This window comes from Aquarana catesbeiana, linkage group LG04 (genome assembly GCF_042186555.1).
Source record: "Aquarana catesbeiana isolate 2022-GZ linkage group LG04, ASM4218655v1, whole genome shotgun sequence".
In the NCBI taxonomy this organism is placed as follows: domain Eukaryota; kingdom Metazoa; phylum Chordata; class Amphibia; order Anura; family Ranidae; genus Aquarana; species Aquarana catesbeiana.
In genome coordinates, this window is record NC_133327.1 from 605,148,363 (window position 1) to 605,220,451 (window position 72,089).

The 72,089-nt window shown below is 43.1% G+C and overlaps 1 protein-coding gene across 1 annotated transcript; it reads right to left on the bottom strand.

The window, feature by feature from the left end:
- Positions 1 to 24,447: 24,447 nt before the first annotated feature.
- OTOR (otoraplin) lies at positions 24,448 to 57,111 on the bottom strand. Its single transcript, XM_073628232.1, has 4 exons — positions 56,900 to 57,111; positions 40,594 to 40,736; positions 38,557 to 38,667; positions 24,448 to 26,614 (listed from the first exon to the last, which is right to left on the bottom strand). The coding sequence occupies exons 1-4, from the start codon at positions 57,021 to 57,023 to the stop codon at positions 26,591 to 26,593; spliced, it is 402 nt and encodes a 133-aa protein (XP_073484333.1). The 5' UTR covers positions 57,024 to 57,111; the 3' UTR covers positions 24,448 to 26,590.
- Between the last annotated feature and the right edge of the window lie 14,978 nt (positions 57,112 to 72,089).

A 72,089-nucleotide genomic window follows, 5' to 3' on the forward strand; every position in this document is an offset into this window, starting at 1 on the left:
GCCTTAGAAAGCCTGAAGGCGGTGCTTGGTTTTCGGGGTCCCGTACGCGGCTAGGCTCCCAAAAAGTCTCACACATGTGGTATCCCCATACTCAGGAGAAGCAGCAGAATGTATTTTGGGGTGTAATTTCACATATTCCCATGGCATGTTTGAGCAATATATCATTTAGTGACAACTTTGCGCAAAAAAAAATAAAAAAAATAAAAAATTGTCTCTTTCCCGCAACTTGTGTCACAATATAAATTATTCCATGGACTCAACATGACTCTCAGCAAATAGCTTGGGGTGTCTACTTTCCAAAATGGGGTCATTTGGGGGGGTTTTGAACTGTCCTGGCATTTTATGCACAACATTTAGAAGCTTATGTCACACATCACCCACACTTCTAACCACTTGAAGACAAAGCCCTTTCTGACACTTATTGTTTACATAAAAAAATAATTTTTTTTTGCAAGAAAATTACTTTGAACCCCCAAACATTATATATTTTTTTTAAAGCAAATGCCCTACAGATTAAAATGGTGGGTGTTTCATTTTTTTTTTTCACACAGTATTTGCGCAGCGATTTTTCAAACGCATTTTTTGGGGAAAAAACACACTTTTTTACATTTTAATGCACTAAAACACACTATATTGCCCAAATGTTTGATGAAATAAAAAAGATGATCTTAGGCCGAGTACATGGATACCAAACATAACATGCTTTAAAATTGCGCACAAACATGCAGTGGCGACAAACTAAATACATTTTTAAAAGCCTTTAAAAGCCTTTACAGGTTACCACTTTAGATTTACAGAGGAGGTCTACTGCTAAACTTACTGCCCTCGATCTGACCTTCGCGGCGATACCTCACATGCATGGTGCAATTGCTGTTTACATTTGACGCCAGACCGACGCTTGCGTTCGCCTTAGCGCGAGAGCAGGGGGGACAGGGGTGCTTTTTTTTTTTTTTTTTTTTTTTTTCTTTATTATTATTATTTTTTTATCTTATTTTTAAACTGTTCCTTTCATTTTTTTTTTTTTTAATCATTTTTATTGTTATCTCAGGGAATGTAAATATCCCCTATCATAGCAATAGGTAGTGACAGGTACTCTTTTTTGCAAAAATTGGGGTCTATTAGACCCTAGATTTCTCCTCTGCCCTCAAAGCATCTGACCACACCAAGATCGGTGTGATAAAATGCTTTCCCAATTTCCCAATGGCGCTGTTTACATCCGGCGAAATCTAAGTCATAAAATGCTCGTAGCTTCCGGTTTCTTAGGCCATAGAGATGTTTGGAGCCACTCTGGTCTCTGATCAGCTCTATGGTCAGCTGGCTGAATCACCGGCTGCATTTTCAGGTTCCCTGTTGAGACAGGAGAGCCAGAGAAAAACACGGAAGACGTTGGGGGGGGAGGGGCATTCCCTCCCACTGCTTGTAAAAGCAGTCTAGAGGCTAATTAGCCGTTAGGATTGCTTTTACATGAAAGCCGACCGCTGGCTGAAAAGAATGATACCAAGATGATACCTAAACCTGCAGGCATCATTCTGGTATAACCACTCAAAGTCGTGAATGGCGTACCTGAAGACAAAAAAATGGTTAACAATAAAGCACAGTAAACGGTAAGGTATAAAAAATTGCATACCTGAAAAGCAAACATGATAAAACATAATAACAATAAAACATTGCAGAATAGAATACAGTAAAAAAGAGCAGAACAATAGAGAGAGAATAGAGAGAGAGAGAACAATAAAACGACAACTATTTTTTTTTATTTTATATTTTTGTATGTGTTTTTTTTTTTTTTTTTTTTTTACACTTTTTTTTGTAACTAACTTTTATAACTGTAACCGGTTCCAGGTTCGGGTCTCTCAAAATGCGATGGCATCTTGGGAGACCCTGTGAAAGTGTGCCTAGTCTGTGCAATGCTGTACCCTACGCTAATACTCAACTAGTGAATGGTAGCGTTCAAAACATTCACCAATGCAAAGACCAGGATTGTCAGGACAGGAGGGACAATAATAGCGGGTGTCACGTCTATATCCGCGCTTGCTGCAGACACAACATCTTTTTTGGGGGGCGTTGGGTAGGGGTACTCGGGAGGACATAAAGAAAATGCCTCTCATGCAGCCGACTGCATTTGGTTGGGGATGTGAATGGGGGAAGTACGGGCGCTGCAGAAGCGGTGGGTTCCCAATTAGGATTGGCGAATGCAGCAGGAAGGGCACTATGGGCACGACGGGCCTGTGTTTGTCTTCTTCTTGGTGGCAGCGGGACACTATTTGTGCTTGCCACCTCACCAGCTTGAACTGCACTTATGGGACTCGCCACGTCACCAAGTGTTACTGCAGTGCTGGTTTGACTACGACCGGGGTGTACTAGGCCGCTGGTGCTTGCCAGTTCACCAAAACGCTACCAAAAAAACTGTTAGCGATCGCAAGGATCAGGCCTGACTCTGCGAACGCTGCAGTTATGCGTTTAGTGTTTTGTAAGTGTCAGTGATCGATCGATACTGCACTTGGGTGGGCTGGGCTGGGCCGGGCGGAGGGGCAAAACGCAGGTGCTAGCAGGTATCTGGGCTGGTCCCGCTAACACTGCGTTTGTGGGAACCCTAAACTGCTGGGGACGCTAGTATAGATCTGATCGGATCAGATATTGATCCGATCAGATACTATACCACTAAGGGAGGCGTATGCTGCGTGCGTGGGTGTTAGCGGTACTGGCGCTAACCTGACACTGCTTGGGGCTGGTGCTTGCCAGTTCACCAAAACGCTACCAAAAAAACTGTTAGCGATCGCAGGGATCAGGCCTGACTATGCGAACGCTGCAGTTATGCGTTTAGTGTTTTGTAAGTGACAGTGATCGATCGATACTGCACTTGGGTGGGCCGGGCAGAGGGGCAAAACGCAGGTGCTAGCGGGTATCTGGGCTGATCCCGCTAACACTGCGTTTTTGGGAACCCTAAACTGCTGGGGACGCTAGTATAGATCTGATCGGATCAGATATTGATCCGTTCAGATACTATACCACTAAGGGAGGCGTATGCTGCGTGCGTGGGTGTAAGCGGTACTGGCGCTAATCTGACGCTGCCTGGGGCGACGCATATCACCGCCGGGCGATCAGGGGGCTAAACTTTTATTCGGTAATAAACGGCGGGTGCCCTGACACTATAAAAAATAAACGAACTAACCAGCGTCACTCGTAACAGTTATACGGTGATCAGTGGTGAAAGGGTTAACTAGGGGGCAATCAAGGGGTTAAAACATTTATTAGATAGTATATGGGGGTCCCTGTCGCTATAAAACGCTGACGGCGAACCTAAATATTTACCTCACTAACTAGCGTCACCAGCGACACTAATACAGCGATCAGAAAAATGATCGCTTAGTGACACTGGTGACAGGGGGTGATCAAGGGGTTAAAACTTTATTAGGGGGGGTTAGGGGGGTATCCTAGACCTAAAGGTGGGGTAACACTCACTGCCCTAACACTGTAACTGTCACAAACTGACACTATGCAGTAATCAGAAAAAAAAAAAAAAATACTGCTAATGTCAGTTTGTGACAGGGGGGGGGTGATTGGGGGGGGATCGGGGGGCGATCGGGGGTGTAAGGTATGCCTGGCATGTTCTACTGTGTGTGTTTGTGTTGTGTGCACTTACATGTCTTCTCTCCTCGGCGCTGGACGGAAACTGCCAGACCGAGGAGAGATGACATCACATCCTCTGCCTGTGTGAAACTACACACAGGCAGAGGAGGATTCCCATTGGCTGGGAGCGATCGCGAGGGGGGGGCCACGATCGGATGGTCTCCCCCTCGCCTCCCGACGCTCCCAGTCAGATGCCGACCGCCGCTGGCACCGGGGGGGGGTCCGATCGGACCCCCCGCCCGCGGGAGGCAGATCACGTATATATACGTGATTCTGCCTGCCCGTGCCATTCTGCCGACGTATATCTACGTTAGGCGGTCGGCAAGTGGTTAAAGGAACAGAAGCAAGGTTTTTTTAGGGTTACAACCACTTTAAGATAGTTGAGGAAAGTAGACCCACAAATATGTCTTATTGGTATTGCTATTTTAAGAGAACAAAAGGAGAAAAAACAAACCTTTTCCTTAGAGACAAAATAATTCTAATCATGATCTAACTGACTCAGATGAATCCTCCTTGTCCTCTGTTTCTTCATCTCTAGCAGGATCTACACAAAACACAGAAATGCAAAACGGATCGTCCGGGACCAAATGTATTGGCTTCTAAACGCACCCCACTTGAAAGCACACGCCCAGATCACCGTTCTCAGACCAAAAGCACACACTCTTCACTTCTTTCTACTAATCCTGGTGATGGTCACTCTGCTTTTTCACTTTCTACTCTGAACTCTTTGGCAGCATCTAAGGTAAGCCAAGCTAATCCTAACACAATTTCGGGGGACTCACCGGCTATTCCCATTATAGGGGATCTTCGCATGGCACGATCTTTTCTCCTCAACTTATTCTCGATCTCAAAAAGATCCCCAATACACCCACCACAACCTCAAAAGTGGTAAGCAAAGCAGCTTCCAGGTAATCAATTTATCTTCCTATACCCTGACAGAGGATCAGATCCAGGTTGTCGGCTTGGGTTTGACCTTCTGTCCCGACCAGGAGGTTGATGCCTTTGAGGTTATTAAGGATGTTAATCTATTTGCCAGAAAGCTTACGTTTAAAATTATTTTTGACAAGGATTTTAGAGGTTCTCTCACAGGAGTGACCTCTGATGAGCTTTGGAAAAATAAAACAATCAATGAAGTTAAAGCTCTCAATGATCTTATGGAAAGATGGGAAGAATAACCCTTTTGATGAACCCCTAGAAGAGCCTTCCTCTAATTCATCTTCAAGTCCTCAAATTGTTGCATCCTTTCCCCCACCACATCTCTATAAACCTAAATTGAGATCTTTTCCTGTACTCCAGGGGAATCCCAACATTTGGGCTTTTACTCAACAGGTAACAAAAGAGATTCAAACTACCAAGTGGAAACGGTTCAGCAGACAATACAATTTACCAGCACAACGGAAAGCCTTGTCTTCTCTCAAAGAAAATGATCAAATAATCATAAAACCCTCTGGCAAAAGGGGAAATATTGTGGTTATGAACCTTGATCAATATAAGGCTATGGTGATGGATCTTCTGCTGAACCGTCAATGGTATAGACAAATACCTTTAGCGCAGGTCAACTATGTCAAAACCAAATATTGTATTTTGATCACTCAGGCCTTTTCAAAAGGGTTGATTTACAAGAAAACCTGTGAATTTCGGACTGTTAGGACTCCTAGACTTCCTACATTATACGCTTTGCCTAAGATACACAAAAATGTAGAATTTCCTCCAGGTCGACCAATTGTGTCTGGCAATGGTTGCTTAACGGAACCTGCCAGCAAACTAGTAGACAACTATCTACGCCCCCATGTTAAATCTCTGAGTTCATACATTCAGGTTACTGCGGATCTTTTAAGATCCCTGGATGGTGTACGTTCTCCTGAAGAAGCATGGTTGGTGACTATAGATGTGGAGGCCCTCTACAACTCTATCCCTCACAAGTTGGGTGTTCGAGTTGTAGAGGGTTTCATTTCTGAACATGGTCCCAGGGCCAGCTCATATAACAAATTTCTTCTGGATTTACTGCTCTTTTTGTTTTGACCAACATATTTTTATTTGCAGGGTGTGGCAATGGAGACTAAATGTGCCCCATCATACGCCAATCTGTACCTGGGGAGTGGGAGCGAGAGATCTTTTCCTCTGACGAATTTCAAGACTTTTTTGAGAAGTTGCTTATTTGGTGCCGATTCATAGATGATATATTTATTGTCTGGATGGGTACTAGGGAACAACTTTCTTTTTTTTTTACCAAACTTGAGAGCATTGGTTTTAACCTCAGGTTCACCATGACCTGTGACCAGAGGGCAATCAACTTTCTGGACATTTCGGTCTATGTGAATCCTGATGGTACTATTGGCTCCTCTTTAGTTAGGAAACCATCTGCTGGTAATACGATATTACAAGCAGCCAGCTCCCATCCCAAACCTCTGGTCCAGAGTATACCGTACAGCCAATACCTGAGACTGAGAAGGAATTGCAGCCGTAATGAGGATTTCAAGTCTGAGGCTAAGGCCCTACAGTTCCCGTCTTATTGACAGGGGCTATAGTCGCTCTTGCCTAAAAAAAGCCTATTACAGAGAAAAGCAAAAGAACAGATTGAACTTAATCCCCCCTAACAGGAAGAGCACTTATAAACCCAATTTTTTTGTAAATTGACAGTCAATAGGGGTTAGATAAAAAAGCAGTGCAGCGCTCAGATGAAACTACTACTAAAACACAGAACCACAGAAAGTCTCAGAGTGTGAAGTTTCTTGAAGCAGAAAGGTGTCATCAGCTGATAAACCAACAGGAAAAAAGAAGACTCCTTGATAGTGAACAGGATGCTTGAACAGTATTAACCACTGTGCATCCACTTCAGTGTTGTCCACCACCAAAGGTACAGGCCACTCACCTTAATGAATGGACCTCTGAACTAACAGATAGGTCATTCATGCAATTCCTTAACAAAGGTAATAGTAACAGTTGAGAGGTCTGACTTTCTGTATGGTCCTTCAGTCAATCACCACATTTGTTCGATAACCAAAAGTCACACTCTTAGGCATGCATTGTTCATGTAAAATTAAAATAAAAGAAATATAGTGCTCTCCGTTTGTATAAAAAACACAATTTTAATGAATAAAAATATTACTCACAAACACGGCACTGAGCCCCAGTGCTTGGATACAAGACATGTAAAGTGCATAAAGAACCAGGTAGGTGGCTGTACTGACATCACGTAGTCCCCCACACGTGTATCGTGCATGGGTAAGGACTTCCTCAGTGAATAAGTTGGGGACCCGTGTGTCAGTTTCTTTTTATAAATGCTCTAATCCTCATTTGTGTGAAATGCAATCAAAAACCCCGCCTACGTGAGACGTCTGTCTGGGATGACGCTATTGGCAGCTGAAAGATGTGTCAAAAAGTAACAAACAGCATGATTGGCCATCGAAACATGACCAGCACACCGATCACTTCCGGGTTGTGGTGCGCAGCATGATAGGCTGTTGGTTTTGTGCTTTCTGATTCTTTTTTACAGTCAATAGGGGCTGTCTACTATATGGAGTGTGCATGCCAAGCATTCTATGTAGGGAAGACCAAAAGGCCCTTCTTTCATAGGATAAGGGATCATGTTTCCCTTGTCACCAAGAAAAAAATGGAAACCTCAATCAGTAGACACATGGGACTTTATCATTCGCTCCAGGTGTCAAAGATCAGATTCTTTGCACTTGAGTACATACCCACTCATGATAGAGGAGGAGATGTAGATAAGGCTCTCCTTCAACATGAGACAAGATGGATTCATTCCCTGGCGGCCACTGTCTATCCCGGTTTGAATGAATCCATCAGCTACAAGCCGTTCTTATAGGTTCCAAATCTTAGCCATGTCCTTTGAAATTTACCTTTTGCCATACCGCCTTGGGGCTGTTATGTGTTTATTGCTAATTGTAACCTGGATTGATCGATTCTATTGTGTTTCCATTCACTATGGGTCCTTTGCCTTTGTTTTGGATTTTATTTGATGGTAATTGTGAGTGGCTATGGAGTTTCCTTTTTTGTTTTCTAATATATTTTGGTATTTTTTGACACATAAATTGCAATACAAATTACAACACCACATAGGGGTTTTGGACTCCACTAGATGGCGCAATACGCCAGCTACATGGTTCGGCATCTCCTTTTGGGGTGCTGGTCTTGGTTTGTCCAAGTAGTACCCTTTCAGGATTTCTTTGTCATCATCGCGTCTGTTTCACGTCTAACGCCAGGTGGATGCCTTATTCTACTTCTAAATTAGATGATACTTGATGTATTTACATCTGTGCATCATTTCTGGTAATTGGCTGCTGCCGGGTTACTAGTGCCTATGATTTTGACATCTCTGATGTCATCCTCGGAGCGGCGCTGACACCATGGGTGCGTCCCCGACGTTTTGGACGTCATATCCGGTGCAACCCCGGCCTGTTATGTTGGCGCACGTTTAGCGTCCTCACCTCTCGTTTTAGCACCAACTGGTCTCCAATAGGGAGGTGGAGGGGGGTATATAAGAATACCGGCTTTGGTTTTTCATTTAGGGTCCAGCATAGGAGGGGGGGAAATATATTGTGGAATCTCTTGTTTAAGGTAATCAATCCTATTGAATTATTCGGGCATTTTCTTCAGTTTTCAGTTTTACTTTATTGACTGGATTATTTGTCTCTTTATTCAAGTGTCATGCGTGACTCCTTTGAGTCCTAGAGAAAATTGTATTAATTTCTCCACTCCATACCTTTTTCTACCTACTTTTGGAATAGAAGCGATGGGAGTAATCTGAATGTTTGGAACATCTTTGATTACAGCTAGATTTACCATTTTACTGTTGAAATGGTTGAGGTAATAGTTTTTGATTTTCCTTGTTGACTGGTTCTTGTTCCTCCCCTCCAGTTGAACCATTAAGCAGGTATTGTGTGTATATAGATACATATAAGATAGTATAGTGCAGCATTAATGCAATGAAAAAAAACAGTGAAGTTATCCCAATGGGAAATTGGGGTGTATATATAAGTGCAAATACAATAAAATTATTAAACCACAATATTGTTGAAGTGTAGATCAACAGTTATAGTGTATATAAAGTGCATATAGTCCATGTATGACATCAAAATGGTGACTATAAATGAGTGTGAACTGGTTGTCTGTAGATAATCCACCACCGTAAGGAAAGAGGCTTACCAGACAGGTTGAACCCAACAAGGCGTATGCCTGATGAGTCAATCAAGCTTTTGGTGTAACACACCCAAGAAGGTACAGCAACCACGACTTCCAATCTAGACGGAATCGGATGTGGATCCGTGACGATTATGACATCAGTGAGTATCCACCATATGAATAGCAACCGGAATTTGTGAGCAGTTCCTCTCAGTGTAGCGAAAGGAGAAAAAATTGGGCCACATAGTGTGATTCCGTTTAGATGTAAAACATTTCTTAAAAATGCTAAAATGGTCACTCACATTTGAGAAGAAATTAAATGCATGGATAAAATCAAAGCAACACAGTGGCATCAGCAGAGCCCGTCCCGACGTTTCGTCCTAATAAGGCATCCTCTGGGACCCCAGAGGATGTCATAATCGTCACGGATCCACATCTAATTCGGTCTAGATTGGAAGTCGTGGTTGCTGTACCTTCTTGGGTGTGTTACACCAAAAGCTTGGTTGACTCATCAGGCATACGCCTTGCTGGGTTCAACCTGTCTGGTAAGCCTCTTTCCTTACGGTGGTGGATTATCTACAGACAACCAGTTCACACTCATTTATAGTCACCATTTTGATGTCATACATGGACTATATGCACTTTATATACACTATAACTATTGATCTACACTTCAACAATATTGTGGTTCAATAATTTTATTGTATTTGCACTTATATATACCCCAATTTCCCATTGGGATAACTTCACTGTTTTTTTCATTGCATTAGCGCTGCACTATACTATCTTATTTGGTTTACTTTTTCACAGACTATCTGATGAGCTGGCAGCTACTATTTTTTGTTTAAGACAGCGCGGTTTCTTTCACATTTTTTTTTATATACACTGTATATAGATACATCCCCCTCTATGGTTGCACCAGATGATCCAAATCACTGCATCCCTATGACTCTGGAGCCTCAAAACATTTTTTAGCTACTTTTTGAATATACAGGTAACATATAGGAACCATGGTGTAATCTGTCACTTTATTTTCTGCCAATCCAGGAAAACAAAATTTTGTATATGTGTAAATGATTGTGTTGTATTATTGTTGTATATTTCATTTCCTCACAAAATCTTTTTCTATTTCTAGTGTGTACAGTGCCTGATAATAAATTCTCCTGAGGAAGCCACTAACAATGGCGAAACATGTAGATATTGAATCAGTCTGCACCTGTTAATGTACTGTATGATCAGATATTCATCTTTGGATGTTTGTTTGTTTTTTAAAAAAAGCTTTTCAATAAATTTATATTTTTCTATTAATTCTTGTTGTTAATGTGCACCTTTAAAATCCCCCAAAATTCCTATTCGAATCTTTAAATGTTCTTACTAGAGGATGTGGTGCGGAATAAATACTAGAAGATAAGTAATATTTCTTCTCCTTTAAATTATTGATGTTGATGTGAATAATCTGGTTCCAGACAGGTGGCTTCTACACCCCAGAGGATCTCCATGACCTCCTTGTAGTATACTGTAACAAAAATGAAAATTGAAGCACCAACAAAAGTGGGGCAATTCAATGAGTCTCCAGCACATTTTGGGGACCAAAAATGCCCCTTTTTTTATGGATTGTTTGAATACAATGTGAATAGACTAGAAGTGAATTGGACCTTAAATGTTATTTCTTCCAGTGTGATGACAAGAACATGGGAGGGAAGGATAAATAGATGATATGAATATGTCAGAGGTTCCCATACGGCTGTCTAAAGGGTTGGATGACAAATCAGGGTCCCATCTACTAGTTTTTCCAGTAAGCTGTTGCTGAAAGTATATGTAGTCTGTAGGAAAGAAATCATGTATATATCTCAGCTCTTCGAATGCTAGTGAATTGCCCAAGGAGGTTGAGAAAAGCTGATATAAGTTACACCTTTGTCTGCCCATCTGTGGTACGCATTATGGTATTTGTCTGGTGGAAAAGCTGGGTTATTTTGGGCAGGAAGGTGTTTTGAGACATAAAGTGATACTTGCAAATATTTTCTAACTTCTCTCCAAGCCACCCCTGAATAAAACCAGCTGGTGAACAATGTAAAAGTGCTGTCAAGTTCTATGCTGTCATCATGTCGTATTCTAATTTATAGTTAGAACATATAGATGTTCCATTCACCCAGTCTGTAGTGTGTTTCAATAGACATGCTAGGGTGTGTAAATGAATGTTAGGCACAGACATCCCCTCATCGTGTTTGGGTCGATTTAGTTTTTTTCAGTGCTATCCTGGGCCTTTTGTAATCTTTGCTATGGGACCCCCCCCCCCATATTTATTTATGTTTTCACCTCACTTCTTGATAGTATCACCTATCCCACCCAACCCATGGTATTAGACCTCATCTTATATATGAAATCACCCCCCCCAGCCCTAATATGCCTATAAACATAGTATATGCTTTATTAAGTGTGTTGACATTGGCATGTTTTTGGAGAAAGAGGAGCATCTGCATTCACCTATTTGTAGTCCGAATGTTTCTGTGGTGGATTGAAGGAAAATAGTTAATATCTCTGTAGCACCCTCTACCTTAGGTAGGTAGGTGCTAGAGTAGTGTTTGTGTTTTGCTGCCAGTGCAGGTAAATTTAGGCAGGCCTAGCTGTGAACTAGGCCTGTTTGTTTTGATCTGGGGGCAGGGGAGTGGTTTTAGTGTAGCAGCAGGTGACTGACAAGTGTCTCAGTTCTCTGGCGCCTCCTCTGTTTCCAATGAGCAGGTTCTGGAGAAGAAGCAGGGCAGAGTGCTGGAGTGACATGGGCTGTATTTGAGAGCCCTGACAAATCCCCAGCTAGAATTGGCAGGGGGCAGCCAACTATATATATCCATGGTCAGTCAGATGTGCTGGGAGCAGAAGTCCACCAAGTATCAGTAAGCACAATTATCTTCTTCATCTAAAATGGTTGCTATCACAGAGGGGACTGCAGATCCCCACCTGTAAATGGCTACTAGGAAAATGTTAGGACTTATTCAGAGTGAGGCCTAGCCATGTGCTAACGGTGACAGGAATCTAGAATTGGACAGTGAGGGAAAGCAAGTGATCTCAAGTAGTGTGTAGAAGGAGATGTGCAGTAGAATAGACTGTCAGTTTGGATTCAATTACCTTTATTTCAACTAGAAGTATTCATCATTTGGGCACCCCATGTCCCTTTTTACCATCCAAGTTTAATCCTCTAATAAAAACAACAAAAAGCAAGCAAGAGACTGTTCATTGACTTGACAAGTGTGCCTAAAATGGATGTCTGACCAAGCAGGGTGATGTGTGGATGCTGAAACACGCAGTGACCCCCCTAGGGGGCACTGCTACAGCTCCATGGGCAGGTTGAAAAAAAGAAGTGATGGGGGCAGCGCTGTTGGGGCCCTTTTGAAAGGGAATGAGGGAGATATACAGCCTGAGGTATAGACACTAGCTGTGGATGTGCTGTACAGTACATTTTGGATAGGGAATTCAGAAAACAGCCTTGGTTCCCAATGCCTTTTCTGCGTCTATGGTTATTATGGCAATGTCCAATGTGGGGTTGAGCTTGATATGCTCCAGAGCTGCAATCAGTGTTAATTTTTGCATCAAATTTTGATTTAGTTTTAGGTATAGTCTTTCGAACAAAATGCCATTTTAGTTTTACCATTTTAGTCATCTGCCATTTTTTTTCAGTTTTAGTCATACCCTTTTGACTAAACTTCTCTTTTAGTTTTAGTCCCATTTTAGTCATATTTTAGTTAACTAAAATCTCCAGTACATTTAAGTTGAATAAAATCATTTTAGTCAACTAAAATCGAATTAGTTAAATTGTAATGCATTATTTAAGCATTTCTATAGCATTTCCAAACTCATTATATACTCCTGGAGTAAAAAAAAATTCTAATATCATGTTATTATTTATGGTATTAAGGTTGGAACAAACTCACAGATACAAATTTAGCCACTTTGGATGGTCTGAGGAGGCTTGTAATGGTGCACAGTGCTCTGGATTGTGGTCTGAGGAGGCCTGTAATGCTGCACAGTAATCTGAGGGTGATGGGCAGACGAGGCCTGTAATGCACACACAGCACCCTGGACAGACAGCGGTTTGAGGGGAGGCCTGTAATGCACAGTGCTCTGGATGCTGGTGGCTACTGGTCAGAGGAGGCCTGGATGGTGCTGGATGGTGGTCTCAGGTCTGACTGGGATGGCCAGTAATGCACAGTGGTCTGGATGCCGGTGGTCAGAGGAGGGAGGCCTGTAATCCTGCACAGTGCTGGATGGTGGTCTCGGGTCTGAGGAACAGCCTGTAATGCACAGTGCCCTGGGTGCCGGTGGTCAGAGGAGGCCTGTAATGCACACACACAGTGCTCTGGACAGATGGTGGTCTGAGGAGAGGCCTGTAAGTGTAATGTACACTCTCACAGTGGGTGCTCTCTGCTCTGGACAACCACTGTCGTGAGTCGGGAGTGGGATTATCGTTGGGCATTGGGAGGCCTATAATGCACAGTGTTGCTCTAGACAGCCATCTAAGGACTCGGAGGCCTGTAATGCTGCCTGCACAGTCGGTTTCTTGCTGGCAGCGGATGCAGGCGGAGCTCCATGGAAACCGGAAGTTAGTTCACAAGGGTAAACGTCACTGCCTCACATTTTCGTCAAATTGATTTTTGGCATAGGTTTCATCAGTGGACGAATATGTGGTGTACTTTTCCTTTCGTTTTCATCACTGTAAAAATAACGCTGATGAAAATTTTTACGAAAATGTTTTTGTTGACACGGGCTGCAATGACTTTACAAATGTTAGTCACTGCCGAGCAGCCCTTGATAAGGTCCACCTGTGCTGGAGTGATTTTTGGTAAGACTTCAGATAACCAGCTATCAATTTAGAAAGTGCCTTTGCATCAACTTTAATTAGCGATATTAGGCAATAAGGAGCTAGGTTGTGTAGGATCTTTGCTTTTTTTGGTAGAAATTTAAAATAGGCTTCCTTACCTGTAGGTTGGTATTCCCCTTCCACCCACATGTTGTTGTAAAGGGAGTGAAGCATTGGTGAGATTTGCCCACTTGGTGCTTGTTTAATAGTATTGGAAATTTCTGACAATTAGTGATGGGATTTCATTCCCGATTGGATACCCAGTGACTGCACTCCATATAGGGTGTGATAGAAATGTTCTAATATTGCATTAATTAATTTTGGGTGAAAGGAGAGGGTATTTTCCCCTAAGAGAAGCAACGTGGGTTTTTGTTTGTTTCCCTCTTATTAGATTTGCCAAAAGCTTCCCTGCTTTGGTGCCATATTTATGAAATTTCAGCCTAGCGTGTGTTTCAAATGTTAGTTCCTGTTGTGATGGCCAGTAGTAGATCCACAGCGGCAGCCATTTCGGGCTGTGTACTTGCCTTTCTGGTGGGGATCTGCCTGGCAGTGGAGTGAGAGGAAGAGCGTGGCTTCTCCAAAAATGTATCCACCAGCTGCCGGGTATATTCCCTCAGCATGGCGTGGGGGATCATGGCAGGCAGGGCGGCTAAACACGCCAGTTTTATATTCTATTTTCTCCCCTGCATTATCAGAGCTCCTCTCCCCTGCGACTGCTATATCAGCACTGGAACTGAAAGTCTAGCAGCAGGACTTTTTTGATGAATTGGCTGAAATGTACTAGAGTACAGGTTTACTACAACAACTAAAAGACAGTACACAGTACACGGTAGTATAAAACTGGCCAGTAGCAGGACATTTTTTATGCTGCAGAGTTAGCCAAAATGTACTAGAGAAAAAAAGAGTACAGACAAGTATTTTATTACAAGAATTAAGAGACTGCAGATGACACAGTAGTGTCAAATTGGCCAGCAGCAGAACAATTTTACATAGGGCCAGATAAACTAGGGACAAAAAGGTCAGGTTCAGGTTTGACAACAAGAATTAGGATATTGAAGAGGATACAGTTGTGTAAAATTGGCCAGCAGATCCCAGTAATCAGTCTCCACCTGATGCTGGCTGCTGGGACGGTATTTAGTCCCTCCTTTACTATTCCCTGGTGGTTCAGTGTTTTGCCCTGCTAGCCAGATACTGCAAGGCAATGGCATAATATGCTAGCATGCATTGCATAGGAGCACATTATGAAGTACCTTAAAACGAAGCCCTTCAGTGGCACGCTGTCACTGCTGACAGGGCTTCAATCTTTACCCGATCTTCTTTCCAGGTCCTGAATGCATGAATGCATGAGTATGACATCCCACATGAGCCAGTGGCATCAACAGTGAATATCTCCTAAACAGTGCACCAGTGTTAATTTTGGCAGCAAATTTTGATTTAGTTTTAGTCTTATGCCCTGTACACATGGGCGGACTATTCGGCAACAAAGGTCCGACAGTCTTTCCGTCGGACTTTCAATGGAATTTTGACAGACTTCCGACGGACTTTTGAACGAACGGACTTGCCTACACACAATCACACCAATTGTTTTAGTTGTATTTTAGTCTACTAAAATGGTATTAAGTTAGTCGACTAAATGTTTTAATCAACGAAATTAACACTGCAGTGCACGTTTAGGAGATATTTACTATACCTACAGGCTTACCTGTAGCACAACTAAAAAAGTGGAGTTTACTACCACTTTAAGGCTGCTGGCCATAGTTTAAAGGCCACTTCGTGCATTATCATTTAAAAAATATATATCTTGGACAAATCATCACAAATATTGACCAGGACTGTAAAGTTCAAACCTGTGGAATTCATCCCAACCCAAACCTCATTCCTACTTTTTAGCTTGCTGCTTCTACATCAACAGTACTGTGTGCTGTAGCGACATAGGTAGGGAGGAGACACCAAGCGCAAAAGATTGACACTTCCTTCAGCTTCTAAAGAAACTCCAACAGAGGATTCAAAACAGTATTCGACAGTCCAGGCAGTGGGAGGGGTAAGCATTCACTTTATTCCCTACAGAAACATCTTTAAAGTTATATTTTTTAAATTACGTTCATTTTCTTATTAATTAGGTAAATATGCAATACATATTTACAGGGGGCAAGTTCTAAGCAAGGGTAAAAGTTTTCTGCAGTTTATTTTACAACAGTGCTGTGAAACAGTCTGGTATCACAGAGGAAGAAGAATAGATTACACAATCTGTTGTAAATATACCATATAACAATTATAACTTTCATTCAACATCCATTAAAATATATTTTGTAAACTCTCCTGGATTGGCATGAAGATAGATTATGTCACTATGGAAAAAAGTGTTTTTTTGTTTTTTTTTAATTTCTATGAAAAACCTTGGTTCACTAAAACAATATAATCCTGATAATGACATTTAGGTTGGCTGCCCCAGCGCTATTCCCATGTTTTTGATATGATATGGATGAATATTGCTTTTTATTAAAGTTGTCACTTTTGATATTAAACCAGTGTGTTGCACGGTGTTGTTTTCATTTCTTTTTGGATGGAGATTTTTATTTTCAGAATTCTATACAGTATATTAATCATTTCAGCTCATTCCTGTCTGCCATATATTTATGTTCCCTTTTTTCTTGATTTTATTATAATTATGCCCCCCTAAAGAACTTCTTCTGAAATCCATCCTGAAAATTCTGCTTATAATCACTTATAATTATTATAGACCAAAAGACATTTGGCTAATGAAGGGCAAAATAGCAGATCCCTATTAGTTTTATTATGAACATCTCTGTACAATATAACCTTACTATGAACCAGACCTGTAATTCAATAATATACACTACATGGTTCATAGTATGAACACTCTCAAATCTGTCCACTAGATGTCAGAAAAGCTCCACCAAGCATCTTACTGTTGACAGTATTTATATAACTCTAAAAATTCTAAAATAATATGGTAGGGAAGACCATGATCAAAAAAATTATAGATTTTTTTTTTCCACAGACTTAGAAAGACTGTTTGTTTTTTGGGTTTTTTTCAGAAGTACAGCAGGAATTATTAATTGACATCAACTTGTCAAACGTGAAAAAACATGCACTACATTTATTGAAACACAGCCATCTGTTCCCTGCGCGCCTTAAAGGTCAATACTGTTGTATCAATAAATGCAGCTCCTTTAATATCACCAATGCTCACAATAATTGTTTGGGTAAAACATATTTAAAGCATCTGTACAGAAATGCTTTCAGGAGACAGAGCGACTCTGTCAGGGTTTTAGCAGAGTTTGTGACTTGACAGGAGGGCACCCAAAAGAAAGAGGGGGTATCTGTGCCACACAGTCCATTAATTACATAGTATGTCAGTAGCCACTATATTATCAGCTATTGTACAACATATTTGATTGCTCCTTGTGTCTTATTTACTAATTGGACTCAAGCATTGAACTTTCCATTTGGTCAGCTTTGCCCATGACCCTCCAATCTATAGGTAGCATTTTTATGCAACAATGTGTGAACCAGGGACCCCCAAAAAATTGAGTGTCAGTCCACTTTTAGATTATTCCATTTTGAATAAATTATGCTGGGTACTTTCACCTTTGGGATCTTACATTCCCCAGGGACTATAGTGCCTACACCTCCCTGCTGAAGTTATGGTCCTACTCCCTGCTACTAAAAAACACATGAATCCAAGGAATGCCCATTGCAGATGGGAAAACCTGGAAGCTCAGGTGAAAAGCTGTCATTAATGAAGTTCCCCAAAAATATATGTTGATTTCAAATGTATGGTGTCCACCAATAACTGAAATATTGGTTTTGAGTGTATTTGCCTTTTATCGCTGAAGCTTTAGGATTTGTAACTATGCTCAGCACAGTCATGAATGTGTCCTACACTGCACGGCAAAGCTTAGTTAGTAACAACCCCACACAAATCTGATGGCTGTGCAATAAAAAACACTAATGAGGTCATCCCTCTGCTCACTTTGTTCTCCTCTGTCAACATATTTACTATCCCCACTGCAGCACTGGCTACTGGTGATGCCCTGCCCCCTCTTTTATTCTAATGTATGGATATTTATAGTGTACTGTAAATGAAACCGGAACTTCAGAACTTTTTTTTAAAGTTTTGGATAGAATCAGAAAGGTCAGGTTTTTATTGTTGTTCCTCGTGAAAGGATAAACTTCATTATTGTTCCTGGAGCCCATTGTCTCCTAGAACAGAAGGTAAGGCTAACTCTTCCATTGGGTAAAGCTGTTCTAGTGGCATCAGCTTTGAAAGGATCTCTTTATTTCCTGCTTTGTCTCTGAGACAGAAAGTGAAGAGAAATCTCCGGAAGAGACAAGGACATAAAAGAAATCTGACGGGGTCCTAGCTATTCCTCACTCTAGAGCAGTGGTTCTCAACTCCGGTCCTCAGGACCCACTAACAGGCCAGAATTTTTACCAGAAGTATTACTTTGGGGAGATGCAGACTAGAATACTGCAATCACTGAGCAGCAAATGATATCACTTGTGATGTATTTCAGTTATCCTGTAAACCTGGCCTGTTAGTGGGTCCCGAGGGCAGGAGTTGAGAACCACTGCTCTAGAGAAATGTTTGGCATTGCATGAACCCTCACTTAATTATATTTCAGCGTTCTGTCCCCAAGGGACTAAGTATTAGTAATACTTTGTTACATGTTTCTACATACTATATAAGCTATGTATATACAATATATATATATATATATATATATATATATATATATACCGTATTTATCGGCGTATAACACGCACTTTTTTCCCCTTAAAATCAGGGGAAAATCGTGGGTGCGTGTTATAGGCCGATCCCCGCCAATTTTGTTTGATCGGAGCGATCGCGGCAATCGCCGCGATTGCCGCCGACATACACAGCCGTGTGTAGATTCAAATATGGTGCCGAGACTGCAGGGACTCCGCGGTGCCGAGATACACATAGCCAAGTGTTCTCGGCTCTTCTCAGAGCCGCTCACAGTCACGCCCAGTCCCGCCCTATGATGGACATAACACAGGTCCAATGGCAGGACTGGGCGTGACTGTGAGCGGCGCCGAGAAGAGCCAAGAACACTCGGCTATGTGTATCTCGGCACCGCGGAGTCCCTGCAGTCTCGGCGCCTTATTTGAATCTACACACGGCTGTGTATGTAGGCGGTGATCGCGGCGAGTACACAAAGTTGCACTGATAAAGCTGCGTTGGGGCAAAGCTGCACTGACAAGGCTGCACTGGGGCAAAGCTGCACTGACAAGGCTGCACTGGGGCAAAGCTGCACTGACAAGGCTGCAATGGACACTGGGGCAAGGCTGCACTGACACTGAAAAGGCTGCAGATGGACACTGATAAGGCTGCATTGATGGGCATTTTAATGTAAGTTTTTTTCCTTAAACTTTACTCCTAAAAGTTTTTTTTCCTTAAAATTCCCTCCTAAACTTGGGGTGCGTGTTATACGCCGGCGCATGTTATACGCCGATAAATACGGTATATATATATATATATATATATATATATATATATATATATATATAGTATCTCACAAAAGTGAATATACCCCTCACATTTTTGTATATATTTTATTATATCTTTTCATGTGACAACACTGAAGAAATGACACTTTGCTACAATGTAAAGTAGTGAGTGTGCAGCTTGTGTAACAGTGTAAATTTGATGTCCCCTCAAAATAACTCAACACACAGCCATTAATGTCTAAACTGCTGGCAACAAAAGTGAGTACACCCCTAAGTAAAAATGTCCAAATTGGGACCAATTAGCCATTTCCCCTCCCTGGTGTCATGTGTTATCGCTCTCAATCTCTCATACTGGTCACTGGAAGTGCAACATGGCATATCATGGCATAGAACTTTCTGAGGATCTGAAAAAAAGAATTGTTGCTCTACATGGCCTAGGCTATAAGGAGATTGCAAAGACCCTGAAACTGAGCTGCAGCATGGTGGCCAAGACCATACAGTGGTTTAACAGGACAGGTTCCACTCAGAACAGGCCCTGCCATGGTCGACCAAAGTAGTTGAGTGCACATGCTCAGCGTCATATCCAGAGGTTGTCTTTGAGAAATAGACGTATGAGTGCTGCCAGCATTGCTGCAGTGGTTGAAGGGGTTTGGGGTCAGTCTGTCTTTGCTCGGACCATATGCCGCACACTGCATCAGATTGGTCTGCATGGCTGTCGTTCCAGAAGAACGCCCCTTCTAAAGATGATGCACAAGAAAGCCCGCAAACAGTTTGCTGAAGACAAACAGACTAAGGACATGGATTACTGGAACCATGTCCTGTGGTCTGATGAGACCAAGATAAACTTATTTGATTCAGATGGTGTTGTGTCTTGCTTACAGTCAAGCATGGTGTTACGAGTGTTATGATTTGGGGCTGCATGACTGCCAGGACTGGGGAGCTGCAGTTCATTGAGGGAACCATGAATGCCAACATGTACTGTGACATACTGAAGCAGAGCATGATCCCCTCCTTTCAGAGACTAGGCTGCAGGGCAGTATTCCAACATGATAACAACCCCAAACACACCTCCAAGACAACCACTGCCTTTCTAAAGAAGCTGAGGGTAAAGGTGATGGACTGGCCAAGCATGTCTCCAGACCTTAACCCTATTGAGCATCTGTTGGGCATCCTCAGGTGGAGGAGCGCAAGGTCTCTAACATCCACCAGCTCCGTGATGTCGTCATGGAGGAGTGGAAGAGGACTCCACTGGCAACCTGTGAAGCTCTGGTAAAAGCCCAAGAGGCTTAAGGCAGTGCTGGAAAATAATGGTGACCACACTAAATATTGACACTTTGAGCCCAATTTGGACAATTTCACTTGGGGTGTACTCGCTTTTGTTGCCAGCGGTTTAGACATTAATGCTGTTAATTAAGAAAGCTTTCAGAAATAGAAGTGTTAATAGTTTATTTTTTTATCAGTTAAAAAAATGGAAAGTAAATTAACAGAAGAGATATCCAAATGAAATCAATATTTGGTGTGACCACCCTTTGCATTCAAAACAGCATCAATTCTTCTAGGTACACTTGTACACAGTTTTTGAAGGAACTCAGCAGGTAGGTTGTTCCAAGCATCTAGGAGAACTAATCACAAATCTTCTGTGGATATAGGCTGCCTTAAATCCTTCTGTCTCTTCATGTAATCCCATACACATTTGACAATGTTGAGAGCAGGGCTCTGTAGGGCCCAACCATCACTTCCAAGTCTGCTTGTTCTTCTTTATACTGAAGATTGTTTTTAGTGACATTGGCTGTATGTTTGGGGTTGTTGTCTTGCAGCAAAATACATTTGGGGCCTATCACATGTCTCCATGTGATGGTGTGGCATAATGGATAAGTATATGCCTGTATTTCTTAGCATTGAGGACACAATTGATCCTGATCCAATCTTCGGCTCCATTTACAGAAATGCAGCCCCATCTTGCAAGAAACCTACACCATGCTTCACTGTTCTCTGCAGAAACTCATTATTGTACCGCTGTCCAGCCCTTCAGTGAACAAACTGCCTTTTTCTACAGCCAAATATTTCAAATTTTGACTCATCAGTCCAGAGCACCTTCTGCCAGTTTTCTGCACCCCAGTTCCTATATTTTCAAGCATAAGGCATGGAAACAAGGCTAAGCGACTCAACTAAGCATTATGAAGATCTGTGGTAAGTTCTCCAAGATGTTTGGAACAACCTACCTGTCAAGTTTCTTCAAAAACTGTGTGCAAGCGTGCCTAGAAGAATTGATGCTGTTTTGAAGGGTGATCACACCAAAAATTGATTTGATTTGGATTTCTCGACTGTTCATTTACTTTCCATTTTGTTCATTGATAAAAATAAACTATTAATACTTCTATTTCTGCAAGCATTTTTAATTTACAGCATTTTTTAACATCTGCCAAAGTCTTTTGCACAGTATTGTATATACAGTATACTGTATATAGCTATGAGGTTAGAGAGGATGACCCCCTTTCCCTCACAGCCATCTGACAATACAACTAGCAAGAAGATGGCTGCTTGATAACTGGCGTTTGTCTCGGCTTCAAGCACTTTCCTGAGACAAATGGCATCAAGAGCAATTCAAAGGGAGAGGAGGCTGGCATGTGCCCCCTCCCTATATATTCCTCTTGCTGACTCTTTTCTCTTACTTGGAGCTGAGATTAGTACTGGTTATACAACAGCCATCGCCTTGCTAACCACGTTGTTGGGTGGCCATGGGGGGGGAGGTGGGGCACTCTGTCTGACCTCATTGCTGGGCTTTTAAAGCACATAGGAAGATGGGACAAAGTATTAAATGTACTTCCTCCCCTGGAAGACAGAACACTTAAAAATTTAAGAAAATTGAAAAATGTAGAGTTCTTCGTTAGGAGAAGCAAAATCAAGACATTTAGGTACACTAACTGCATTTAAAAATACACATTTTAATTTTTATTGCATCCATAACTGCATTCATTTTTATTTTTATTTTTTTATATCTGCTAGAGGAACATGATACGAAAGGGTATTAGCTGTATTGTAGTAATTGCGGTAACCTAATAAAAATTCCCTAGCATTGGGAAAGATCTGATATCCCCTTTACCATATTTAAATCTCAAAACGATCGGGCATATTTGAAATATATGCAAATAAGTATCTAAAAAAAGTCTCCTATCCCACCCAGCCAGCCTATGATTAACACTTTACATGCAAGTTTTAATTACTTTGCATAACCTACCTGTTAAATATTCAATTAAATGGCTGATTGCTGTCCCTGGTGAATTCTCCTTTTCTAAATAAAAAGCTGCAGAAATTAATATAATTCCAGTGTAAGATTTCAGGCCCACAGGGAATGCTCCCAACAGAACACTCCATACTGCTGGCAATGTTTTCTTATGTGGAATAGTTTTAGTGTTTCTTTTTCCTTGATTTTCCCATCATTTGCTGTAGGCAGAATAAAAAATTGAAGTAGACTTTATGACAACCCAAACATGAATAAATGTTATTGTCACATATTGGTGCGCTCTCCAATTCATTTTACTTCTCCAATTCATTTCACGTCCCATACGCTGAATTAATAGCAGGGAAACATGTAAGATGAATAAGCGGATAGCTATTTCACAATAAGATTTGTTGTGGCTCCGGGATATTACATGCCTAGCTGCTCTATCCAGTTACTTAGTATGAAAGATGATTTGCATTTGTAAATATGTTTGCAAAGTCATCAGGTTAAGGATAATAGTGGTGTGTAGCTATATGTATACATATATTTAATACCTATATTATTTATACCAAGAGGGACGGCTGAAAGGCTAGATCACAGGTTGCAATTCTGTCAATAACACACCACCAGTCTTAAGAGGACAAGACTCACTCACCCTTCTGTATCAGGACAACAGAAACAAGATAGTACTATGGAACCCTGCCCTCTCCTATTGTCCATACCATAGAGGGGCATGGTTCTATTGTTTTCAGGGAACAATATAACTGATAAGAATCAGCACAGACAAGGAGCGTGGGAAGTATTCAGCTCACAAGATTTCTGGCACATTCAACAGGTATTTGTCAAACAGACTTAAAGCGGAGCTCCAACCAAAAGGGGAAGCTCCGCACATGCAGGGGTTTCCACTATCAACATAAAAAAGTAAACTGAAAGTGCCAAGCCACCTGGCTTGCTTGTCAGCAGCACCATTGCTCTCCTTACCAGTCCCTCTGACTGTGTTGCCCAGTTCTCTTGGTTCACTTGACTCACTTAGCCTTTAGTCTCAGTGCCCTGCTGCATGGCCCACTCCTGGCTTCTGGATAGGGGTTCTCCTGACACCCTGATAGGAACTCACCTGACTCCTGGGACGAGACCTCTGGTCTCCTGGCTGCTGGCTGGGGCATCTCCAACCTCTAGTTGAGGCCTCCTGTCTCCAGATTCCTGACTGGAGCTCCTCTGACCCCTGTGTGAAACCTCCTGTCTCCAGACTCTTGGCTGGGGCTTCTCTGACACCTGTGTGAGATCTCCTCTCTCCAAACTCTTGGCTGGGGCTTCTCTGACCCCTGTGTGAGACATCCTTTCTCTTGACTCCTGGATGGGGGCACCTGTGACCCCTGGGTGACACCTCCTGTCTCCAATATGGGAACTGTCTCCAAACTAGGAGCTCTGAGCTATCATAAGGGTTGGTTTATAATGACCCTGCACACCTGTGTACTCACACAGGCTGCAGGTATCCAGTAAAATCCAGACACAGGGTTGAAGGTTCCGTCCCACCCAAGACACTTTGGAACCTTCAAGCTCCAGGTCCCAATCCAGGACTACAAAATCCGGAGAAAAACACAGCTTTTTTTGCTTAGAAATGATAGTCTGGAACTTCGCATTAAGCCTTATTGTGAATCCTGTGTCATTTTCTGCTACATTTCCACAGTGGCAGGGCCTTGCACTGTCACAGCCGTTAAGGAGAAAATGTCCAGTGCTGAGAGTGGTTAGGTGGATCGGTGGGTGGTTCTTACCATTCCTCTTCTATCCAAAACTGGCTTTAGATAATGTTGGTCTTCTGCTATGGGCAACACATTTTTAAACAATAGTTAGCTTTGAAGCTGTTTTTGACACTAGTTAGTGAATTAGGTCAATTAGGTTGATTTTCCTTTTGTAAATAGAGATCCTATAATAGGAGTGTATACTCCTGGTATAAAAACTGTTCTCTTGTGTTTCTTTCACTTTTCCATGAAAAGATCTGTAATTAGTCAATAGAACAGTTAAACGCTGAAGTACCTGTTCACTAGGCTCATTGTGTTCTATGATGAGCTGTTGAAGTTGTCTGGTAAATAAACAGGTAGCACAATTAATATTAAAATACATTTTTATGTGCAATATTTATTTTTAACATGCATACAGAAATGATAGGAATATAAAAAGTCATGTATATAAAGCAGATTAAAGGAGATATCAAAAAAGAACAATAAACTTAAACAACTGTTACTGGAAAACATTTACTGAGTACAATTAAAAGGTGTCTGCATTTGTTTCCAAGGGCACTATACTCCATATGAACCTTGCTGCCACATCTGGTCTGTACAGAGAAATGAGGTGAAGGGGCTGGGACCATTGGATCTGAGAAAAAGCGACACAGATGATATCTACACCCCACCCACCAGGGTGACTGAAACCCAGAGGCCTGGCATATACTGTAAATCATAGCTGCTCACATTGTCCATGACCAAAACATTGAGGCCAGTGGAACTAAAATGTAGGCACCACTGCTGGCTGTCTATAGTACTGTGGTATAAAGTTGGAGCATGTACAGATTTTACCAAGAAGAACCCAAGGGCTTACACCAGCTTCCAAATACTTTTCGAAACATTAGAACCCTGCCATTGCTGAATTTCCAGTCTCTGCATTTTCAGAACATATTGATTTATTGAAAAGAAAAAATATGGATAGAGATGTGTGATTCCACTAAAGAAAACTCATGGTGAGATAAATATGCAGGCTGCCATCAAAGATGTGTTACAGCAGAATGGGGCTCCCCATCTCTTCAAATGACATTGATAAACACTGCAGTAGGCACAGAGAAGCTGGCCCATTTGCATTATCTATATGGGCATGGCTTATCCTATCAGACACTAACTGTGTACAAGTGCTTCCATCTTTGTGATTTGACAGGCAGGTGCACAGATTTGACCAATTGTGCGTCCCCCCCCCCCCCCTATTTTTTTTTTTTTTAGAAGAAGAAGAAGAAGCATGAAGCATGAATAATTTAATTTTAGTTTCATCTGACCATAATACCTTTTTCCATTTGGCCTCGGAATCTTCAAGGTGCATTTAAGGTGGTCATATGAGACTAAAATTAAATTATTTGGCCTAAACACCAAACCATATGTCTGGTGGAAATCCATCCAAATAACACCATTCCTGCAGTAAAGCATGGAGGTGGTAATATCCTGTTATGGTGGGGGTTTCTCTACAACTGGCACTGGAGCACTTGTCAGGATAGAAGAAAAATGGCTAGGGCAAAATACCTTTAAATTCTTGAGGAAAACCTGCTGCTCCCTGCCAGAAAGTTGTCAATGGGAAGAAGGTTTACATTCCAACATGACAGTGACCCAAAGCACACAGAAAAAAATGACCACAGTGGTTGAAGGAGAAAAAGGTGAATGTCCTTGCATGGCCTAATCAGAGCCCAGACCTAAACCCCATTGAAAATCTGTGGAATGACTGCAGTCCACAAATGGTCACCATCAAATGTAACTGAACTTGAACAGTTCTGCAAAGAGGAGCGGGCAAATATTGCAACGTCTAGATGTGCAAAAGTTAGTAGAGGCATATTCCAACAGACTAAAGGCTGTAATTAAAGCAAAAGGTGGTTCAACAAAATACTGACATAAAGGGGTGATCCTTTTTCCATCTCAGTGATTCATCTTTTGTTTTTGTTTTCTGACATGTTGGTATTATATCTTTCACTTGGATGTTATAAGTTGCACTAGTAAATACAGCTGGATAAAACAAAAACTCAAACACTGTGTCTGTCTTAATTTCAGGCTGCAAAGCAACAAAATATGATTATTTTAAATTGATTCTTTTCTATACCCACTATACCTGGTTCAGGTCAGAACTTTGGGATGTACTGCAGCCAGGCAACTAGCATTTTCAGAAGGAAGACTCAGTCTTTGTATTTCTCTGGTGCATGTTTCCTTTACCATGTATCAGAGTGGTCAGGGGTGGATCCTCCTTCATAAAGATTGATTTGCCTAGAACTAAATATTTTCTGAGCTGACTAACCTTATCGGATCTTGATCAGTAGTAGCCTGATGGATATCCATACTCTCCACGTGATAGTTGTTAACAGTATAAAATATAAATCCAAGTGAAACATGAAGGAAAGGTAAGTTAGTTCTCCTCTAAATGCATGCAATAGAATCTTTAAACATATTTGCAGAGAATTCCCCAGAAACATGTCACTCGTTTTCTCACACTACCTCTTCATTTTAATCGCAGTAAAAATCAACAGCCTGGAAGAGAAGAGAAAAGAGATTATTGCATTTGACCTATGAACAAGTCCTCGGCTGACTTTTGTAAGTCTGTATTTCTCACATGCTTGCATCATAGGGAGAATGGGTGGCCCCCTCTAGATTACGCTATTCACACTGTAAAGCTATAATATATGTCCCACTGTCAGTGCCTTATTAAGGCTGGAAAATTTAACGCAAGGCTGTGACACCTATGAAGCCAACTGAGGCACCCATGGAGGCATGGTGGGGGGAGGGGGGAGCATTGAGGCCAGCCACTCCATCCCCAGTGCATGGCCTGCATCCTAGCAACCAATGTTGATATATGGCCAGGCCCCTAATTTCCTAGAAGCTGACAAGGGAGGTAGTGGGGTGGCAAAGCAATAATGGCTGCTTAAGGCAGCATCCGTTCCCAGCAAAGCCCTGCTTCTATATATTTGGAAAGGTATGCAGCTGAAACAGATTAGGTTGGACCTCTTTACTGACTAATAAAACTAAATGCCAGGGCATATTAGCATAGCACTGTCCACTCAAAAGTAACCAAAAACTTAGGAATCATCCCAGGCAATCCCTTAACCTGCAGCAGCTGCAGCAAAAGCTAACATTGTTCTACACTAATCAGTGGTGTCATCCAACTTCTGTAAACCCAAGAAAATATATGTTTTACAATTTAGGAGAAGAGAAGCAAAGCTGTAATGGGGGAGAGGGAGGGGGGCTGGGAGCCAGTAAAAGTGACTGAACCTGCTGGAAGCCACTTATAATTGTTCAGTCTGTTTTATGTGGATGTTAGAAAGTTTCTTTATTCCAGTATCTAATATTCATAAATGAACAAATATTAACTAATGAATGAATGGATTAGATATTTACAGAATAATTGAGTTGAATATAATATATATATTTATATCTTTTAGTTATGGAAAAAGTGAAATTATATAGACTCCTATACTTGTAAAAGTATACATATAGCTTCATAATCATTCCTATGGAGAACCAAACGTGTTAGTAATTAGGAATCTTGAGCTGTCATAATAAAATATTATCTTGAGCTGGGTTCTTACCTCCCCCCATCACATGGAGAAGGAAGGTTTCCCATTTCTTAAGATGCATAAGTTTATGTTTTAGTTAAGATTATGAGTTTTTATATTACAATATTTCTTGATTAGGATATAAATAAGAACATTAGGTTTTTAATGAGCATTATATATATATATATATATATATATATATATATATATATATATATATATATATATATATATATATATATATAGTATTTGATCTTATGGTAAAGGAAACGTATATTGTATAAGTTAAATGGTTTCACACATTGTTCCATGAGACATCACAAGAAGGCTGGTACAGCTACACACACACACACACACACACACACACACACACACACACACACACACATCTGATTCAATCTTCATTTTAAGAATATAATACATTATTGATATTTTTATATTCTACATTTTGATATTGTTCTTGTAATATTTTGCTATTTTATTACTAAATCAATTTTGTGAGTTTTTGCACAAGAACTGAACAGACTTTCTTGGAACTTTTCTCATCAATATGAATTATTATATATATTGATATTAATACCATAATAACGATATTTTAACAATGGACTTCTCCATTGAGATCATAGATGACAATGAAAGGGCTCTATGAAAGTATTTTTCCTCTTTTGACAAGATAGCAAAAACTAGCTGGGCAGAGATCTGGGAAATGTGCTGTCCAGGCAGCCGCCTATCAGTCGCTTCAAGGCAGGGTAGAAGCAGCTCCAAGACTCCTAGAAATTTGAAAGTGAGAGAATTCCAAGGCCTGGGTTCTATGACAACAAAAAAGGCTTGATACTGCGGTAGACTCCAGATGGGGCTGTGTAGGGTTATGATGGCCACATATACTTTATATCAACTGAATCATTTAATAAACTGATCATTTTGATATTTTAAATAATTCTAGAAATATCAGTTTGTTCTTCATCATATTTTAATCACTTTACAACTGACTTTACAACATCAAATCAAATATCAAAGCTATAGGCTGCACTGGAAAGTGAATGTACTGTATATCTAGAGCAAACATTTATTTTTATTTTTATTTTGAACACTGTAAATCAGCGGTGGCAAACCCAATTTTATCAGGGGCCCCATCAGTGTTATGGTTGCCCTCAAAGGGTCAGTTGCATCTGTAAGACTATATAAAGGTAACCAGGGCTTTTTTTTCTCAGAGAATAGGTGCTGAACCTTAACCATGCCTCCTGCTGACCCGATGGAACAGTGGATGTGGCCATATTTCACTGGCAGTGGGAGGGACAATAAATACCAGGAGTGTGTTATGAGCAGAGTTCAAGGGTATGCTACCTACAGAGTGCAGTTTCAGGGGTGCACTACATACAGAGTGCATAGTTCCAGAGTGCGCTACATACAGAGTGCAGAGTTCAGGGGTGCACAGGTACAAAGTGCAGGGTTGAGAAGTGCAGTACATACAGAGTGCAAGGTTTAGGGGTGTGCTTTGCACAGTGTTCAGAGTTTAGCTCTCTTTCACAGGCTGTCCACATTTCACTGCCCCCCTCCTCGGCTCTGATCTCCGCACCACTTTCCCTCATCCCCCACCTCTGCACACATCTTCCTCTACACCCCACATCTTTTCATTCCCTCCCTTGCAGCTACCCGGGCCAGCTCTAGTACCTCTAGTGTAGGCAGTGTCGGCTTTCTCTCACTTTTAGCAGGGAGATTATTGGTCGGCATCTGTGCACTCAGGCACAGATGGGGATCACAGTGCAGCTTACTATGTGAAGTCCCATCCCACACTTCACCTGCATCTATATCCCTCTTGTCAATGCCAAGAGTGCAGGGCAGGCAGGGATCTGTGAGAGTCCCTAAGAGGAAAGCTGTCCTTATAAACACAAAAGAGGAGAGGAGAGGACACATTCCTCAGCCCAGCACTGAGAAACTGGTTCCCCTGGCATGCTGTCTGAGGTTCGCTGTGAGAAAGTTCCTGCCTACCCCTTCCTTGTGAGGAGATCCAAGGAGTTGTGTCCCCTGTGTGGATATCCATTGATAAGCTGTTATCTAGCTTACCTCTGGTAAGCGTATATCTATTAAGGTGAATGATTTCTCACTGGGTGTTGAGTGTTTAACCGTTTGACCACCTATTCCATCTGCTCTGGCTCCAAGGATTTATTTCCTTTGAACATTTCTACCACACCTTTGGATATACTTTTGCTATTTGACACATACAATTCCAACATTGCAATTTTGTGTCATATCTGGTTCACCACATTTTCCATATATTCCCACTATATGGTTTATACTTAAGCACATTTATTTTCGATTATTTGATTGATTGAATTTTGTAATATTCACATAATTATATATATTGTTTAATATGTGTTCTAATTTTAGCGCAGTCTTCTTTTGATTTTTCCTTATAAACACAGACTTCTGTGTTTACAAGTGACAGTGGTGAGCAGGAGCAAGAGGTGGCAGAACTCTGTTCCACCACACTCTGGCTGAAAAAAAGCCCTGGGTGCAAGGGCCACATTAAATGGCCTGGCGGGGCCGGATTCGTCCCTCAGGCTTTGTGTTTGACACCTATGCTTTAGATAATTGATAAAAACCCCTATATCTTCTTTTGTGTGCCATCTGCAACTCGTTGGGAAAATTTATCTTTACTTCATGCCCTGTAGAAACAGGCAGAAGCAAGTGTGGGAATGCCTTCTTAGACAGTGTAGAGCAGGAAAGATTTTAAACCTTTAACAGTTTTTTGCTGTCTGTTTCCAGTTGGGGAGATTTCCCTTCACTTCCTGTCCCTGGAAGTTAGAAAATAACCTCTACAAAGAAAATCTAAAGGGAGTTTCCCCCTTAGTGTATCAAAACCTAAAAACTGAAAATTGTATCAATTGCTTACCATAATTTTCCTTTCCTGACGCCAATCCATGGCAGAATACCTGTGACAGAACTCCACTTTTAACCACCTCAGGACCAGTGAATAGCATAAAAGAAAGATGGTTAATGCCCCCTGTATTCTCTGTAATAAACGACATACCAAGGGTGGGTTTGTATCCTGCCATGGATTGGTGCCAGGATAGGAAAATTACGGTAATTTCCCTGTCGTCAACCTGTGGTAAATAACTAGCTGACAGGGTGTGAAGATGCCAAAACAGAAATGTTTTATTGTAAGGAGGAAACAGAGGCTCTGATAAATTTCTTCACGAAATTCATTATAGACAAGATCCCTGGATCCACTTTAAAATGCTTCAGAATGGTACGATGCATCGATCAAGAGGTGGTCCTGCAAATTTTCTCCATGGAAAACCTGGAATAAGCCACCCAGGAACCTGCAACAGACCCTGTCAAATGTGCCGTCACCACTGATGGCAGATCTACACTACAGCCCGGCATGCCCTATGGATAAGCTTCACAATCCATCCAGTTAAGGTTCTGAAAATAGTATTTCCCCCCTGTTTTTGCCACTTGGTATGACAAATAGCTTTTGCAAAGCCCAAAAGAAGCTGTAGCTGAGAGGTCCTTCAATGTTGAGGAAACATCAAGTTCATGTAGGGCACCCACCCGTGACTCTGGGATATTTAGGCAAGCGCCAAGATTCTGGTAGGTGACCACCTTTGGAACAAACTGCTGATGAAGCTTCACCCTGTCCGGGCAGAAGTTAACACAGCTTTTTGAAGATCCAAGGGCCTGAAGCTCTGACACCCTCCTCCCGGAGGTCACTGACACATGAACAAAATTGCATTACATCCCATAGCGAACACTGCTCTGTGGGAACAAAGGTCCTTTTGGGAGAAAGTCCAGTAGTAGACAGATCCCAACGTGGAAAGGTTCTCTTCCTTGGGGGATGGATTTGAGCACGGCTCTGAGGAAATATACTACTAGAAAATCTTCCACCCACTTTCCCTTAGTTATAGATGAGATGGCCGCCACCTGTACAGGCTCATACCCAGGTCTAGTCTGGACTGTAGAAAGTCAAGCAGATGTGAAACAGATGGAGAGGTAAGATCTTCGAATAGATGTTACTAGTGGAGGGCTTTTTGGGCTTTAGCAAGGTAGGAACATTCCTTGTGAGGAACATTATTAGACCTCTAGTCTCCCCCTCTCAACAGCCATGCCAGAAGGCTATGTCTGGGTGGATTCAGATAACCCAGCCTCCCCTGTGTCAGCAGATCTTGAAGGACAGGAAGAGAAATTGGGACTTGAGTGCTGAGATGAAGTGTGGGGAAAACCAGGGTCTGCATGGCCAGTATGGTTAGATGGCTATCCTCAAGACTTCCTCTCTCGACAGTCAAAGCCAGAAACCTCATTATGAGGGCTTGCAGAGGGAAGGCGTATGCCAGGACAAAATTCCACAGTTAGGAAAGAAAATCCACCCCTCCTGCCTTGGAGTGTGGCAATCGAGTCAGGAACCTTAGCAGTTTTTGATTGCTCAAGGAAGAAAATAGATCTATTTGGGAAACACCCCACATTTGAAGTGCTGTATTCCTCTACAGTAGGACTGACTTCCTTTCGACTCTGGCAGCAAGGGTTGTAAGGGCCAAAGGGGCTGCCTGTATCTCCAGAACTTTGGAGACCATTCCTTTCACACAGAACCTCCACCTTCCTTGAATACAGATGCCCTTGCAATGGGCCCCCTCAGCCCCTTTCACTGGCATTCTTTGTAATTGTGGATCAACTTGATGGCCCTAAGTGCCAAACGGGCTGCCTGCATCTTCAGAACTTTGGAGACCATTCCTTCCACACAAAACCTCCACGTTCCTTGAATACGGATGCCCTTGCAATGAGCCCCCTCAGCTCCTCTCACTGCCATTCTTCGTAATTGTGGACCAGCTTGATGGCCTCAAGGAACATAAAGTCATTGGCAAATCCTTCTTCAGCCCCCACCACAGGCTCTTCCACCTGTAGGGTGACACAGTGATTCACTGCCTCAAGTGATGTCTCTTGCATTAGGCAAGGAAATATTTCTGGAATTGCCTTAGGTGCTGTGCCCAAGAGACCAGCAGGATATGCCCTGACACTGTTCCCAATGCGCTCAGACCTCGTGAAGCCGAGAAGAGAGGGGAAGCTGCCGCTTCTGCTAATTCTCTTCCAGAAGGACTCCATCTTCAGTGGAAGCAGTGCAATAGAAGTCTTGAAGAGAGCTCCCGAGTATACTACTTGCTGGTTTTTCTTGTAGTTGATTTTCTACCCAAACGAATGTCTTTTTTTAAATCTCCCTGTGACTGAGCAGTTATTTCCTGCTGCGGGACAAGAGAACAAAATTGTCCAGGTAGTGGTGGTAGTGCTAGGGCCACTACCAAGATCTTGGCGGAGGTCCTCAGGTACGTGCAGAGGTCGAACAAAATGCAGCAGAATTGTGGGTAGAGCTGGCCTACTGTAAATTTGAGATATCTTTGAAAGAATGGCAGAATAGGAATATGCAGGTAGGCATTCTGCATGTCTACTGAAAGTTTCAAGTCTCCTAGCTATACTGCTTGACCTAATATCTGCAGGGACTCCATATAGAATCTTCCAAGAAAATATACTGAATTAGCTTCTTAAAATCTATGACTAGTCACCAACTGTCATTCCTTTTTTGGACTAGAAAATGAGTTGAATAAAACCTGGTGAATCTTCCCAAGGAACCGGCACAACAGCATTTTAGCCTAGTAATGTAAGAATGTACTGAACCAGTAATTACACCTTCCTAGGTGAAGCTGGTATTTTTGTGAGCATAAGGAAATTGACAGGCAGTGGACATACTAACTGGCTGTGTGTCATTGTAGACAACAACAACTTGTCTTCACAGACTCCTAGGAAGTGGGACAACCTGGCTCTTACCACAAGAGCCTGGACACTCTGACTGTTTACTTTGAGGATTCTGTGGAACACTCAAGGTCTTATGGAACTGTGATTTTAAGAAAGCTGACTGGGTGTCTCTCCAGTCTTTCTTAGTGACCCTAACCTCTCAAAAAGTTCTTGGATCTCTCAACCTTGATGTGTGAAACGTGGTCTGACAGGACCTTGTATGTCTAAGCTTCCAGCCCTGGGTAAGGATCCCCTACTTCCCCCCCTGTCACTCCTGAGATTGCTGTCTCAGTTTATTTTCAAAGAAGGACTTCCCATCAAAGGGAACCTTACACCAACTTTGTCTCGATGATACATCCGTAGCCCATGTTTTCAACCAGAGGGCTTTCTTCGCCATCACGAAAAGGAGTATAGCTCTTGCCGAACAACTGATGATGTCCATGGCTGCCTTGTCTATAAAGTCTGCAAACATCTATAGTTCCCGTACGGCAGGGATAATATCCTCTCATTGATAGCAGTCTCAATGTTTTGGGTCCACACCTTGATCGCATTTGCCACAGAGGTTAACGCAACCGCAGGTTAACATACTGCTCCTGCCAACAGGTAAACATTCCTGAGGTCCAGATCTATCCTCCTCTCCAGGATGTCCTTGAAAGTGGCTGAATCTTCCATTGGGAGGGTGACATTCTTAGTTAATTTTATTACCGCCTCATCCACCACCAGTGGTGTAAATATCTCTTTCTGTCTTTTCCACCCTTGTGCAGACAATACTTTTAACTCTTCCATAAATGGAAAATAGAACTGTCACTTCTGAATGAAAAGGGACATCGTTCTTTGTCTTTTTTGGAACATCTTTCTTTCAAAAAAATCATCTGCTTTGCTGCCGCAAAATAGGACTGCACTAGGGCAAAGCAGAACCCTCATTGCTCTACATCCTCTCCCTCCTGTCTAATATGCCCCACTGGGTGACAGCCCCAAAAATATAGGGTTAGTAAAAGAAAAGCGTGAGGATGTCTCCGGTTCTCCTGTGGGACACTCCAGGCAGTCTGCAGAAGTCCTGCTCGGGAATGCCGCTGCAGGCAGTCTTCTCCTTTATCCACTGGCATCTCAGACTGACAGCTCCTACTGCCTAATTTGTTTGGCATGGGAGTTGATCCTCTGATCCAGCAAGCCCTTTTCCTGGATGGTGGGGATGCTCTGGTGAATAGGACGAGTGTCATCTCGCCCTAGATTGATGCCTGGGAGACACTGAGGAGGGATTGTCATCAATTGGGTGAGCATATCGCTTGATAATCTCTTAGATCTCTTATAGAGTGACCAGGCAAGCCTGAAAGCAGAAAAAGGAGCCTGTCAGATATATTCTTTTTATCTCAGTCCAACTTACCTGACCGTAGCTCCCTTACCTATTATGCAAGTGAGGGTCTTGTAATTGTGGTGACCTACTCATGGCTTCCGAGTACAGGGAGGTCAGCTTATGGTTATGAAGACAGCTCAGCTGAGGCCCACGGTGGGAGACTGCAGCATAGAGATATTCCTCTGCCTGACTAAAGCACAGACAAATCCCTCCAGAGGTGCCTCTTTGTGTTAACCAGTGCATAAGAGCAAAATTCTCTCATCAAAGTTGGCAACCATGACTTCTGGGTGCTACAGCACATAAATAGCCCATAGAGTGGTCTAATGTCATCATCCCCCCCCCCCTTCCCCTCAGTTGACCAGAAGCACCATGTGCACCCTACGGAGCAGCTTTGCCTATGACAGAGGACAGGTGACAGGAACGGAGCCCAACCAACCTGTGTAAAAAAAAAAACAAAAAAAAAAAATGACAAAGTAACCAGGAAGCTGACCACGCTATACTTGAAACCTCCCAGACACTTTAGGTAGATTTTGTTCCTAGTGAGAAAACACCACAATGCCCCAAAATCAAAAAAGAAGGGCTCCCAGACTATTTAGCACATTTAGCAGCCCGAGACGTGGGATTGCATCTGGGAGGGTCTGAACACAAAAGAATATTGCTCTGAGGCCAAGGAAGGGATATTGCTGCTTATATTCACTGGTGCATGAGGTATGAGGAAAAAAGGAGAATACTGGGGGGTGGTAACTTTTTTCTTTCATGCTATTTACTGGTTCTGAAGGAGTGGTTAGAGGCTGAGTTCTATCAAAGGTATGCTACCTTGTTGGCACCAGGAAAGAAAAATTTGAATATACTGCAACTTACCAATCTTTAGTGGCTGCAATCTTCTCTCACTTTTAATCCAAATGACAATGGTCACCCAGACAAATAGAGAGGGTAAACCTCCCTAAGTGGACACTGAAAGCAATAACAACCTGGCTGGGCCTCTGACTACTCTAATCCAAAATCAAATAAAGCATTTTGGGTTAGTTACACTTTAAGTTTTCTTTATTAAAAAATCACTCAACAGATTGTCCAAGCACCATTTTGATGAATTCGGTTCAAAGGAAACATTAATGTGTCATTTATGGTCACTCAAACCAATTAATTGAAGCACAAAATGATCCTTTAGCCAGCTACAAGAGCTTTAGATTCACTTTTGCAATTATGGGCAATGATATTGATCTAGAAAAGTCTTTCTTTGATATAAATTGAACAATCAGTTTCAACAATCAATTAATTAAATGATCAGACAAAAAAAATTGACGTCTGTATGGACAACATTCCACTGATATGCAATCACCAGATGCAGCCGAGTAGAGCAAAAAGGGTCAGGATGAACAGTTATGATGAAATCCATTAAACACAAAACTTAAAGTTACAAAGTAAAACTTTTTTTCACTTAAACTGTTAAACTGTGTGCGTAATAGGTAAGTGTAAAAGATGTCAAAGTGCAATAAATTAGCTAAAATATGTAGAAAATATTGGGATTTATGTACTGCCACTGTACAGGTTGCAGCATGCAGGTAGATAAGAACAAAATTCCTTGGGGAAGAGTGGAGGAAAACATGAAAAGTTATTATACAAGGATTTAATGATCCTTCTGTCTAGAATGTACATGAGTAAGTAATGCTGCCAAATGTTGCTTCACTTTCACATGTGTAAATAAAAATGCTCAAATAATGGTCCTTTTTGCTGATATTTAGTCTGGTGAATCATACACAGCAACAGTTTACTATTTAAAACAGCCTTTCTCAGCCAGGATTCCTCTAGAACAGGGATCGCTAAATGGTGGACCGTGGTCTGGATCCGGACCTAATTGCTGTCCTATCCGGACCACCGTGGTTCTGCCATTTAGCAGCTGGCTTTTCCCCCAAGCTTCGGCCGCTGTCATTCTCAGCAGAGAAGAGCGGCAGGCTATACAGTTCTAAGCAGTGGGCGGGGGCGGGGGCTGGAGCTGCAGTAGTTAACTTTCCAAATTTACCAGCAAGTGATTGGTTGCTAGGACACAGGGTGGTCCTAGCAACCATTCATCAGCTTGTTAAGAAGAAAAGCCTCTCCCACTCCCGCCCGCCATTCAGAATTTTATATGCCTGCCGCTCTTCTCTGCTGAGAACGACAGCAGCTAGGGGTGCAATGGATCATCACCGATCCGTGATCCGTACGGTTCAACCTGTTCGGATCACGAATGGTTCAACCTGTTCGGATTGGCACACCCGCGATCCGCGGAGCGCTTCTCTGCCTCGCCCTTAGGAAAGGCCGCGGCTTCGGCCTAGCTCCGGAGCGGCGGCTATCTTGGTATACCCGGCTGCGACCTAGGTGAGCGGCGTGCTGACGTCATCATCACCCGCCTCAACTGCAAGCAAGCACAGAATCGTAGGGGAGATGTGGGGAGATGTGGGGAGATGTGGGGAGATGTGGATATTAGTGGGGGAGATGTGGGGAGATGTGGATATTAGTGGGGGAGATGTGGGGAGATGTGGATATTAGTGGGGGAGATGTGAACATTAGTGGGGGAGATGTGGATATTAGTGGGGGATATGTGGGAGATGTGGATATTACAGTGGGGAAGATGTGGATATTACAGTGGGGGAGATGTCCATTACAGTGGGGGAGATGACGTGGATATTACAGTGGGGGAGATGACGTGGATATTATAGTGGGGACGGAGATTGTGGATATTGCAGTGGGGAGATTGTGGATATTACAGTGGGGACTATATGGTGGTGGAATTTTCACAGGTTTTTGTAAATTCAATTTTTTTTTTGATCCGAAAATGATCTGATCCGTGACTCCTGATCCGAGGAACGATCGGAACCGTGAGTTTTTTGATCCGTTGCACCCCTAACAGCAGCCCATGCTTAGGGCTCCTGCTCGCAGCTCAGAACAGTACGTCCTCCAGCTCTCCTCTGTGTAAGAAGAAGAGTAATGGGGCAGAGGAGATCACTGTGATAGCATCGATGTGAAGGAGGGGTACAGAGGACACTGCTGTGGGGGGGGGTAATGTCAAGGGGGGCAGAGGACATCACTGTGGGGGGTAATGGAAAGGGGGGACAGAGGACACCGCTGTTGGGGGTGTATTGTGAAGGGGGGACAGAGGACACTGCTGTGGGGGGAGTAATGTGCAGAGGCGGACAAAGGACACCTCTCTGGGGGGGTAACATGAAGGGAGGGCAGAGGACACCGCTGTGAGGGGGGGAATGTGAAGGGAGGGCAGAGGACACCACTGTAGGGGGGTAATGTGAAGGGGGACAAAGGACACCATTGTGGAGGGGGGGGTTGTGTGAAGGGAAGGACAGGGGACAATGCTGTGAAGGGGTAATGTGAAGGGAGGAACAGAGGACACTGCCATTGGAAATCTTGCAATGGGGACACTGGTTCTGGTGACCCTGATGACAACCAAGGTTTTGATCACTTTGGAGAGATTTCCTCTCCCTTCCTGTTTTAGCTTTGGGACAGGAAGTGAAGGGAAATCTCGTCAATGGGATACAGAATAACATATTACAAAAAGTTGAACCTGATAGGGGTTATAACCTTCCCTTTCTCTATCCAATATGAAATTAAAAGAGCAGGGAGCAGGACATGGTACCTGCTGTATACCATTTGTGTCACTTTGCCTGCCAATAAAATTGTACAGGTTTATTTTAAACAATACATTTCCTGCATTCTGCAAATGTTAACAAAATAGAATCTTTTTGCCAAAATGTCTTTAATGCAGTTCTCATATATATTGTATCTTTCGTACTTACTGTGGTGGGTAATTCTTGAAGTTCATCCTTGTAGACAGTGAGCTCGGTGACAAGACTGCTGGGAAAATATCCAACAAGTCCCTGCTGATCTCTGTACTGGTCACTATAAACCTGTCAGTGAGATAGAGAGTTAGAACAAGGCACCTCTAGTTTGCACAGGCTCATACCAGTACAGAACCACACAGCTGTCACATCCACTCTACAGCCACTTGTTTTTCGCAGCATTCTTACACATGAATAGTCAAACAGATCTCAAAAATTGTGTTGCTAGTCGAGCAGATGGACCACATGTGGCACCAATAAGCGGTAAATCACACCTCCGCCTTCAAGATCATTAATCGTGTACTGCAGAAGTTTTTCTTCTAATGTGCATGTTTCATGCATTATAGACTCTCATTAGAGGAACTTCAGCTGCTGCATCAGTTCAGACACCCAAACAGTGAGATAACTTCAATACCAACCGGAATATGAAATCACAACTTAATCAAACTGAGTTGTGAAGGTCTGAACAGAAACATATTCAGAATAATAATATTTATAGCCTAAAGGCATGGATGACTTGCAGGGTCTTTACACACTGAACCTTCAATTGTGCTTTACTTGTGACTGTACTGCTTGTTTGCTGCAGGAACCAAAATAAAAGAATAACTGCAAAATATGTATGCTGCTAGGCTAGAACAAGCGAAAAAGGTCCAACATCAGTGGTTGGGCGTACAAGTGCAAGAATCCATGTACATTTGGGCCCGGCAGCCACCCATTTACTTCTGTGGTTGACAACTTGACCAGCAGGCACTGATTCACTTCTATGGTGGACTGTTACAGCTTGCCCCACCAGCCATCCATTTACTGCTGTGGTGAGATATGTCCTGGATCCGCAGGACTCCAGGATTCTCTTTAAATGTAGGGAAATCTTGATAAATCCAGGCCAGTTGCGGGGTTTGGACATGAGAACCTACATTAATAACAGGGGTCTGTGCCAGGATGGTTGTTTTGGTCCCATATAGTTTTTTGTTACATTGCAATGTATTTAATTATGTTATTAATATAGTGGCTTCTACTGATACCAGTAGAGAGTGTGTTCCTCTGTATGCCCTCCATCCTTCATCCCCCATCTCCTTCCCCCACCACTTCCTGATTTGTCTCTGGTCAGTACAGTCCCTAGCTAGACATCCCTGCTCTCTCCTGCTTGCTCAGTTTAGTTTCACTTTCATTGCAGAGACAGGACTTAGGAAAGCCATTTGGGTTGATTTACTAAAACTGGAGAGTGCAAAATCTGGTGCAGCTCTGCATCGAAACCAGTCAGCTTCCAGGGTTTTTGTCAAAGCTTAATTGAACTGAATTTAGAAGCTGATTGGCAACCATGCATTTTAAACCAAGTCCATGTAGTGACCTAGCTTCAGATGCAGGGTTCTAAGCGTTACATTTAACATAACTGTCCATGATTTTGAGGGACTGTCCCTGATTTGGAACAAAGTCCCTCTATCCCTCTTTCCTCCTCATTTATCCCTTATTTTGGTCTGATCTATATAGTTTTATAGAAAATACACATTTTTATCTTTCAAAGCTTTTTTCCCAGTTCTAAACCTTTCATCCAATTTCTAAATTGCTGCATTTATAAAATGTCAAAAGCCAGTATGAAGGAATAGTAGGGGTAAAAAGAGCACTTTTTGTATAATTCTCCTTGAGGGGGCATGGCAGGGGGGTGTGTTCTATGCCTACATACGTTTGTTAATTGGTGTCCCTCGTTCCCATCTCAAAAAGTTTGGGAGTTATGTAATTAATATATAATAGATTCAAATTAGCACAGGAACATACTGTAGAATAATGCAAGTTTTTAAAGGGTTTTTGTAATATGTTCAACACTTCAGAAACAAAGTGGCTAATCCTGGGAAAATAATTTACAGCAATTACGTCTAAAATTATACTTGCAGATAAATGAACATTGCTGTATTTGAAAACTTGTACCAAGGAAGTCTAAAATAACACAACATTGTCAATCAATGATAATATAATATACTATAATATAATATAACTTACACTTCCAGACCAGAATTCACCTGCGTCATCATTTTCTTTCACTAACTTGGTGTAGATGTAGACCAGCTCTCCTTTCTTAAGGTTGACAAATCTGCAGTCTGGGGCATTGTAATCATCTTCAGCTCTACCAAATGATATAGCATCTGAGGAATGATCAGGACAGAATACTCAGCATGTTCCAGTAGAGACAGCATCACGTTACACAGGCCAATAGCTTTTCTTTCAATTGGTATTCCTGATCCTGATGCTTCTTATGTTTATAGAAATCTCTAAGTACAAAGTAAATTTTCCTAATATCATAAACCAATGTAAACTTGAATAGTGACAATATGTTTCCCAGTGCTCCATAAACCAGCCAAATTTGACTTGAAATTAGCCTCTTGTAATCCACTGTACAGCGGCATTAAGCTTGGGAGTAGGGCTGGGCCGAATGGACCCCTGTTCGGTTCAGACCAGAACTTCCGAACACCGCGAACGTTCGGACCCGAATAAAGAACCCCATTAAAGTCAATGGGACCCGAACATGCCCATTTTGAAGGCGTAGCCTCCCTGGCGGTTTTCCCGAGTGTGGCTCGGGGTTAAAATTCAGTACCATTAGCGGTAACCCCGAGCCACACTCGGGATCGCATTGCAGGATCCTGGGGCGGCGTTACTTACCTTGTCCCCGGGATCCTGCGATGCCCCCCGCAGTGTCCAAGGGCTCCGTCCTCCTCCGAAGCCTCTCCGTGCCAGGCTCCGTTCCCTGCGAGCGGCGCGACGCACGGGGGCGGAGCCTGGCGGCAAATTCAAAAAACTGTCAAAGTCATAACACATACAGTACTGTAATCTTACAGATTACAGTACTGTATGAAATGATTTCACATCCCTTTTGTCCCCAGTGCTCTGGCCCATGCCCTGCATGCAGTTTTACATGATATACACTGTTCTTTCTGCCTGGAAACTGGAGATTGTCCATAGCAACCAAAAAGTGTCCCTTTACGTCAAAAGTGGCTTTAGACCAGCTAGAAAACAGCGATAGTAAATTAGAACACTTGCAGAATTGAGCGATAGTGAATTGTGGGGAAATTTATTTTATTACTATTTTTTTTAATTTTTTTTAATTATTTATTTTTATTTATTATATTATAATTTATGTTTTTGTGTTTCAAACTTTATCATACCCGGGATATCTACTAGACTCTGGTTTGGACAGATTTAAGTGTGTTATTGTTAAGATTTACAGACCTACAATATAAAACGCCAAATTTCCATGCAAAATAATTGTACCGCTTTCAGCACCTAAAATCCGAAATAATCATACCGCCAGGGAGGTTAAATGCAAGTAATTAGGCATACAATGGTTATAGGGGTCCGGGTCCTGCCCAGGGGGACATAAAAAAAAAGTTTGTTAAAAACGTGATTTTTAAAGCAGTGATTTTTTGATTTTTAAAGTGAAAGCCTAATGCCCCGTACACAAGGTCGGATTTTCTGATGGAAAATGTCCGATCGGAGCGTGTTGTCGGAAATTCCGACCGTGTGTGGGCTCCATCGGACATTTTCCATCGGATTTTCCGACACACAAAGTTTGAGAGCAGGCTATAAAATTTTCCGACAACAAAATCCGATCGCGTCAATTCCGACCGTGTGTGGGCTGTTCCGATGCACAAAGTGCCACGCATGCTCAGAAGAAATTCCGAGACGGAACCGCTCGGTCTGGTAAAATTAGCGTTTGCAATGGATACAACACTTTCGTCACGGTGCAATGTTAAAAATGGTTTAATACAGCGCACTCTCTTCTTCTTTATAATGTGAGAAGAATGAAGTAGTTTTGCTGCTCAGATTCACACAGACTTCTCACAAACTTCTTTCTTTATTATTTATCGGGATTCCCTCAATATATTTTGATTTGTCACATCTGACAAAATCATTTTTGGGTTGTTTTATTTTTTTTTCTCTTAACGCATAATTGTTTCAAATTTTTTTTAGGTTTGTATTTTTTTAAGGCTGATCTTTGTTTTATGTTATTTTTAGTTTTATTCCAGAATATTTTTTTGCGTGTTTTGTGTGTCAAGTTACCACAACACCAGTGTTGGTGTCTCTTGTTAATTTCACATTGTACTTTAGAAATGTACCTGAATCCTGACAAACAAACTGTCCTTTTTGAAGGAAAACACACATAGGCGAGTATAATTGAAACAAAATATCCTTTATTAAGGGCTCAGAACCAAACAAAGAGGGAGGCAATGCTGGATAAACAGCAGAAATTGGCGAAGCCTTGGACCCCCAGGGCAGACATCAATTATTTAACATCAAAATTGGTGGCCTGAGGAGTCCATATCTAAGGGAGTGCAGTCTGGTCCAGAAGTCCCTGAGATGCGGAAAGCAGCAGATGACATCTGTGTCCCCAGGCTGTGGTAGTTGTGGCCCTCCTCCATCCGCTGCATTTTGCAAGCAATTATGCCAGCAAAGTCCTCCTCCACAGTGTGGGGGGCTGTCAGGGCCTCTGTAGCCTTCCAAAAGAGGCCTATGGCAGCCTCCTCCAGGGTACTCCTCTTCCTGCCACTTTCTCTTTGCAGGTGGCTGGGAGGGACCTGGATATCAGGCAGCCTGCTCCGGCCGGCCACCTCCTGGCTGAGACTTCCCTGTGTATGAAAAAGGGACATGGGTTTAGTTTCTGCATCATCAATCCCAATCATAAATTAGTACTCCAAACTAACATCTAGTTAACATCATTGATTGGACAACCTGAAATATTTAGAGGAATGCTATACCTGGCTCAAGCTGGGCTCCTCCACATGTTGCTGCCTGGAAGGCCTAGGTTGGGCGTCAGAAGCCTCAGCTGGGGCGGAAGGAAGACTGGAGAGTGATGACCTGGGTTCAGTCTGGCTTGCTAGAAAATGCAGCCTTTCATAGTACCACATCCTGGGGACATAGATGTCATCTGCTGCTCCGGATCTCTGGGAATCCTGGACCTTCTTGTGCTCCCTTAGATAAGTGCTCCTCAGGTCACCAATTAGGATCTTCAAATAGGTCATGTCTGCCGTGGGGATCACCATCTTCACAAATTCCAGCAATTGATCCAGTGCTGCCTTCCTCTTTGTTTGGTTCTTATAATGTGGGTGGTTTATCTCCCAAAGACAAGGCAACTCCCTGAATATATCTATGAAGATTGCCATAAAGTCGGTATCTTTCAAGATATCCACTTTCACTGCAAGACACAACACAAGACAAACCCTAATGTCAGGCAAAACTCTCCTAATCTAGTTACAATATAGGCCTCATTCTAGAAGCAGTATAGGCCCAAGTTTGGCTCTTACCTTCGTTATCACGATCGGCGCCTCCGATACTCCTTCCTCCGCCCACAGATCGTACGTACTACGCACACGTGTTACGCTTTATACACACTGCGCATGCGTGTAACTCCGCCCGCCCCTGACGTTCTTTCTAGTCTATTCCCCGCCCCTTTTCATTCGGTGCAGTGGGTGAAGAGCACATGGCGGAGTCAGAGCAGGTGCATGCTAATTATAGCAACGAGGAGGAGGAGGAGGAAAGCCCGGATCCGGAAACGTCCCGATCCAGAAGGAGACGATTTAAGGCCTCAAATATGTCATTTGGTGAGATGTTGGAGATGGTCGACATCCTGAAGAAGGCTGACTATGATGATAAGTATGGACCTTAGCCCAACCCCAATATCAGAAAGGCCAAGATCATGGCAAAAGTGGTCAAAAGTCTGCACCGGAATTTCTGGGTACGTTGATCGAAAGATCAGCTCAGGAAGCGGTGGTCGGACCTGAAATTAAGAGAGCCCGAGCAGTACAGAAAGATCCAGAGAGTGCTGCAAAAAAGTAAGTAGTTGTGCTGTGTTCCTATTCTTTTTGTCTTTATTACGTTTGTGCTGCTCCATGTGCTTTTCTTAAGTGTTGTCCAGTTTAAAATGGCAACTTTCATGTTCATGGGCACATTATTCTTTCGTATCAAACATTTTTCTTTCGGCCTATAAAACACCATTGTTTAGGCCATATGCATTTGCCCACATTTTTTAGGGCCTACTTGTATGAAAAATATTTGGTTGTGTAGATGGGGTTGTTGTTACTAGAATGAAATGCAAACTAGATTCTGTGTAAGGAGAGGACACTCAGCAGCTGTTTTCACATCTGGACGCTGGAGCATTAGTGTGGGACACCAGAACACCCTTTTTATTAGGGGGCCCACACAGGTGCTCCAGTGTATACTATAGGGGGGTCTCCATCTGTGAAGCTTGTACAAAAACAGGTAAAGTCTTGAAGCTTGACAACGGACAATAAAAATTCTACATCTTGGAACTCTGCAAAAATAGACAGTTGTACACCACTTCCAAGCAATGTTTCATCTTTATATTTCGGCCATCAAATATCTGTGTGATAATTATACCATTTTTGTTTTACATAGGGGAGAAAAGACTCGGAGGACACCCCTCATCCGAGGAGACCACAGACCCCCCCACCTCGGGAAGAAGGGGAAATACCCCCAACCCAAGAAGAGCAGGAGGAGGAAGAAGACGTGGTGGAAATTGGCAACACAACAGGTGAGTGTCTGCGACCACAGACTCAGGTAAGAGATGGATGCCGGCATATTAATAATACCTGTTTTTTTGGGGGTTTCTCTCTTTTTAGGTGATCGTGATGTTGTGGATCCAGGGCATTTCACCTCGGAAAGTGCACAGATCCTGATTGGGGAGATCACGGGGTGTAATTTAGCTTTGGAAAACATCAAGAAAAACATCAATGATGTTATTCAAAAAAATAATAACATCATTGATGTTTTGGGCGGAGTTTAAAACCCCTCCAAATCCCTTTGTTTTTTGTTTGCTACAATGTTAAAAATGCTTAGGCGATTTTTAGAAAAGCCAAATTTTGAGGATGCACACAGTGTGTCAACATGTGCTATCTGCCATCACGGGAGATCAATGGACGCGTTTTGGGGGTGCAACCCCTTCCTCAATAATAAAGTAGCTGAGAGGAAGGGGTTGCGCCCCCAAAACACGTCCCTTGATCCCCCATGATGGCAGCTAGCACATGTTGACATTCGTAAATTGGTGTGCATCTTCAAAATTTGGCTTTTCCTGGGGTGACTTCACCCCATCTGAACGCAATATCAAACACAGTTCCTAAATACTCATGTGTGATATTGCCTTCAAGTTTTACCATATGTGAACTTTGTAAGTTCAAGATTTGTGTCTTTCTTGTTGTTTTGAAACATGCCTGTTTTATCTTAAATGGACATTTCTATTTTTGATAATGCCACCCCAAAAATTGTTATACAACAAACATGTTGGTTTGTTTTAAAAACCTTTTCTAAATGCACATGTGATTGTGCAGGTATTAAAAAGATTGTTAATCAAGAATTTGTGGATTATTGTCTCAACGCTACAACACTTTTGTGGTGATGTAATTGCTGCTTTCTGTGACAATGGGTGTTATTTCCTAAAGGCAAATCCACTTTGCACTACAAGTGCAGTTTCAGTGCATTTTCAAGTGCACTTCTAGTGCAAAGTGTATTTGGCTTTAGTAAATAACACCCAACAGTGTTTTGTATAAGGTTACACAATCACGCCATTTTCAGGACTCACCACATTTCGGTCAGGGTCAGCTAAAACAAACACAAGCAGTAAATGTCACCAAAGATTTGCTTAATTTTTTTTTATTTGATCAAGGTTTCACAAATTGTCTGGCATATTGATGGCCCCCCTACCTGCAAAGAACTCAAGGTATCTTAGCCGGACATCACGGGCACTCTGGGAGGGCAAGCCAGGACGGCCACTTTCAAGCGCGGTCAGGGTTGTTTCATTTATAATTCCGGCCTCAGGCCCAACTGAGCCAGCATAGTTGGCAGAATGTTGCCATAAAAAGTTATGTAGAACACAGCATGCCAGGATTATATGATTCAGTTTATACTCCGCCATATGGATGGGTGTAAGAAATAGGCGGAACCGGCTGGCCATGATTCCAAATGTGTTCTCCACCACTCTTCTGGCTCTGGCCATCCGGTAATTAAAAACCCTCTGGTCCGGGGTGAGGGTCCTCATCGAGAATGGCCGCATAAGATGGTCCCCCTGCGCAAATGCTTCATCCGCAACAAAGACAAATAGGAGTCCTTCCACATTCTCTTCTGGAGGTGGCAAGTCCAAGCTGCCATTCTGGAGACGCCTGTAAAACTCCATCTGGGCAATGACTCCACCATCGGACATCTGGCCATTCTTCCCCACGTCCACATACAGGAACTCGTAATTAGCCGACACCACCGCCAACATCACAATACTATTGAACCCCTTGTAATTATAATAGTACGACCCCGAGTTGGGTGGTGGGACGATGTGGACGTGTTTCCCATCAATTGCCTGAATTTAAAACACAAATCACATTTCAAAACATTTTAGGGGGTGTTTGGGGTAAAGCACTACTATGGAGCTGATAAAATACATTGTTAAGTGACTACATGAGGTGAATATATAGGGCAGGAGACCATGCTGGGGAGGTAAGTGAAGGCAAATATGTATGAAAGACAAAAAAAAAAAAAAAGCATGCATGAGGACAAAGGGGACATTCACAGCATATTCCAATCATGGTAATTAGGGAATGAGGAAAGAAATACATTACATTAGCAAACATTATATACAATAAAATGTGATATTAAAGGATAAAAATCTTACCTTAATATACTCCTTCTGCAGGACCTGGATGATGGCAGAACAGGTCTCCGGGATAATGATCCCCAGAGCCTGGGCAGAGATGCCAGTCGAGAACTTCAAGTCCTGGAGGCTTCTCCCTGTCGCCAAGTACCGCAGGGTAGCGACGAGCCTCTGCTCCGGAGTGATGGCTTGCCTCATGCAGGTATCCTGCCTGCTGATATAGGGGGTCAGCAAAGCCAACAAATGGTGAAATACGGGGTCCGTCATCCTGAGAAAGTTCCTGAAATCATCAGGATTATTCTCACGGATCTCACGGAGCAAAGGCATGTGACAGAACTGGTCACGCTGAAGCAACCAATTCTTGGTCCATGAACTCCTCCCCACCCTGTTCATGGACTGGACTTGTGTCAAGGTCAGGACCCCAACACCAAGCCCCCACACAGCACGAACTCTACGAGGAGTACGTATACGCAACATGGCTAGAAAACGGTCAGCTGCTCAGAACGAAGTAAAAGAACGCACTGAAGAACAGCAAGGCCTGTGAAGAGCGACCTGAAAAACAGTAACGAACGAACAAGAACACAATGACTGAGTCACGAGTAGCTTGCTTGCACGCACTGAAGAGCAGATACAAACCCACAAGCACAAACTGAACCACAGAAAACGATCTGAAAGCCACGAGTCTGAAAAAGCGCGAATCGTCTCTCACCAAACTTTTACTAACACGAGATTAGCAAAAGGAGCCCAAAGGGTGCCGCGCTTGGTTCTGAACTGGCCTTTTCTAGTCTCGTCTCGTCTAGTATGTGGTTGACGTCACCGCGTTCTTGGCGATCGGAAATTCCGACAACTTTGTGCGACCGTGTGTACGCAAAACAAGTTTGAGCCAACATCCTAGGATTTTGTTGTCGGATTGTCCGATCAATGTCCAACCGTGTGTACGGGGCGTAAGAATGAAAAATTCCTTCCAATATAGTGCCGGGGGGGTCCCCTTAGTCTAACTGTAAAGTGGCAGATTTGTACTATGTCTACAATCTGCTGCAGCAACAATTGAATTTATAAAGCCAAAAAAAAATGAAATTTTTCCTGCAAGCTGCCTTTATCTTGCTCAGCAACAGCTGGGGAGCCAGTGTGTATGATGAGGCCACAATGTAGTGCACTGGGAACAAGATTAGAGATTTTTTGGATACATTCTGGTGTCACTTTGACTTTGGATAGAAGTAACGGGTGCGTTAAAATTGGTCTTTGGGTGTCGGTGGCGCCTTCCCACCATAACTCTATAGAAATAATCTTGGTGAAAGCAAGAATTTGCCTTGCTGTAAAAAATTGCAATGATATGCACCTGTCAAACAGGTGCAGAAAAATTGGTCTTTGGGTGTCGGTGGTGCCTTCCCACCATAACCCTATAGAGGTACTCTTGATGCAAGCAGAAAAATTGGTCTTTGGCTGTCGGTGGTGCCTTCCCACCGTAATAGAAGTACTCTTGATGAAAGCAAGAATTTGCCTTGCTGTAAAAAATTGCAATGATATGCACCTGTCAGACAGGTGCAGAAAAACTGGTCTTTGGGTGTTAATTGCGCCCATGGAACCTATACCAAAAACATTCTTCCAGATGAAATGATTGAACGCCCTCAAAGCTAGGCAGCCTCGAAGTCCTGCAGAGATTCCACAGCCCAAAAAGTCTTAATCAGTGACATCAGCATCAGGGGCTTCATAGCTGGTAATCCAGGACTGATTCATTTTTATAAAAGTCAAGTGGTCCACACAGTCTGTGGACAGACGCGTTCTATGATCAGTAACAGAACCTCCTGCAGCACTGAATGCCCATTCTGAAAGCACACTGGATGCAGGGCAGCCCAACAACTCAATAGCATACTGGGCAAGTTCTGGCCAGTGGTCTATTCTCATGACCCAGTAAGCCAGTGGATCGTCAGCTGGAAAGCTCTCTGTCTCTGTTTTGGCCCCAAGGTAATCGTCCACGATGTGATACAGACACTGCCGATGGGATGTGGAAGCTGACAGCCCTGGGCGGCGAGGACTAAAAAAATTCCGAAATGCCTCACTTAGGTGGATGCCTTCTCTAACGCTCCTTTCTTGACCAACGGAAGACTCAAAACGACGTTTTCCACCACACTGTAACCTACTAGAGTCAGAAAAAATGTTCAATAAAATCCTCTTTAATGTGTCCTCAAGAGATTTTATCCTCTGCACTCTCTGTGCGGATGGGAGGAGTTCAGAGACCTTCTCCTTATAATGGTGGTCAAGGAGGGTTGCCAACCAGTAATCATCCTTCTCCTTTATGCCACGTATTCTTGGGTCCTTTCGCAGGCTTTGAAGCATGAGGTTGCCCATGCGCCTCAAATTTGCAGAGGCTTGAGAAGCAGACTCCTCGGGGTCACTCAGGATGACAGCATCTGGAACTTCCTCCTCCCAGCCACGTACTACTCCCAAGGGTCCTGGGGTTGGAAAGCCATCGCTTACAGATTGACCCATGTTTTCCTCTTCTTGAAAGCCTATGAAAGTGCCAGAATCCTCCTTCTCCTCCCCTCTCTCCTTCTGTGTGCTCTATGACATAGGAATGATGGTGTCTGCATAAAGTGGGCCTTGATAGGAAAGGAAGTCCTCCTCTTCCTCCTGCTGCTCTGCATCCAGTGACCTATCCATAATGCCACGCAGAGTCTGCTCCAGCAGGAACACAACAGGGATTGTGTCACTGATGCATGCACTGTCACTGCTCACCATCCTTGTGGCCTCCTCAAATGGTGACAATACAGTGCATGCATCCTTAATGATCAGCCATTGGTGTGGGGACAAAAAGCCGAGGTGGCCTCAGCCTGTCGTCATGCCGTACTGACACAAGTACTCGTTGACGGCCCTCTGCTGCATGTATAGCCGCTGCAGCATTTCCAAAGTTGAGTTCCACCTGGTGGGCATGTCACAAATCAGGCGGTTTACGGGCAGGTGGAATTCCCGCTGAATTTCAGCCAACCGAGCACTGGCTATGTATGACTGCCTGAAATGGCTACAGACTCTTCTGGCCTGCTTTAGCACATCTTGCAACCCTGGGTACGTACTTAGGAAACGCTGCACCACCAAATTGGAGATATGTGCCAGGCATGGCGCATGTGTCAACTTTCCCTGTCTAAGGGCGGACAGGAGGTTTGAGCCATTATCGGACACACCCATTCCTGGCTCCAGCTGGCGTGGTGTGAACCACCTCTGGGCCTGTCCCTGCAGAGCTGCAAGAATCTCTGCTCCGGTGTGGTTCCTGTCCCCTAAACACACCAGCTGAAGCACTGCATGCACCTTTTAGCCTGACTCTGGGAAAAGCCCTTTGAACGCTTAGGGGGTACCTGATGTTCACAGGACAATTCTGCAGAGGAGGGCATAGAGGTGACGGAGGAGGAGGAAGGGGTAGAGCTCACAGGTCTGGCATCATCACCACCAGCTGTATGGAGACCTGGGGGCACAACAAGCTGCAGCACTGAGCCCTGTCCTGCATCCTTTTGAGTTGCAAGCAGCGTTACCCAGTGTGCTGTGAACGAAATATATATCGTCCCTGCCCATGCTTGCTGGACCATGTGTCAGCAGTAAGGTGGATTTTACGGCTGACTGCCTTGCCCAACAATGCCAGAACATTCCCTTCTACGTGATGGTAGAGAGGTGGAACTATATGGCGTTAAACTGGCACTAACACACACAGAAGTAAATGGCGTTAAACTGGCAGTAACGCACAAAACTATATGGCGTTAAACTTGTAGTAACGCACACAGAACTATAGGGCATTAAACTGGCAGTAACACACGCAAAACAATATGACATTAAACAGGCAGTAACGTACGCAAAAGTATATGGTGTTAAACTGGCAGTAACGCACGCAAAACAATATGGCGTTAAACTGGCAGTAACGCACGCAAAACTATATGACATTAAACAGGCAGTAACACATGCAAAACTATATGGCGTTAAACTGGCAGTAATGCACGCAAAACTATATGGCGTTAAACTGGCAGTAATTCACGCAATACAATATGGTGTTAAACTGCCAGTAACGCATGCAAAACTATATGGTGTTAAACTGGCAGTAACGCACGCAATACGATATGACATTAAACTGGCAGTAACGTAATCAAATAGACGGTGTTCAACCGTCACTACACTGAAGCTATCTGAACTGTCCCTACTCTATCTATATACTAATGTCAAGATTACTGACATGGTCTCACTACACTACACTGAAACTATCTGAGCTGTCCCTATGCTAGCTGCACACTATGAAAAGCTGAATGATGGTCCTCCTCACTACACTCACACTATACCTAGACTGACACTAAACTAATATTCTACACTGACAATTGAAGCAAAATAGCACAGTATAGCACACTAACTAATAGCACTGAACAGAGACCTGTTCTATCTCTCTCCACACCAAAATCACACTGAAAATGGCTACCATTGAAAGAATACTTTTATACTGTGGGGCGGGAATGAGCCATGATTGGATAAAGTCATGATGACAGTGTCCAATCATGACTCTGACAGTGCTCTGTGCCCTGATTGGCTGAAGATTTCACTGCTTCAGCCAATCAGGGTTTGCAATGCACTGTTCAACGCCACAATGAATTGTGGTTGGTTCGGGGGGGCGAACGTCCGAACAACAAAAGTTCGTCCCGAACTTATGCTCAGGCTGAACCGTTCGCCCATCCCTACTTAGGAGTGGGAAGGGCAGGACTAAGAGTGAATGTGGTGTGCTGCATGAAAATGTTTAGACAAGAAACACGTTTATTCATGACCTCAGTCTGTTATATTCTTTCTTTGTCCAATCACAGGCTGAGTTGGAGAGAGGACAGCAGGACAAATTGTGTTGAGTCTTATCTCAGGGGCAATAGCAAATAGCACAACTAGTGAAAAATATCCAACCCCACCAGTAGAGCATTTCCTTACCAGATAGGGCATCTCCTGGTGTTCAAAAACCTAAAGCAACCTAAAGACATCATATGGTGGTTAGGCTTACAGGCACAATTCAACCAGGGTCGACAATCCTAGATCTGACTGTAACAAGCTGGCTAGAGCAAGCAAATGTAGAGCTAAAAATAACTGTATTTAGTTTAGTTTTAGCTAGGATAGGAAAGGGTTTAAACCCCTGACTGTTTACAGGCAAACTCTACAAAGTGAGAGGAATTCATATCTTAAACAGTCACCAGTAGTAGTGTCCCCATTGGAAGACTTCCCCTCCCATCTTGTTCTGGTGAAAAATCCAAAATTTTAGATATCTCATAATTTTCTGTTTCAGTGACAATTAATTACTATGACAAATAAGGAAGGCAAATAACCCTAGCTGGGATGCAATAAAATCCCAACAGTGGATTTGATGCCTTTCTGCCCTATCCAAAACTAAAATTCCTCAACTCCAAAGAAAGAGAATGTGGTCATTCCCAACAAGACTGGTGCACCCCTGCTCACATATTTTTTTTACTAGTATAGAGAAGAGGGGCATAATATTTCATCATTATCACACTTTAGATATTTGTTGCTTCATGAACTTCTAAATTCTCTAGCTGTCACTGGCAATCTTGAATATGGAATATATATACAGTATCTCACAAAAGTGAGTACACCCCTCACATTTTTGTAAATATTTTATTATATCTTTTCATGTGACAACACTGAAGAAATGACACTTTGCTACAATGTAAAGTAGTGAGTGTACAGATTGTATAAAAGTGTAAATTTGCTGTCACCTCAAAATGACTCAACACACAGTCATTAATGTCTAAACCGCTGGCAACAAAAGCGAGTATACCCCTAAGTAAAAATGTCCAAATTGAGCCCAATTAGCCATTTCCCTCCCCAGTGTCATGTGACTTGTTAGTGTTACAAGGTCTTAGGTGTGAGTGGGGAAGCAGGTGTGTTAAATTTGGTGTTATCGCTCTCACTTTCTCATACTGGTCATACTCACTGGAAGTTTAACATGGCACCTCATGGCAAAGAACTCTCTGAGGATCTGAAAAAAAGAATTGTTGCTCTACATAAAGATGGCCTAGGCTATAAGACGTTTGCCAAGAACCTGAAACCGAGCTGCAGAATGGTGGCCAAGACCATACAGCGGTTTAACAGGACAGGTTCCACTCAGAACAGGCCTCACCATGGTTGACCAAAGCAGTTGAGTGCACGTGCTCAGAGTCATATCCAGAGGTTGTCTTTGGGAAATAAACGTATGAGTGCTGCCAGCATTGCTGCAGAGGTTGAAGGGTGGGGGGCAGCCTGCCAGTGCTCAGACCATACGCCGCACACTGCATCAAATTGGTCTGCATGGCTTTTGTCCCAGAAGGAAGCCGACTAAGGAGATGGATTACTGGAACCATGTCCTGTGGTCTGAGGAGACCAAGATAAACTTATTTGGTTCAGATGGTGTCAAGCATGTGTGGCGGCAATCAGGTGAGGAGTACAAATAGAAGTGTGTCTTGCCTACAGTCAAGTATGGTGGTGGGAGTGTCATGGTCTGGGGCTGCATGAGTGCTGCCGGCACTGGGGAGCTACAGTTCATTGAGGGAACCATGAATGCCAACATGTACTGTGACATATTGAAGCAGAGCATGATCCCCTCCCTTCGGAGACTGGGCCGCTGGGCAGTATTCCAACATGATAACGACCCCAAACACACCTCCAAGATGACCGCTGCCTTTCTAAAGAAGAGGAGGGTAAAGGTGATGAACTGTACAAGCATGTCTCCAGACCTAAACCCTATTGAGCATCTGTGGGGCATCCTCAAACAGGAGGTGGAGGAGCGCAAGGTCTCTAACATCCACCAGCTCTGTGATGTCATCATGGAGGAGTTGAAGAGGACTCCAGTGGCAACCTGTGAAGCTCTAGTAAACTCCATGCCAAAGAGGGTTAAGACAGTGCTGGAAAATAATGGTGGCCACACAAAATATTGACACTTTGGGCCCAATTTGGGGGTTTCACTTAGGGGTGTACTCATTTTTGTTGCCAGCGGTTTAGACATTAATGGCTGTGTGTTGAGTTATTTTGAGGGGACAGCACTGTTATACAAACTCTACACTCACTACTTTACATTGTAGCAAAGTGTCATTTCTTTAGTGTTGTCACATGAAAAGATATAATAAAATATTTACAAAAATGTGAGGGGTGTACTCACTTTTGTGAGATTATATATATATATATCTTTATATATATAGATATATCTATCTATATATAGATAGATATATAGATAGATAGATATCTATCTATATATATAGTATATCACCCTTCTAGGTAGGTTGCTACATGGTAGTGAAATTTAGTTTTCATTGGGTGGTAATCAGCCCAGCCTGATTTGTATAATTTTGCACTCAGTCTATTAAATCTTCTGCCCTTGTTGTTTTAACTTTGAATAGTAAAACATTTTTTTCTGCCAGTAAATACCTTATACAGCCCACTTCCTGATTGTTGTCTGGAAAAGAGCCTAGGCGTATGACATCATGCACAGCTCTCTCTCACTCTCGTGAGAGTTTGCCAGGAAGGGAGGGGGGATGAGTCATAAGAGGGCCAATGAGAGCTGCAGAGCTGGAGGTGTGCCTCTGTGTGTCTGTGTAAATCCAAAAAGTGAACAGGCAGCAGCTTCAGCTACCCAGAGTTAAAATGATTGCAGCCAGACTCAGTGGAGGGAGATTTCTGCAGAATATTTTTCATGTACAGAATCACAGTATATATAAAATAATATGAAAAGTGGTTGAAGGGAAGCTCCAGAATGGCAAAGATGTTTGTGTTACAAATTATGTGAGCAGACTGCAGTTCCTCTTTAAGGATATAAGAGCCAGTGTAGCTGTATGGGGTGTTCATTTCACAGTGCCCCTGATCTGGCCATTCCTTCCAGTCTCAGAGATCGGAAACACTATTTGTAGAACAGCGAAGTTAGTGCCTGCTTTTAATGGAGCTAGAATTGATCTGAGTATCCCATGCCCTATACCCCTACACATTTCTTTAGCATAAAGACTTAAAATACATCTCCATCCCCTGGTAATTGGTTCAGTGTGTATGGAACCACTGCTGTATGTGTGCTGGCAGCCTCTGCATGATCATTTATCCTGCTGCTGCAAGGAAATATGCAGTGACTGTGCTTTTACTACATTTAATCATCCTCAACCAGTAGCACTTACGGGGGTACCGCTACATATACAGTATATATGTATATATATATATATATATATATATATATATATATATATATATATACATATACTGTATATATCAAGATAACAGACCTGAATATGGTCATTTATCACCTATACAGATATAAGCAGGACTTTTTTTCAGCGGGAAGTGGGGGAATGCAGTTCCGGCACCTCCTGCACTAAATGTATGTACTGGCAAAGGGTGCTGGGGTGTGCTGGAGGCTGGGAGATCTATTGTTGATGGGAAGGGTCTACTGTTGTTGGCTACTGGAGGGTCCATTGATGCTGGCTGATGGGGGATCTATCGTTGCTGGGGGGCAATTGTTGCTGGGAGGGATCTACTGATGAGAGAGGGGTTTATTGTTGCTGGCTGCTGGAGGGTCTATTGATGCTGGTTTCTGGGAGATCTGTTGTTGCTGACAGGGGTCTATTGTTGCTGGGGTGGATCTTTTGTTACTGGAGGGTCATTTTGTTGCGGGGGTCTATTGTTGAAAGAAGGGTGTATATCTTAATGCTTATTAATAAAATCTATACAGATTACTTAGCACCACAAAATGATACTTGGTTCTGTATTCTCTAAAAAGGTCCGTGCTGGAAGGTGGGTAGGGGATGGAACCAAGGGGCGGAGCTCAGAGGTGGATAGGGGTGAAGACAAGGGGTGACTTGAAAAGGGGAGTTCCTGAACCTATTCTCTGAGAAAAAAAGCCCTGGATATAAGGATCTGTATCAAACTTTCATGTTACACAGGGACCATAAATGCACACATACACAATCCCATACGCATATATAGTGACCCTGGTTGAACCACATTGACTATCTTCATCATTTTAAAAAGTAAAAAGGAGGAGAAGAATGGGAAAATGAAAAATTAGAGGTGATCACTTGTAGAATGTCTACCATATACATAATTTAAAGACTAGTTAAAGACAGTGATAACTCAGCTACAGGTTGGTGTCCTGTGTGATCACTTGCTAAGACTTTTTTTGAAACGCGATAAAAAAATAAATTAAAAAAACAGTAATTTTTAAGAATAAAAACCGAAATGTTTGTTTTATTACTAATCATGTTTGGCCTAATTAAAAGCACAGTTCCAACAGCATAAATTAACCCATAACGTCTTGAACTCCTGAAACCTCAGTTTCCATTGCTGAAGCTTTCTACATTGTATAGTAAATTGGTAGTGTTATAAATTCAATAGATCATAGGAAAGTTTGATACAGCATTAATTAATGCTTAGCAAATCCAGTTTGTTTTGTATAATATTTAGTATTTACTAAACTTCAAACTTGCACGTGATTTAATCTACCAAACAATTCCCCTGAGTACCTCTGAGAACTACCTCGCGGTTACAATAACACTTGTTAAGAACCCCAAAAATTAGTATTAAAACAAAAATAATTCTGTAACTTAGTAGACTTAAAATTAACAAAATAAATACATTAGAAGAGATAAAAATGAAAATAAAGATTTGCATTTTTGGCAAACTTACAAATGCATTCATCATCGGCGCAGAGCTTCTTATCTGACAACTTCTGCATGTAAACCCCATAGGCCTTTTGATGGATAAATCCCAGACATAAGACTATGACCACAACATAAAACGTCTTAGCCATTTTCCCCAGAGTTTCCTCCCAGGAGCTCAGTCAGTGTCTTAGAAGAGTGTACTGTGTATACTTTGAACCACTTGCAGTACATTTATGCTGGAACTGAACATCTGGAAAAACAGAGCCAGCCAATAGGATTGACCTGCACAGCATTCCATTCACACACATGGACATGTGGATACAAGAGAGCTCCTGTGCAGTTGTTTATCAAAGACACTGTGTAGCAATGCTCGATATAGGAAGAGAACGCTGTAAGCTCACATAATAGAATGAAATATCTGGTCCAAAATATTTTAAAAAACTCCACCTTTGTGGCAGAATTGATATTTTTAGGTGAACCTGCGCATACCTAAGATATGCAAATCAACAGTTTCAATTTAAAGCAGACTTCCATAAACATATACTGTCTACTTATCTTCCTGCTACTCAGTTTGCTTTAAAGCAGTATCAAATCCAAAAGCAAACATGTATTATATTGCAGCTTACCAATTCTTGGATATGATGGCTGCATTTGTTTTCTTTCCATTATTTTCACCCGATGATCTGGTAAGTAAATTTGTTGTTTTTCAACAGAACAAGTTGTCCTGGACCAGTTAGATGCTTAAGACAAACCATTTACAATGATCAGCATTTGTTTTATTTGGGTAAAATGTTAATCCCCTAAATCAGGCGTGTCAAAATCAATTTCATCAAGGAGCCACATAAGCAATATGATTGTCCTCAAAGGGCCAGTTGTATTTCAGTGCGCTACATATAGGGTGCAGAGCTCAGGAGTGTGCTACATGTAGCATTAAGGAGTGTGCTAGGTGTAGAGTTAAGGAGTGTGCTACGCGTATAGTTAAGGAGTGTGCTATGTGTAGAGTTAAGGAGTGTGCTACGTTTAGAGTTAAGGAGTGTGCTACGCGTGGAGTTAAGGAGTGTGCTGTGGGCAGGGTTCAGGAGTGTATAGCTCCCAACTGTCCCTGATTTCGAGGGACTACCTGATTTGGAGCAATGTCCCTCTGTCCCTCTTTCCCCCTCTTTCGTCCCTCATTTTGGTCTGATCTATATAGTTGTATATAAAATGCACTTTTTATCGTTCAAAAGGTGTTTCCCAGTGCTAAACCTTTCATCTCAATTCTAAATTGCTGCATTTGCAAATTTTAAAAGCCAATATAAAAGAATAGTAGTGGTAAAAAAAAAAAGCCCTTGTGGATTTAATTAACCTTTTGTTTTTTGGTTAATTCTCTTTTAAGGGGGTGTGACAGGGGCCTGTCCTATGCCTTCATACATTTGCTAGGAGGTGTCCCTCATTTCCATCTCAAAATGTTGGGAGGTATGGGAGTGTGCTACAGGCAGGGTTCAGGAGTGTGTTATGTACAAAGTGTATCCCAGACCCAACTCTCCCCAAAGCTTCCTTGCATCTCTCTCTCCTACCTGGCTCTAGTACCTCCCTGTGTAGGCGGCTCTGCCTCTCCTTGCAAAGAGATTGCTCTCTCTCTCTCTCTCTCAGATTCTGAAGATCTGTCCCTGCTGTCAGTGTGTGCAGGGATCTGTTAGTTCCGGGAGCCACTGTGTTTGCAAGTGACAGCAGGGAGCAGGAGCTAAAGGTCAGAGATGGAGGTGGTGGAATGGAGTTCCACCATATTCCAGCTGCAAAACTGTGTGCGAGGGCCACTTGGCAAGGACTGGAGGGCCAGATTCGGCTCATGGGCCTTGTGTTAAACATGTGTGCCCTAAAAGAACAACTTTTGCTGTAACTGCTTAAAATATGTATATATATATATATATATATATATATATATATATATATATATATATATACATATATATATATGTAAAATATGATAATGCAGCCACAACATCTAAAGCATGATAAGCTGCTATATGTTAAATTTTTGGTTATCAGTTTAATACCACTTTAAGGCAGAATGCCTCCCCCCACCCCCACCCTAAAAAGACAAAACAAAAACAAATAAAAAAGCAATATTGTAATTTGCCTTGTACAGGCTCTTGAACTGTCCATTTTGCCTAAATGGAAATGTTCACATTTCACTGGTTGTCATGTGGTCACTATAGGCACATGCATATACAGTATATATTATATATATGGCAAAGATGAAACAAAAGGAGCATTCTGTAATCATAATCAATTTTTTTCTATTTGATACTGCTGAAAATGTAATTTTATTAGACTTTTTTAGATAATGAGGTTGGTTTTTGGGTTGAGGCATTGCTGTATGCAGTCGATTCATTGATTACTATAAAATATTGTAACAGGAAATCAGCAGATGAACATAGAGCGCCACTCAAAGATGGAGAATGACAAGTCTCCCTGCTGGTGTCCAGAATGTGAAAGCAGACATTAGCACACAAATTTAGGAGTGCAGGGCTGCTGTTAGAAACCACGGGCCCCATACAGCCAACCTGACAGGGCCCCTACAGCCAGTGCATCAGTTATGAAAGAACACAGTGAGTGATTGGTACTGATCACTTATTGTGTTCATTCAGGAAAGGAAGGGGCTGGTAAATTTGACATATTTTTCGGGCCCTTCCCCCACTCTCCATCTTGAAGGATCCTATTGTGTGCCTGCAGCTGCCAGCGGGAAGAAGAGGAGGTAAGCCAGCAGCACTGTAGGGGTAGGGGGGACACACGGGGGGCCTGGGCAGCAGGGGGGAAACATATGATGCTCAGGGAGGGTAATCAGTGTGGTGGTGGTGGGGGGTGGCAATTACTGGAACCGATCCTCTCTGTGGCTCTCTCTGCAGCAGCTGAAAGTCTATGGGAGGGCGAGGAGGGGAAGCCAGCCTTCAGCTGCTGCAGAGAGAGCCATAGAGGGGATTGGTTCCAGTAATTGCCCCCCCACCACACTGATTCATCCTGCTGTCTGGGCCTCCCTGCTGGGCTGGGCCTAATACAGGAGGGCTGGTGGTACCCCCTTATCCACGACCCTGCAGGAGTGTAGACATATATAAAATAAAAATGCCACTCAAACAGACCCAGTGCTTCAGATGTAAAGGTGGTTGTGTATGGCCTCAGCCAGCGCTGCTCCAGCCATGTCCACCTGATACATGAAACTGTTGCTTGTGATACACATGTTACATATCGCCACATCCTAGAGTGAAAGCAACAATTCTAGGGTCAAAATTCATGGATTACTTGAAACTGATTGATGATGTGTAGGAAGGAACTTTTAAAGTGTCACCTATGGAAAACAGTACTGTAAATTATAAACAAATATATACCGCTCCGTCTATAAAAGAAATTAAAAAAAAAAAAACTAAAGCAGCCAGCACAGCAGTGGATAAAGTTGCAAAAATGACAAATTGGGTGAAATGTGCAGCGCTTATGTGATCATATAAACCATAACAAATAATATGAGTACAAAAAACGTGAATAATAAATGATGTGCTCAAAAATACTCCAAGCAGTCCTCTATTATGACATGTGATGTCTATAAACAGAGGAACTTGGACGTGTGATGTCCAAAAAAGAAAAAAGTCAGTGACAAGCTTCAATCATATGTGATGATAATCCTCAACCACATGTGGATATAATATAGTGACAGTCTTTAACTTCAAATATGTATGATGTAATAACAGTTGATAGTAGATCCACCACCAAAGACACCAGAAGCTGCTTAACAGAGGGACTGAACTCAAATAGGTGTACACCTAGTGAGTCAATCAAGCTTTGTGGTATAATATACCAAGGGGATCAGATGCTCTATCCAGATATGACCTCCAGATGGACCTCCAGATGGACCATTGCACAAATATCATGTGACATAAAAAAATGTCTGCTTTCAGAAAATAAATAAAGTCTGGGAGTTTTACGTAATCTTCAGGCCTAAAAAGCAATGTCGCAGTCCCGCTAAAAATCGCAGATCACCGCCATTACCAGTAAAAACAATTTAAAAAGTCCCTAAATGTATCCCCTATTTTGTAGATGCTATAACTTTTGCGCAAACCAATCAATGTACGCTTTTTGGGATTTTTTTTACCAAAATTATGTAGCAGAATACACATTGGCCTAAACTGATGAAGAAATTAGATATTTTACATTTTTTTTTGGATATGTATTATAGCAGAAAGTAAAACATTTTTTTTCAAAATTGTCGCTTTTTTTTTGTTTATAGCGCAAAAGAATAAAACTGCAGAGGTGATCAAATACCACCAGAAGGAAGCTCTATTTGTGGGGAAAAAAGGACATCAATGGGTACAGCGTCACACGACCGCGCAATTGTCAATTAAAGCGACGCAGTGCCGTATTTTAAAAAAATGGCCTGGTCATGGAGGGGGTAAATCCTTCCGGGGCTGTGGTTAAACATGTGTGCAAAAAAACAAAAAAAATGTTTCTGGCAATGAAAGGGTTAAGAGTAGCCAGCATCAAGGTCTATGACTCTGTAAAAGCAGTCACAGTTCAGATCTGTAACAGCAGTCATGGTCTATTTCTTAAGCTGCAATGCATCTTTCTATGGACAATTTAGGCCCATGAATCTTTCAAAGCAGCCATAGGTACCTTATTCTGTAAGCAGTAAATCCTTAAAGTGTAATTCCAGTCAAACAGTAACTAAGGCCCCTTTCACACTTGTACAACTTCATGCAATCGTGAAATTTCCATTGCAATTCAACAGTATGACGTTAAACAATTTAGACGCGATTTTGGCGCAATTTCAACGTGATTTTGATGCTATTTGGAATCAGTGCAACTTTGCTGCAACTTTGGCATAACCAGCTTGTGCTTCAAAAGTCGTACTGAAATAGTACTGAAATTGCGTCTATATTATTCAGGTGCAATTTGCATGCAACTTTGAAGGTTTAATATTGAGGTCTATGGACCTCAACTTGCATGGAAGTTGGACCAAAGTAGTGCAGGGACTACTTTGAATTCGGCACGACTTGAAGTCGTACTAATATGAACGGTTGTCATTGGAAATCATGGGGAACAACTTGTTATGCGACTTTGCAGTCCCAAATCATAGGACAAGTCGTGCAAGTGTGAAACGGGCCTAAGGCAAATCTACTCCCACCCCCTAGTCTAAGACTATTGTATTTACCCTGTAAAAGAAAATATGTCTATACTTACCTATTCTGAGGCCACTCCGGTCCAGTCACATGACCGGCTTCCCATTTAATACAATGTCCAGATTCAGTACAAGTTGTTTCCACTAGACATCTTCTTGCACTGTTTCCTCCAGCAGGGCAACTGTAATCCATAGAGATTTACATTGGCTCCATCTGGAGCAGAGCCTAGAAGAGAAAAAGGACAATCTGGAAAGTTGCTCCATATTTATCTTTCTCAGCTTACACCAGTGAACAGACTTCTCAGCGATTGGCTGCTAAGGATTAATATTTATAACTCAGTTATTAGTTCTTCCCACTTTGACTACTGGAACCTCAACAGCAGCAGGCAGAAGCAATTGACACCCTGAGATTTAGAGGCGGGGTTCACATATATGCGAATAGGATGTGTTTTTAACCGCATCCAATTTGCATAACATGTGAAGGTGAATGGCTTTCAATGGAGCCGGTTCACACATGTGCGGGCGGCCATGGTGCGGTTTCAAAAACGGTTATGTGCACTTTTTTGGGTCTGGTTCAGGTGCGATTTTAGGTAAAAATTTGCCCCTGAATCGCACCTGAACCAGTTAACAGAAATGCTCCGGACTGCTGCACTGAAACTGCAGCCGCATATGTGTGAACCCAGTCTAAGAAAAACCTGCAGAGCACAGAAAAAGTAAATAAAGCTCAGGCTGGCTACAGGCTAGCTGCATTAATAAAAACATAACTTAAAATGGAACCCCAAAAAGGAGATGGTTTTGACAGGTACCCGCTCCCACTTTACCAAACCCCTCCCCCCACACCCAGACTTTTAATTTTTTCTCAGGGAGCCTGGAGCTCCTCTTTAACTAATCAAGATTTAACTATTTTGTCCCTCCCTCTTACGCAAATGTTAAAAAACAGAAAATTGTATACTTACCTTTCCGTAATTTTCCTTTTCTGACGCATCTTCATGGCAGCACACACTGGGTTGTGACTCCGCCCCCACAACCTGACAGGATTGGTTAGCTATAAATTTGAAGGGGAGACACCCCGCTGCATTCTCTGTAAATATATCACCATAAAACGGGGTGGGAATCTGTGTGCTGCCATGAAGATGCGTCAGGAAAGGAAAATTACGGAAAGGTGAGTATACAATTTTTCGTTTTCCTGACGCCTTCATAGCAGCACACACTGGGAAATAACTCGCCAGTCGGGTGGGTGCAAGAAAATAATATTTATTCCTTATAATGCGGAAGAATTGGCTCTAACAACTGATCTACCGAAGTCTGCCGTTGCCAAGTGAGCAGAGTCCACTCTGTAGTGAGAAATGAAAGTGTGTCTGGAGGACCAAGTCGTTGCTTTGCAAATCGTCTCCGGTGAAACCCTGCAATATGCTGCCCAGGAGGTAGCCACTGCCCTGGCCGAGTGAGCCCTGATGCCTTCAGGAATTGCCAGATGGCGAATGGAGTATGCCTTCTTGATGGATTTGACTAACCAGGAGGCAATAGTACGTGAACTAGCCACTTGACCTTGTCTGTTTCCATGGGGAATGACCATGAGGAAATACGTCTTCCTGAAGGGAGCTGTAGCCACAAGGTAACTAATGATGGTTGTTTTAACATCCAGCGGATGAGGTTCACCTTGATCATTAGTAAAGGATGGTAAGACAATATCTTGGTTGTAGTGGAAGGAAGTCGCTACCTTCGGGATGAAGTGGTCTGAAGGTCTTAGCACTACTTTATCAGGAAAAAATACTAAGTAAGGTTCCGATGCCATCAGTGCTTGGATTTCAGATACCTTTTTGCTGATGTAATTGCGATGAGAAAAGACAGTTTCAGAGTTAGATCCCACAGTGAGATTGATTCAGATGGAGTAAAAGGAGGATTGGTGAAGGCATCGAGGACTACTGAGAGGTCCCATGATGGAAATGTTGGTTTCTTGGGAGGTTTGATTTTCAGACAGGCTTTCAGAAATTGGATTACCAGAGGATGTAATGCCCATCTAGTGCCTGTTTTGGCCGACAAAGCGGATACTTGTACCTTAAGGGTACTTGAACTTAAGGCTTTGTCGATTCCTGACTGGAGGAACTCTAAAATTTGAGGAGGTTCTGGAGAAATGGGGTTCCATCCCTCCTGCTATGCCATGGAAAAGAACTTGCTCCAAATTCTTGTATAGGTGGTGTTGGTGGTATTTTTCCTGGCTTGCATCAGGGTTGATATTACTTCCTGAGAACAGCCTTGTTCCCTTAAGCCAGCCCTTTCAACTTCCAGGCTATCAGATGCAACTTCTCCGGAGCTGGGTGTAAGAATTGGCCTTGAGATAGCAGATCCGGGGTTACCGGAAGAGGGATTGGAGACTGAAGGCTGAGTTGCAATATAGCCGTAAACCACGGTCTTCTCGGCCAAAGTGGGATTACTACGATTACTGCGATTACTGTGGCTGAAGATCTCCGGAGCCTGGACAGGAATCTTGCAATTAACGGGGTTGGAGGGAATATGTACCCCAACCTGAAGTTCCATGTCGAACTCTGGCATTCCCCCATTTTTCCGTAAGAAGGGAAAAGGCCTGGAGACTCAAGGACCATTCGTTGTTCGAGAGAGTCTCTCGGCTCAGATAATCGGCTAACATGCTCTGCGCCGCAGGGACATATATTGCCCTTAAGTCTGTTAGGTGTGCCTGTGCCCATTCCAAGATAGGACGGACTTCCTCCATCAGCGTGAGACTCTTGGTACCCCCATGCTTCTGGATATAGGACACTGCCACCTTGTTGTCCATCCGGATAAGCACATTCTTCCCTCTCAGGGCTGGTGCAAATATCATGAGAGCCTGGAAAGCTGCCCTGAGTTCTAGTATATTCGATATTACACCCTGGACCTGGAACTGACAGGCATCCAAAGTGACTATTTCCGGGTCTGGAGGAACTATCGGCCTGTATCTTATGAGGTTGTTCGTGTGTGTTCACCACCATACCGATTGCTTCATTGTTCTGGAAATGGGAATGGTCTGACGCATCGATACTCCATCCCACTGCCTTAGAAAGGAGTTTTGCAGGACTCTCATGTGCCATTGTGACCACTGCATCATGGGTAGAGTTGCAGACATGGACCCTAGCACACTCAAACAGGTCCTGGCTGGTAGATGTCTTGCTGACAGTAATCTTCGCATCCTCTGTATTAGAGGCTGGACTTTCTTCTGAGGGAGCTGTACCCTGTTCAATTTGGTGTTCAGATCCGCTCCCAGAAATACCATATTTTGCATGGTTTGCAGACTGCTCTTTTTCCAATTGACTAGCCAACCGAAGTCCTGGAGAATCGTGAGTAGGATCTTCCGATGACATAGCAAAGTTTCCCAATTTTCTGCCAAAAGCAGGATGTCGTCCAAATAATGGTGGACTCGAAGACCCTTCTCCCTGAGAAATGCAACCAAGGGTAGCAGGACCTAGGTGAATGTCCTGGGAGCTGAAGAGATGCCGAAAGGGAGGCACTGGAATTGGAAGTGGCATTTGTTGATGGCGAATCAGAGGAACTTTTGAAAGGCCGGATGAATCGGAATATGTAGGTAAGCATCTGATAAATCTACTGCTAGCATTAAGTCGCTCAGGTTCACTGCCAGAAGTATGGATTGAAGGCTCTCCATTTTGAAAGCTTCTATTTTGATGTTCCTGTTGAGATTTTTTAAATCCAGTACAGGGCACAAGTCTCCTGTCTTCTTCTTTACCAAAAATAAGGGGGAATAGAAACCCCTCCCCTTTTGACATGACGGAACTTCCAGAATCGCTCCTTTTTGCTTCAATTCTACTACATATTTTATGAGTAACCTCCTTTTGTTTAGTGAAGATGGCAGTCTGGTTGATTAGAAGTGATTTCCCGGGAGTCTGCCCATAAACTTCCATTTGTGTCCAAATCTGATCGTGGATAGTGTCCACAGATCTTTTATATGACTTGAACAGATATGTATGAAGTTCTTGAGCCTGGCGCCCACCTGTGGGCAGGCAAATCTTCAAAAGGACTTCTGCTGCTCCCCTGCCGGGGTAGTCTTGGACTTCTGCATCCTCAGGAAGGAAGGTTTTGCATTTTTCCAGTCCCTTATAAACTCCCTACCGGGGCGGTAGGATCTAGCTTCCTTGTATTTATCGGGAAGTTTGGGTCTGTAGGACGGACCCTTTTGGGCCTTGGGTCTCCTGTCCGAGGGAATTAATCCCGACATCCCTCCTGTGACCTTGGAGATGGCGGTGTCCAATTTAGACCCGAACAGGTTTGAGCCATCGTATGTGATTCTGCTCCAGTTTGTTTTTACATGCAGTATCGGCCATCCATGGTTTCAGCCACAAGGCCCTTCTTGCCGTGACTGATGCTAGCATTGATCTTGCTGAAGACCTTATAATATCGACTGAGGCTTCTGCCACGAAGTTGCCTGCCAACTTGATTTCCTGAAGAGGGGAGATTATTTTCTCTAATTCGGTGCCTTCTTGAAGGTCTTTCTCCACCCGGGTTGCCCATCCTGAGATGGCTTTAGATACTGCTGCTGTGGTAATCACTGGCCTGCAAGTGCCCCCAGCCGTGGAATATGCTTTTTATAATTCTAGATCCAATTTCCGATCAAGAACGTCCCGAAAGGAAACTGCATCCTCAATTGGCAAAATGACATGCCGTGCAAGACGCATCAAGGAGGAGTTGACGACAGGGGCGTTAATCAATGAATTGACTTTAGACTCCTTCAAAGGAAACATCTTTGCCAGTCTGTTGGTGAGGCTGGACCGCTTATCAGATCTTTTCCACTCATCTTTAATTAGATCTTCCAGTTCACCTATAAAAGGGAAGTATTCTGGATCTTTTCTGCGGTTCCACTTTATCTTCTTCTCAGCCGATCGCTACCTTAACTGATTTTGCAAAAGGTTCAACTAGGGAAAAATCAAAGCCTGCTGACATCTCCTGATCCTCATCTCCAGAGAAAGATTCTGACGCCTGGGGCTGATGGAAGTCTGCTGACGATGTGCTGGGAGCAGGCCTATCCGTTAGTGGTGCCGTTGTCCCCATTATGGATTCTTGTACAGATTCTCTTATGAGCTCCGTAGCCACTCTTGCGTCTAATTCTTTTTCCTTTGTTGCCTCATTGAAGCATGAGTGGCAGGCTAGTTTATCTGGCAAGGCCGGCACGCCGCATACCCAGCAAGCGTTTGCTGCAGGACAGGTGTGGCGGCCTTGGCGGTGTATTGAAGGTGACCGTCTGCGGTGTGACCAACTATGACGGGATCGGCTGTGGCGTGAGCGGCTGTGACCTGAGCGGCTATGTCTTCGGTGGCAGGAGGAAGATCTTGAACGGCTTCTGCGGGACCTCCTGCTTGACGCATGACTTGATCTTCTTCCATGCCTTGAACTTGCGGCTCTTGACCTGGTAGGGCTGCCAAAATGCAGCGTTAGTGGTCCGGCTCTCTTTTTTTCTCCCCTTCTTCAATACTTACCAATGATGGATGGCCTCTTACCTAGTTTGCTGATGGTGGTCTGCGCGGGCAGTGGCCTCCATAGCGATAGTGACAGGTAGCCTGAAGAGGAATAAGGAAAAAATTCTTATTTATTTATTTATATATATATTTATTTATTTTATTAAAAGAAGGCTGGAGAGAGCCTGGAGCAGTAGATCAGACTTACCTGTGTTTGCTGAGTCAGTTCTGGCAAAGCAGGTGAAATTCAGGCAGCGAAACTCAGCTTTGCTGGTTAACTACAGCAAAAACACAGAGAAAGGCTGTGTTTTTAAATTTGGCGCTGCCGTCGCGGCAAAATGACGCCCGCGCATGCGCAGAGCGTCCCGAGCATCTCTGCGCCATCTTGGAGAAGGGCATAGCCTTACCTAGGCAATAACCTGATCCTGGACACAATAGAGAAGCGTGCAGAGCGGAGGAGGAGCGTCGGTGGCCATGAAGGGTCCGAAGGCGGTGGACAACAGGTACCAGCAATCCCCTTAAGCAGGGGAAAAAACTTAAACTGGGGAAAGAAAAAAAGGGACAGGCATAATAGAGAGAAGGCCACTGCAATATATGAAGCTTCTTTAATGCTTACTGTGCCAGACATCCAGACGCCCCCTGAGACCACCAGACCGGGGGTTCCCTCCGTAGAAGCTCCTTTAGAGACTGTACAGGAGGGACTTCCAAACAGGAGAGTAAAAAAGAAATAACCGCGCTAAATATAAGTGAACCACGTGAAGCAATCTCGCAGGCTTCCGTTAGGAAGTATATATATAAATGCAAAAACGTTAAAGAATATTGAAAATTAAATAGTGAAAAATACATGGGTTTACACATGTGCGCATGAATCAAACATGAGTGTCCATATATGATATCTGCGAATCAAAATAAATGTCTATATATAGTAACAGAAAATGAAAATATGAGGTAATGATCTGAAATCAGTCCAAAAGAGACCCCTTAGGTGAATCCAACCAGAGTCAGTGGTGTAAAAATTATGAGTGACACCCCATACAGTATCCGCAAATACCCAATAATCTGCCACTTTGGCAGATTAGGACGATCTGCCTAGCAACAGCCATTTCTGATGAAAGTCTGGTGTCCTCATTGCATCCCTTCAGCTATGATGTATACAGTTTAGGAGTACCATCTGGATTCTCTATACCAAGACGTGATACAGGCTGGTGTTCGCTTGCCTTGCGGTAAGCGCAATTATTGGGTATTTGCGGATACTGTATGGGGTGTCACTCATAATTTTTACACCACTGACTCTGGTTGGATTCACCTAAGGGGTCTCTTTTGGACTGATTTCAGATCATTACCTCATATTTTCATTTTCTGTTACTATATACCGTATTTATCGGCGTATAACACGCGCCGGCGTATAACACGCACCCCAAGTTTAGGAGAGAATTTTAAGGAAAAAAACTTTTAGGAGGGAAGTTTAAGGAAAAGAAACTTACATTAAAATGCCCGTCAATGCAGCCTCATCAGTGTTCATCTGCAGCCTTGTTAGTGTCATTGCAGCCTTTTTAGTGTCAGTGCAGCCTTGTCAGTGCAGCCTTGTCCCCAGTGCAGCCTTGTCCCCAGTGCAGCCTTGTCCCCAGTGCAGCCTTGTCCCCAGAGCAGCCTTGTCCCCAGAGCAGCCTTGTCCCCAGAGCAGCCTTGTCCACAGAGCAGCCTTGTCCACAGAGCAGCCTTGTCCCCAGTGTCCCTGCAGCCTTGTCCCCGCCGCCGCCGCCATACACATACTAGTACTTTTAAATATGGCGCCGTGGAGTTCGGAGGGACTCGGGGCTGGCGGAAGTGAACGAACGCCGCCGAGATACACATAGCCGAGGGTTCTCGGCTCTTTCCGGCGCCGCTCACAGTCCCGCCCAGTCCCGCCCTATGATGGACATAACACAGGTCCAATGGCGGGACTGGGCGGGACTGTGAGCGGCGCCGGAAAGAGCCGAATACACTCGACTATGTGTATCTCGGCTCTGTGATTTCGGCGGCGCTCGTACAGCACCGCCGAGTCCTTCCGAACTCCACGGCGCCATATTTCAAACTACTCGCTATGTGAATGTCGGCGGCGATCGCCGAAATTCACATAGCGATAGCGGGGATCGGCGTATAACACGCACCACGACTTTCCCCTGATTTTAAGGGGAAAAAAGTGCATGTTATACGCCGATAAATACGGTATAGACATTTATTTTGATTCGCAGATATCATATATGGACACCCATGTTTGATTCATGCGCACGTGTGTAAACCCATGTATTTTTCACTATTTAATTTTCAATATTCTTTAACGTTTTTGTATTTATATATGTTCTTCCTAACGGAAGCCTGCGAGATTGCTTCACGTGGTTCACTTATATTTAGCGCGGTTATTTCTTTTTTACTAGTAATTTTGGTGCACATCTCACTGTTTAACTGCTGCTTTTTGGGGGGTTAGTTTCTATAGGTAGCGCAGTATTTTTTTGTTTTTTGTGTTTCCAAACAGGAGAGGCTTGAACCTGCTGGGGCGAGTGCAGTAAGAGGCTTTTTCTTTAGGGCTCTTTCACACGGGGCGGATCAGTGATGATCCGCCCCGTGAACACCCGCTTGCTCAGCGGGGATCGCTCCGCCGATCCCCGCTGAGCAGAAAGATGACAGGTCCATCGCTGCACACTGTGCAGCGATGGACCTGTCAGAGCGCCGCTCTCCCCTATGGGGTATCGGATGATGACGGACCGTAGTGTCCGTCGTCATCCAATCCGAAAACGGATGGAAAAGTAGGGTTTTCCTCCGTTACACTTTTCGGATCGGAGCGGGTCGGATGTCAGCGGACATGTCACCGCTGACATCCGACGCTCCATAGGGATACATGTATGTCCGTTTTTCATCCGAAAACGGAAGGATGAAAAACAGACATACGGATCCCTCGTGTGAAAGAGGCCTAAATCTTGTAAATAGGAGCAACCTTGTTCATCCCAATCTTCAGGTGAGGATAAAAAAGAGAATGCAGCTGGGTGTCTTCCCTTCAAATTTATATCTAACCAATCCTGTCAGGTTGTGGGGGCGGAGTCAAAACCCAGCGTGTGCTGCCATGAAGGCGTCAGGAAAAAGAAGTCACAGTTAACCCAGGAGACACTGGGGGTTATTTACGAAAGGCAAATCCACTTTGCACTACAAGTGCAAACTACAAGTGCAAAATGCACTTGAAAATGCACTGAAAGTGCACTTGGAAATGCAGTCACTGTAAATCTGAGTGGTAGATCTGAAATGAAGGGAAGCTCTGCTGATTTTAGCATCCAATCATGTGCAAGCTAAAATACTGTTTTTTATTTTCCTTGCATGTCCCCCTCGGATCTACAGCGACTGCACTTCCCAAGTGCAATTTCAGTGCAATTTCAAGCGCATTTTGCACTTGTAGTTTGCACATGTAGTTTGCACTTGTAGTGCAAAGTGGATTTGCCTTTCGTAAATAACCCCCAATGTGTTACTAAGCCCCAACATTTGTGGCGCATACGCACAACTGTTGCTGGGCGCTATAGTGCCCATCTACCAAAAGCTGGGGGCACTTGCAATGAAACCCCATGTATTTGGGAACTGCCAGAGACTGGTTGCACATCTGTACATACGTCTTTTATTAAAAAATTGCCACGTGAACAAGGGATCGAGGGAGGCCATTCATATGTGGTAAAGAATATGTGGCGCTCTTGGCTCCTCCTCTTCTCAGCGCGTTACCATAGGAAGCTTCTTCCTATGGAGGTTCACCTGCATGCTTGCTCCCGGGCCTGGCTGTGTGCATCTATAGACACATACAATGCAGATCGGCCCTGCCCCCCACCCTCTGCTCACAGGATTTGATTGACAGCAGCAGGAGGCAATGTCTCCCGCTGCTGCCCCTCCATCCTGTGAATGCAGAGAGAGAAGAGAGGGCCACTATAGATGGGCACTGCACCTGATCGGTATGTATTTTTGGGACATTTGGACATTTTTTCCCTTAATGCAGGGAATGCATTGGGGTAAAATATCTAGCCTGTAAAACTACTTTAACTAATTACGAATACTCCAAGTTTAGGCAGGGTCCCTACAGTTGTATCAATGTTTCCTGTTCAGCAATGACCATGATTTTGTTAGATAATATATTACAAAAATCATTACTCATAGCAGATCTGTAACCTTTCTACATACATACATACCAGGCAGATAGTATGCCTCTTAATTCAGCATCCGCTCCTGTACAATGTAGCACATTTTATAGCAGATGCTCTGGCTTTTAACAAAGATGTGTAAAGTCAGCAGAATTCTAAGTTAAAAGACAATGTAAGTGGCTCTGAAGAGCTGACTTGGTAAAATTAAGACAAGAGTGTCTGACAAAGTCATGTGGGTAAGGGTAACAAAGCTGAATAACTGCAATACTATAGAATAAACTCGGCAGCTTTTCTATAACTGCACCTTACTCACTTTTATGACTTGCAGTAGACATTAGCATTGTACAGAATTAAAGCTGAACTCCAGCTATGGATTATTTGCATAATTACATTGGTCCAGCCTGGACCAATGTAAGAATGTATATGCCATACCTGTGGGACTGCTATGGAAGTGGAGAA

Bases quoted from the DNA above. Each gene is read 5' to 3' on its own strand.
- OTOR (XM_073628232.1), bottom strand. From the start codon at position 57,023: ATGGCTAAGACGTTTTATGTTGTGGTCATAGTCTTATGTCTGGGATTT. The intron at 38,668-40,593 runs GTAAGTTATATT...TCTCACTGACAG, and splicing joins GTGAATTCTGGTCTGGAAGT to GTTTATAGTGACCAGTACAG. The intron at 26,615-38,556 runs GTAAGTACGAAA...CTTCTCTTCCAG, and splicing joins TTCAAGAATTACCCACCACA to GCTGTTGATTTTTACTGCGA.